Genomic DNA, 72,089 nt, shown 5'->3' on the forward strand with positions numbered 1-72,089 from the left:
TATCAAAAGGCTGACCATACACCTGTGTATTGACAGGCAGTGTTGACTGGCATCAACAGCTTCATGTGATTCAAATGACAACACTGCAAATGATGCTGGGACAGTGGGCAGGACACATGATGGAAACTCCGGAGGCCGCCCACGTGTGAAGAAGACACAACAAGAGTTGGACAGAGTCATTGGCCATTGAACAGGCTGAGGCCTGTGTGCCACACAGATTGTCAGAGCCTAAACATGTGTGCAACGCAGGACTGAGGCACAGTTGACATGGGAAGGCTGATGAGATGGCAGGCAATGTATGTAACCAAGGACTGATATTACAGTGATCATCCAGTCAAGGACACATAGGGGCATGCGTGCAATGCACATGGAGCATGAATGGGCACTCATGTCCCTGCGGGACATCTGACCCATGCACAGTACAAGTGAGATACCCTGCATCGAGTACTAAGGCTGTACGACATGGCATATGTCTGGCAGATTCTACGCTGGAAGTTAGCATCTACACAGGACACATGGACAAGAAACTACACATTGGCAAGATTGGAGCAGACCAGTGCAAAGGTGGAACTGGGGTGCAGAGTGGCGGAGGAGGGGCAAGGGAGCATGCCTACATGGAGTCCCGCATGCAGGCAGAGGAGACATGCATGACGTTAGCATTGCATTACTTACACATCAGAACCATGTACACGTCACATGTAGCAGCAATCATGCACAACACATCCCACAAGTGAACCACACACGTCCTCAACAAACACGCATCAACACTCACTGGACTGGGCATCGAAGTCCAGCTTCTCTCCCACTCCTTCGACCAATTCAGGTGGTATGAACTCCGCAACGAGAGCCTCATGCGGAGTGAGTTCTTCCTCCTCTGGTGCAGGCCCACCGCCAGTCACCAGAGTCAAGTTGTAATTTGAGGCACGCTTGGCCTTAGTGCTGCGCTTGATGTCATTCCAAAGCTTTTTGCACTCCTGCGCCGTGCGCACCTCATGGCCGAATGAACTGACATGTTCCGCAACATGCTTCCAGTGGGTGTCACGTTGGGCAGCCGTGGTCTGACTATTGGCACCCACTAGCATGTCATGGCTGTGGCCCCGCACGTAGTCCACGAGGAAGTCCAGTTCCTGCTTACAGAAAGGCTTCTTCCTCGACGTGCAGGAGGTCGTGGCTGTGTGTGGGGTCGCAGCCTGTGCTGCAGGTGCAACCTTCCTCCTCTTGGACTGTGGCGCAGACCCTGGCTGGCTAATGCCGCCCTGACCAGCATGGCCAGTGGGTTCGGTGGATTGAGCCAAGGGAGTGGCAGGTGGAGGGATGACCAGAGGCCTGACTTGTGTCAGTGGCAGCTGGGTGCCCACTAATGGACCCTGCGCAGCAACATCAGCTGTGGCAGGGTGCTTGGCCGCAACGGTCCTGGTTGGCAGGCTCACAACCGGGGTGCTGTTGGGTGCATCTGCCCCTGCACTTGCCAACACCCGGCTGTTCGGGGCAGCAGATGACAAGACTGCCCCAGGGACACGTGTCTTGGTCTGAGCAGCCCAGCGTGCCCCTATGGTTTCCCCCCTGGCCTGTTGGAGATCTACCAAGGGCTCTTCAAGTGCCAACGCAGCCTGCGCTGGCAGACCCTGAGCCTGGGTGGCGGTGTCCACAGCTGCACCTGCAGCTACCACCACCCTTGGGCCCGTGGCAGTCGATGGAACGGACTGCCGGGTCATATGGGTGCCAGTGCCAGATGCAGGAGCTGCATCCCCCAGAACCACAGGGGGTGGTGGCATGGCTGCACCGACACATGGCACAACATTGTGCTCAAGTGGCGCACCCCTGCCTCTTCCCCCTCTGTGGCTGCCCTGGACACCCTGGAGTCCCCCTACTCCCTGGTCACCACGGCCACGTCCCCGACCACGCCCGCCACGAGGAGTACGCCCAGCTGAGGCGCCCCTCACCTTTGGTGGCCTCCCAACCATGGCACAGATGTAGTAGTGCTGGCACAGATGGAGTGGTGCCAATGGGAGGTGTACACCACAATTGACCTGGGCAATTGGGGTGAAGGGGGTGGGAAGCAAGATGTTAACAGCCCCCCTGCACCTGCAAGGCTGTATGTGACCCCGGTGATGTGGTGACGGGTCACGCAACGCTCAGGCACCCCAAAACTCCAGTAAAACCGTGCACGCAACCCTGCAGCCTACGTGCGTGGATTGGACCTCCCGCAGTACGCGGTGGCACCCAGTAACACGAATAACGCGTACGCGTGGGACACGCAGGCTACTATGACATCAAAAATGGGTGCGATACACAGGGGCACCCGCAGTGGGAAAAAGAGCGTGTGTGACTCACCGTCTGACTAGCGCGATGCAGAAAAACACGCGTAGCCAATACCCCCGCCAAAAGAAGAGATACGTCCTTGAGAGCTGTGAAGTTGTGATGGCGCGCGAAACAACAGGAAGCAGCAACACACGTCGGTCTCCACGAAAGGCACGTACAGCGAACTGCTGGGCCCGCTCACCTTTAACCCGTGCTGAGGGAAACGCACGCGCGCGTCACGTCACTTACGCGCATAGGCTCTTTCCTCGTATTACACGCGGACGTGCAGTATCCATGCGCGCTTACGCGCATGGGCTTTCCTCGTATGCGCGCTTACGCGCATGGCCCTTTCCTCGTATTACACGCTGACGTGCATGTGTGTTGGGGATTGTGAGGACCTGGTGGAGGCTGCCCCTGGTGGCTGGGGGTGCAGGGTCACATGCAGTGGGGGGGAGTAGTGCAAGTTGACATGTGGGTTGGCTGGTGGGCATGGGCATGGTGGGTGGGGTGCCTGCATGACATGTGCTGGGTAGGCCCCTGTGGTGTGAGCCACATGCAGGGGCCGTGGAGGGTGTAGAGGGTACACCTGGGAGGACCCACACGTGCAATTCAAGTGTGCTGCTCCCCGCGCACCCCTGTAATACACGTACCCTGTTGATATGCGCACACCTGTAATACACGTACCCTGATGGAATTGCGTGTGTAACTTCCCGCGCACCCCCGAAATACACGTACCCCGCTCAATCGCGTGTGTCACTTCCCGCGCGCCCCAGAAATAAGCGTAGCCCGCTCCCCCAGGCCCGATCGCGTGAGAAAGTTCACGCGAACCCCTGAAATACACGTAGCCCGCTCCCCCAGGCCCGATCGCGTGGGAAAGTTCACGCGAACCCCTGAAATACACGTAGCCCGCTCCCCCAGGCCCGATCGCGTGAGAAAGTTCACGCGAACCCCTGAAATACACGTAGCCCGCTCCCCCAGGCCCGATCGCGTGGGAAAGTTCACGCGAACCCCTGAAATACACGTAGCCCGCTCCCCCAGGCCCGATCGCGTGGGAAAGTTCACGCGAACCCCTGAAATACACGTAGCCCGCTCCCCCAGGCCCGATCGCCTGAGAAAGTTCACGCGAACCCCTGAAATACACGTAGCACGCTCCCCCAGGCCCGATCGCGTGAGAAAGTTCACGCGAACCCCTGAAATACACGTAGCCCGCTCCCCCAGGCCCGATCGCGTGAAAAAGTTCACGCGAACCCCTGAAATACACGTAGCCCGCTCCCCCAGGCCCGATCGCGTGGGAAAGTTCACGCGAACCCCTGAAATACACGTAGCCCGCTCCCCCAGGCCAGGTCGCGTGAGAAACTTCACGCGAACCCCTGAAATACACGTAGCCCGCTCCCCCAGGCCCGATCGCGTGAATAAGTTCACGCGAACCCCTGAAATACACGTAGCCCGCTCCCCCAGGCCCGGTCGCGTGAGTAACTTCACGCGATCCCCTGGAATACACGTAGCCCGCTCCCCCAGGCCCGATCGCGTGAGAAAGTTCACGCGAACCCCTGAAATACACGTAGCACGCTCCCCCAGGCCCGATCGCGTGAAAAAGTTCACGCGAACCCCTGAAATACACGTAGCCCGCTCCCCCAGGCCAGGTCGCGTGTGTGACTTCCCGCGAACCCCCGAAATACACGTGCCCCGCTCGCACAATTGCTGTATGTTGCCACTTTTGTAATGTGCAGGGACGCTACCGCCTGCCTTCGTGTGGCGGACGTGTATCGGCTTGTGCGTGTCTTTCGCTGTGCGTGGCTTTGCCCTATTCGGTTCCATGAATACGTGTGGTTCGGGTGCGTGTGGGCGTTCCCTCTGCTTCCCTGCAGTACATCCCCAGTTACGCCCTTGTTTTCGCAAGTTGTTCCCCATTCCGCGCGTTACGCCCCGTGTTCCGCCCACTTTCTAGTGTATGCGCAGAGGTTGTGCGCTTTCACTGTGCGCGTCGCGCACGTCTTTCGGGATGTTGCAGTGACGTGTGCGCCATGCACGGGTTTGGCGCACATCCCGAGGAAGACACGCGCAGGGACTTCCATGAATCGCACGCGTGCGCGTGCGCCTCTTTTTTTCCGCTTGCGCCTGCTTGCGCATGCTTGCGCCTGCTTGCGCGTAGATTTTCGGCGCACGTTTGTTCCATGAATCGGCCCCTAAGTGTGTCAATGAAATGCAGAAGCTTCATGCGAGCGTCTTACAGTTACATCGACCACCCAGTACATTCTGCAAACCACAGGGTGGCGCCAGAGCTCCCCGCTCTCATAATGATAACTGTGAAAACAATTTACAAAGGCACTGCGCAGCCCGTAATGTAAGACATTTTTTTTGTTATGCCATGCCATTGTTTCAATATCCAGAGATCAATGGCAACATATGTGGCATGCGCATCATTTGACTCACATGTTTTAAAAGATGCTGTGTGAAAGTGACCGTTGATCTGGAGCTTCTACGAGGCCTACCCTCCGTGCTGTCCAGTAAGCAAGTGATGACGCAGCCAAATGTTCTGCAGGTGTTGGCAATTGACATAACGTCATGAATGCAAGTTCATGAGCGCTGTAGTTTCATTCCGTTCGCATTTCGGGGAACAATTTGGAAAAGTGACCGTTGATCTGGAGCTTCTACGAGGCCTACCCTCCGTGCTGTCCAGTAAGCAAGTGATGACGCAGCCGAATGTTCTGCAGGTGTTGGCAATTGACATAACGTCATGAATGCAAGTTCATGAGCGCTGTAGTTTCATTCCGTTCGCATTTCGGGGAACAATTTGGAAAAGTGACCGTTGATCTGGAGCTTCTACGAGGCCTACCCTCCGTGCTGTCCAGTAAGCAAGTGATGACGCAGCCGAATGTTCTGCAGGTGTTGGCAATTGACATAACGTCATAAATGCAAGTTCATAAGCGCTGTAGTTTCATTCCGTTCCCATTTCGGGGAACAATTTGGAAAAGTGCACCTGACGGAATGATGTCACTACGTGGACGTAATGAGGAAGTAAACACATCGTATTGCTGTATCCTAGTACAGAACTATACCGTACTCAGAGGACTGCCCAGAGACATATCACGTGAGCGCATTCGTTTGAAAAATAATATGTTACAGAGTGAAATGGAACCAACGTTGTTTCGTTTCAGCAATGTCTATGGGCGTAAAATGTAAGAACACTGCACAAGCACCGGTGTTTTAACCAACGTTCAATAGAAGTAATGAACAAGCATTGATTTTGGGCGCTGAAAGGAACCTTTTGTAAGACATTCTTTGAACAAGCATTGGTTTTGGGCGCTGAAAAGAACCTTTTGTAAGACATTTTTATTTATCATTTATCAACGGAACTGAAACTACAACGTGGGCAAGCGGCAGATAAATGAAATAGGCTACAGGAAAACATATTTTTTTTTCCTTTGGTACCAATATTTGGATTTAATTATTTTTGGCAATAATGCAAACATGATAATTTACAACATTTTTTTTCCTTTTTCCTTTTTCTCAGAGGTTTAGCCACTATTAATGATACGTGCCATTGCTGTAGCCACTATTAATGATACATGTAATCGCTACTATGTTTGGGTTTAGCTACATTTTGTGCGTGGCCCTGATCAAGCCACCACTGATAGTAGACTTATACCTGAAGTGAATCTTACAAAACCTTGAAATTGACAATGGTGGGTGTGATGTAATGTAATGCAGCAATTTTGCAAATGTATCTGGAAAAGCCACCACCGCATTTAGAGTTTAGAAGGGTGGACATAATGCAAAACATGAGCATTATAAATGGAAAAATCAATTTAGATTTCTTAAGCACAAAGTCAATAATGAATATTCATTTTTTATTTTCTCAATTTTCCACCATCACTAAGAAATGTTTATATGACTGAACAACCTATGCTATGGTTATGGTGTTAAGGGTCTGATTTACCCTTTGGAGAGTTGTTGAACAAAACATTAGATACATTAGATACCCTGCAATTGACGTTGGGCCATTGTCTTGCTCAGTTTGTGTGATGTTGTGGCCCACTGTTATGTGTCCCATCCCGGCCATGACGCACGTGTTACAGTTAATGGTCACGGTGCAGGATATTCCAGTTAATGTATACTAATCAATAAGTGTTGGAGATAATTGAAGCTAGTGTGAAAAATTCAAATTAACACTAGAGCCATAATTAAAAAAAAAGATATGGCAGTATACGCGTACGCTCTAATGTGAGATACTTATGTGGGCAACTGACTGAATAAGGGTTGCACCATAAAAGAGTTTGGGCAACTGACTGAATAAGGGTTGCACTGGCCAACTGACTGAACAAGGGTTGTGCCAGAAAAGAAAAAAAAATGTTTGATATTGCCGGCAAATATACATAACCTGTATACAGTGCGCACTTTAGCATTAGTCATTGTTAAGTATTTACCACTGTTCTTTTAGTATTAGTTTTAAGTTTAAGACCTCCGGTGCTGCCAGGAGCACCTCATCTGTTACATGTAGTTTATTTGTGTGAGATTCTGGTTGTGTTTAAATTTACAGTGGGTGAGTGATGTGTGTTTGGCTGACTTTTCTGCATCATGCATGAAAAGATGATGTTTGTGTGTATGAACCTGATATGAAAGGAAGATGTCACGCGTGGGTACTTCCGGTATGAAAGGGAGATGTTATGTTTTGGTTGAATCTGGTAAGAAATCGAGATGTTACATATAGTCTTGTACTTTGTCACTGGCCTGGAGTGATTGCCAACAGAATGTAATGTATGATGCAGCTCAGGAGAATGTTGAGTGCATCAGTGTATGAATGTTCCGAATAAGTCAGTTGGGGGCCTGAGCTGGAGTGAGTGGATGGCCGGTGGGTCTTCTCCCTCACGTGTACTGTACTACCCATCCCTGTCCATGTCCTGTCACCCATACTACTGTATATACCTAAGAGAAACTGGAACTGTATATACTGTATCAATAAAGCATACCTGGATCAACACCAGTCTCCACAGCTGGTCTGTGTGTCCCGTGTGACTAATAAGAGACTTTATTACATTGGCGACGAGTTAAAGAACCCAGGAATATGGACATATGCAACTTAAAAGGACAGAGTGCAACAGAGGAGCTGCAGCTACAAAATTGTACAGTAAGGAGAGCTGTGGGGGGGAAGCAGCCTAAGAGTGACCCACCATTCCCCCAAAGACTCACAAATAAACATCCTGCCCAGCTCGAGGGTTTAAGATTTATAATGTGCCACTGGACTCTGGGAGGGAGGTCCCCAGCTACCATCATTTCCCCAGAGTTCCCCATGGAAATGTGCACATAAAGGAGGAAAATGCCCCTTAGATCTTAATGGGGACAAAAAGGGCCCTCCTAGTTGAAGATTGACATTTTGCTGCTCAGCTGTATGTTAAACTATGTTAAAACACTATGGGGCCAATTCATAGAATCCGGCGCACAAGTGGCGCACGCGGCTGGCGCACAGTGTGCGCGTGCGGTAGTCTGCGCCAGCCGCGTGCGCTGAAACACATTTCCGCGCACAGCGTATTCATGGATTCCAGCCACCAAAACCAGCCGTGGCGCACAGTGGCGCAGCGACCTTGCAGCAGCGCCAGTTACGCCCCCAAGAACGCCTTCCGCGCAGGGAAAAGCCATCAAAATCCCCAATCCAGCGCAAAGGGCTGCGCTAACCCTGTACCAGCACGGCAAGCGGGCTACGTGTATTACAGGGGTTCACGTGAAGTTTCACACGCGATCGGTCCTGGGGGAGCGGGCTACGTGTATTTCAGGGGTTCGCGTGAACTTTCTCACGCGAATGGGCCTGGGGGAGCGGGCTACGTGTATTCCAGGGGTCCGCGTGAACTTCTTCACGCGATCGGGCCTGGGGGAGCGGACTACGTGTATTCCAGGGGTGCGTGAGAAGTTCCACACGCGAATAGCCTGGGCGCGTGTATTTCAGGGGTGCGGGGGAAGTTCCACACGCGAATAGCCTGGGCGCGTGTATTTCAGGGGTGCGCGGGAAGTTCCACACGCGAATAGCCTGGGCGCGTGTATTTCAGGGGTGCGCGGGAAGTTCCACACGTGAATAGCCTGGGCGCGTGTATTTCAGGGGTGCGCGGGAAGTTTTACACGCGATTTCAGCAGGGTACGTGTATTTCAGGGGTGCGCGGGAAGTTCCACACGCGAATAGCCTGGGCGCAAGTATTTCAGGGGTGCGCGGGAAGTTCCACACGCGAATAGCCTGGGCGCGTGTATTTCAGGGGTGCGCGGGAAGTTTTACACGCGAATAGCCTGGGCGCGTGTATTTCAGGGGTGCGCGGGAAGTTCCACACGCGAATAGCCTGGGCGCGTGTATTTCAGGGGTGCGCGGGAAGTTCCACACGTGAATAGCCTGGGCGCGTGTATTTCAGGGGTGCGCGGGAAGTTTTACACGCGATTTCAGCAGGGTACGTGTATTTCAGGGGTGCGCGGGAAGTTCCACACGCGAATAGCCTGGGCGCGTGTATTTCAGGGGTGCGCGGGAAGTTCCACACGCGATTTCAGCAGGGTACGTGTATTTCAGGGGTGCGCGGGAAGTTCCACACGCGAATAGCCTGGGCGCGTGTATTTCAGGGGTGCGCGGGAAGTTCCACACGCGAATAGCCTGGGCGCGTGTATTTCAGGGGTGCACGGGAAGTTTTACACGCGAATAGCCTGGGCGCGTGTATTTCAGGGGTGCGCGGGAAGTTCCACACGCGAATAGCCTGGGCGCGTGTATTTCAGGGGTGCACAGGAAGTTCCACACGCGAATAGCCTGGGCGCATGTATTTCAGGGGTGCGCGGGAAGTTCCACACGCGAATAGCCTGGGCGCGTGTATTTCAGGGGTGCGCGGGAAGTTGTACACGCGATTTCAGCAGGGTACGTGTATTTCAGGGGTGCCGGGGAGTCCTACATGTGATTTGACAGTGTGGGACCTCCCAGGTGTTCCCTGTACACCCTCCACGGCCCCTGCAGGCAGCCCACACCACAGGGGACTACCCTGCATCCCTGGTCATGTCCCCCAGCAAAGGCACATGTCTCCTTGAACTAATGAACACCAACTCATGTCCCCCACCACCCCCACCCCCCAGCAGTGCAGGGGCACCCACCACCAGGCCCCCACCCATGTCTCCCACCACCCCCACCCCCCCAGTCACCAGGGGCAGCCTCCACCAGGCCCCCACCTATGTCTCCCACCACCCCCACCCCCCCAGTCACCATGGCCAGCCTCCACCAGGTCCTCACAATCCCCAACACACATGCACGTCAGCGTGTAATACGAGGAAAGGGCCATGCGCGTAGTGGAAACTGCACGTCCGCGTGTAATACGAGGAAAGGGCCTATGCGCGTAAGTGACGTGACGCACGCAGGTGTTACCCTCATTGCACGTGATGACAGAACACACATGGATTTCCACCAATCGCGTGTGAAAGTTCCCGGCACCCCGGAACACACGTACCCAGGCCACTTGCGTGTACGCACACTCCCCTCCAATCACACGCGATGACACTCGGACCGTATCCGAACACGGGAAACACGCGCACGGCAAAAGACGTGCACAGGCGTCAACGCGTCTGCCACACGAAGGCAGGCGGAAGCGTCACCGCGCACAGCATAAAAGTGCGCGCAAACAACAAATGCGTATATACAGCTACGATGAATGCCCCATTTGTCGCTGCACTGATCGTGGGACACCGCAGGAGGAGGAGAATAGCCAGGGCACGCATTTTCGCAACACGGACAAGCCTTTTTGGGATGCCTGACGACCAGGTCTATGGCAGGTATAGGTTTCCACCCCATATCATCCTAGACCTGGTCAGGGAGTGGGAAGATGACCTCACATCCCCCACCCTTTGCTCCCAAGCATTGAGCCCCTTGGAGAAGGTGCTCAATGTCCTGCATTTTCTGGCCACTGGGTCATTTCAGCGGACCACTGCCATAGTGGGGGGGGGTCTCACAGGCCACGCAGTCACGCTGCCTACACCAGGTACTGGCAATCATGACAGCGCGCCCCTCAGTCCGCAGGCACATATACATGCCCAGAACACCCGCAGAAAGGCAGGCCGTTGTCCTGGATTTTTTCAGGGTGGCACACTTCCCCAAAGTGCTCGGTGCCATAGATTGCACCCATGTGGCCCTACGTCCACCTAGGGCCATTGAGCACATCTACCGAAACCGCAAGCACTGGCATTCCATCAATGTACAGGTGGTATGTGATGCAAAGGGAATCATCACCTCTGTCTATGCAAACTACCCTGGCTCCACCCATGACAGTTTCATATACAGAATGTCCGCCCTGAGCCGGGCCCTGGAAGCTGGGCAGCATGGCGACACATGGCTCCTAGGTCAGTACAAATGCCCTTGCACATGCATGCAAGTCACACACAGACAAATATCCAAACCCTAATTATCTCAACTATTATCATCTCCCCAGGGGACAGTGCCTACCCTCTGAGCAACCACACGATGACGCCAATCCGGAACCCCACCACACCACCCCAGGTAAGATACAACGCCGCCCATATTGCAACCAGGGGCATAGTGGAGCGCACATTCGGAGTGCTCAAGTCACGTTTCCGCTCCCTTGACCGCTCTGGTGGGCAACTACTCTATGCACCACCAGTAGTGTGCAGGATCATTGTGGCAGCATGTGTCCTGCACAATGTAGCAACACGGCAGGGCGTCCCGGTGGACATGGTGGTGCCCCCTGTTAAGACGGATTTCTGAACTCTGTCCTGGTGGCGCAGAAGTTCAGAAGGCCAACCTAATTACTTGGAACAGGGTAACCTCTGGACAAGCCAGACCAATTAAGGTAGCGATCGCGGCGGTCAAGACTAGGTCTCAAGAGGGGTGAGGGTGACCGAAAGCCCGCAATGAGCACACAAAGCAAGAGCGCTTACAAACTACTCCAAACAGTTGTTATATCAAAAATAGATACACATTTATTTTAAGGCCTTTAAAACAATGACCGTAGCGAGAAAATCACAATATCACAATATTAAACCAACACATACCATATCAACACAATATATATACAAATGCACAGTCGCAAGCGTTTAAAGCACGAAATATGTAGTCCACCTGAAAGGAAAGGAAAACAGGCAGTGCGATAACGCTTTAGACTCAGTTCGCCTTCAGAGGCACCTAACTAGATGGAAGTCCGAGCCCTGCGAAGAGTGGAGCCTTGTGCTCAAAGTACCTGCCACGCCGGTGCCAACGGGCAAAAGGGGAAGCTCTTCGGAGGAAGTCAGGCAGTTCGGGTTAGTGCACAGCAGAAGGAGAACAGGTTCCGCAACTCAAGCGCAGCCTCCACAGCGGGCAGAAGCAGAGCGCGAGTACGGCCAAAAGGGTGCTGTTTTTACACAGCAGGGAAAAGCAATGGGATACTGCAGGAGGGCGACCAGATCCTAGCTAAACTACTCACCGGTCCCCGAAGCAAGCAGACCCAGGCTTCTCCACGTTAGTTTCAGCAGCTGGCAGGTTCAGAAGAGCAGGGAACGCCTCGTAGTCGTGTAGAGCAAAAAGACGTCCCAATCGACGAAACCAGCACAGTTTGTTGCCGCAGCAGGACAACGGAGCGGCCGTGTGTATTCGAGCCAAATGTACACTCCTCCCTTCAGACTTGGGAACGCCAAGTGTACGAAGCGTGGGAGAGTGACAAGGACTCGAAATACAACACAACCTGGCGGCGGTTACAGAGCAGGACTCCCTTGTAAGCTGGTCAGTCAACTGGATGGCCCAGAGACACTTCCGAAGGCTTACTTGTCAGGAGATGATGAAGTCGCCGGGAATAGCTGTTCCTGCTATTCCAAAGGTCGAAGCACCAGTACAGGCCTTCTGGTTCGATCAAAGGAGGAAAGGGTTTCACAGGACGACAGCAGTGCAAAGGAGGATTCCTTCAGCGGGTCACCAGCGATTCCTCGGTCCAGCCTCTTGGTTGCAGGATACTTGGCTCCTGTATTCCTTCGTTCGTGAGAACTCAGGAGATCGACCTGGTAGTGGTGTTTCCAGCCCCCTCTTATCCACGGTTCCCTTCGCGCCAAAACGGAGGGGAGCCAATGGGAGATCCGCTCATCAACACACATACCATACGTGGACCAATCACGGACCACGGTGGTCCCAGGCATTCACACCACCCTAGACTCTCTGGCACCCAGGATGTGTATTGGGACCAGACATCCCAGCCCACACCCTGGAGGCACACAAACGACATGTAGAAGCCCGCGAAAGCAACCACGTTTCGCGGGAAAGTACATGCCCAAATAAGGAAGGCCCCGGGTCGCTCGACCTGGGGAAGGTGAAGGGAGCAAGACGGTCAGTGGACAAGACAAAGGAGCCTCGTGGTCTGGCCATTTGGGAGCCAGGCCACCATTTTGGGTTCAGTGCGAAAAACGTGCTCAGAACGCCAAAAGGAGCTCAAAATAAACAAAACGATCGCTGCCACCATTCGAGTCCCTGAATGACTTGCACCGATCAAATACCATCCTAAAAGAGTATCTAGGGTCTGTAGAAGGCTAGAGACCCAAGAGAGCTGTAACTTAGCTTACAGTGCCCTCTTGTGTCATGTTGCACTAAAGCCGCAACACGATAAAAGAAACTACGGGAAACAGCGTTCCCCGGTACTGACTGTCTTAAGGGCATGTCAGTTTCCCCGTAAGAAAGGAGCGAAAGCCCAGAGAAGTGCGGCAGAAGGCTGTACTTCTCTGGCAAGGTCAAGAACAAGGTTAAAAACAATAGCAAAAAGTTTAGGGGTTGCCACATGGAAGGAAAATTACCTACAATTACGAAATCTTTCCTAACACTCGCCCCTCCCAGACTATGGACAGGGGGAACTAATCCACCCCTGGATGAGTCTCTTGTTCAGGTCGGTAAAACATTCTGGACAACCCATCAGCATTGCTATGTTGGACACCTGGCCTATGCTCAATAGTGAAGTCGAAGCCTTGTAGACTTATGGACCACCTAAGCAACTTTGGATTCTCCCCCTTCATGTTCATTAGCCACTTTAACGGCTTATGGTCAGTCTGCACAATGAAGTGGGTCCCATAGAGGTAGGGCCTCAGCTTCCTTAGGGCCCACACAACAGAGAAACATTCTTTCTCTACCGTGGACCATCTGAGCTCTCTGTCCTTAAGCTGGCGACTAATAAAACCGATAGGGTGTTCCTTACCCTTCTCATCTACTTGTGATAGTACAGCTCCTATCCCAGTGTCAGAGGCGTCCGTCTGCACGATAAAAGGTCTTTGATAATCAGGGGCCCTAAGGACAGGGGCCTGGCACAAGGAGTCTTTTAAGCCATTGAAGGCCTTCTCACACTCGTCGGTCCAAGTTACCTTCTTGGGTTTCTTCGGAGTTGTGAGGGCAGTCAGAGGAGCAGCTATGGTACCATAGTCTGCCACAAAATTGCGGTAATACCCCGTGAGTCCTAAGAAGGCTCTCACTTGGGTTTGCGTAGTGGGGGTAGGCCAGTCTTGTACTGCTTGTACTTGACTGAGTAGAGGCTGTCTCCTCCCTCCACCTACTTCATGTCCAAGGTAAACCACTGAGCCTTGTCCATTTTGGTGAGGGGCCACTCGGACACCCTCAAAAGAGCTAACTGAAGGACTGCTTGGGAACAGGTCGGGGAGAGGTTCAGACTCCTCTTCCTCAACGTCTGAAGCCAATAGCAGTGCTGCGATTTCGACGCTTGGGACGAAAGCCTTCAGCCTATTCACGTGAAACACTTTTAGAGCCTGTCCAGGCCTTCCAAGGTCCACTGAATAGTTAACCTCACCCAGGGGCTCCACCACTGGGTAAGGGCCTGACCATTTGTCCTGTAAAGCTCGAGGCCTTATGGGATTCATGATCAGGACTTGCTGACCAAGTGTAAAGTTGATGAGGGAAGCTTTCTGGTCATACCAATGTTTCACCAGCGCTTGCCCTGCCTTCAATTTATCACTAGCCAAGCCCACCAGAAGTACCATCCGTTTTCTGAGCCCTAGCACATAATCAACTACATTGGTAGTAACAGGGGGAGTGGGCATCTCCCATCCCTCCTTGACAATGGCTAAGGGTCCCCGTACGGGATGACCGAACAGAAGTTCGAAGGGGCTGAAGCCAACACCCTCCTGTGGTACCTCTCGGTAGGCAAACAGTAAGCATGAAACAAGAAGATCCCATTTTCTTCTCTGAGGCTCCTCCAGAGCCCCAATCATGCTCTTTAACATCCTGTTAAAACGCCCCCCCAGACCATTGGTCTGGGGGTGGTATGCAGAAGAGAACCTGTAGGTGACCCTACATTCTATCCACATAGCCTGCCTATACTTCGACATAAAGTTGCTGCCATCATCCGGCACAACTTCTTTAGGGAAGCCAACCCTAGTAAACATGCCGAGTAAAGCTTCTGCAACTGGCTTGGCAGTTACAGTTGTAAATGGGACGGCCTCAGGATACCGGGTTGCATGGTCGACCAGCACCAGGATAAACCTATTGCCTGAGGATGTTTGCGGGTCAAGGGGACCAACCATGTCGATCCCTACCCTTTCAAATGGTACCCCCACAACTGGGAGCGGTACCAACGGAGCTTGGATTGTCGCGCCAACCTTACCAGACAACTGGCAGGCGGCACAACTCCTGCAGTGACTTTCTACTTGCTCCCCCATCTTGGGCCAGTAGAAGTGCATGGATAACCTTTGCTTGGTCTTCCTCATACCGAGGTGACCAGCAAGGGGAACTTCATGCGCCAACTGCAGGAGGAAGGGCCTAACAGCAAGGGGAACCACCAACCTCCTATGGTCTCCTTCTGTAGACTCTGTGGGCTCACTATACAGGAGTCCACCTTCCTGGTAAATCCTATGCATCCCAGGAGGTTCACCCTCAAGCTGGGAGCAGGCCTGTCTCCTTAGGCCTTCCAGAGATGGGCACTCACGTTGGCCTTTATTGAATTCGTCCCTATCAGGACCTCCTCCAACTAACAAGTCTTTTAGTTCAGGATGATCGTTGGGGTCGAATACTTCAGGCATCGCCACCTCCTCGTCAGGCCCGGGCGATTGACCAACTTCCTCCACCGCAGTGGTAGGCGAGCTCGGGGGAATATTCTCTTTCCCTCGTTTTGACTTGTAGACTCCTTTCGCCTTGGGTTTCCCCTTTGGCTGGGGCGGCGTATTGGACTTGGCCAATGCTGCCCGTGCTTGAGACCGTGTGTAGGGTCTTTCGGCAGTGTCTCCTACGAGCCCTAAAGCTCTGAGATCATTACCTAACAAGACCTTTCCCGGGACGTTTCTCTGAATGCTCACTGGAATCCTGACTGCTGTACCATTTAAAGTAAGATTTACAGGGATCACGGGAAACATACGGAGGGGGCCGTCAGCCAACTTAGTGGGCATCAGAGTAGCTCTGGCAACTTCCTCTGAGTCTACCAAGGTAGAATCCACTACAGTGCGACTGCACCCACTATCCCTAAGAGCTGGAGTATCCACTCCATTGATCAGCACACTGTCTTTAAAGTAGTGCTTGGTATTATCCGGAATCCTAGCATAAGCCTCTGCGACTTTAGGCTCCCAGGAACCCAGGGACACTAAAACTACCTCAGCCTCTATTCCGCTGGGAAATGAGTCTGAGGAGAAGGATGCTCCTGTAATCTCTTCTTCCTCGTAGGAGGAGAAGGCCAGATTAGCGGAGTGGACCCCCAAAGGTCTAACCTTACACCGGGGATCCCCCTTCACATGGTCAGTTGCTCCACAAGAAAAACAAGCCCCAGTGGGTCTGTTTACGTAGGGAGGCTTATTGTAACCAGAGTTCTGTTTCGGAGGCGAACCTCCACTACCCTGTGACTTCTCTTGTGTCGTACCCTTGTTTTTCTTTTTGTGGCCCTTATGGGAAGAAGATTTAGCAGATTCCCCACCCTCCATATCTTTGGACTTTTTCCCTTCCTCCTGCTTACCAGGATGAGTTTTGTCCTTATGGGACACTCGATGTGACACCCATAAGTCTGCTGCAATGGCCAGCTTCTTAGGATCTATCTCCTTCGAATCGGCCAAATGCTGCTTAAGCTCCGGGGAAGAAGAAGCAAAAATATGTTCCAGCATGACAAGATTTATCATGCCTTCGAAGGTAGAAACCTTATAACCTTCGACCCAGCCAGTTAAGTTTTTCAAAGATTCAGCGACATAAGATACCCAAGTACCACCTTCCTTTTTCTTATACTCTCGAAAACGCTTTAAATATTGGGCCGGAGTCTTCCCAAACTTTAAAATGAGAGTTTGCTTTAACATTGCGAAATCAGCCCGCTCAGCCTTCGACATTTCCATAATGGCACTACAGCCAGAATGGGGCAGTCTACTGAGCAACCACGCAATCTTATCAGCACTGTCAACTTTTTGAACCTCGCATGCATACTCAAACGCATTCAGCCAGTCCATAATGTCATTCCTTTCTTCATACACACTGAGCAGATCTTTTGGAAACCGTGGATGAGAGGAAGCCCCAGACCCATGTCCAGGACCCTTGGACCCATTTGCAACCTGAAGCTTGGCCAGTTCCAACTGGTGATCCCTGTCTTTCTGTTTTTCTGCCTGTTCGATTTTTAGTTTGGCTATGCTGAATTCAAGCTCCTGCTGCCTAAACCGCAGCTCTTGCTTCTTGAATTCAAGCATAGCCTCCCCATCAACACTGGCAGAGGAAACATTAGACATCACATCCTCCCTGTCCTCGTGGTCGCGATGGATCAGTGCAGCGGCAGAACCGTCGGTTCTACCAGTGAGAGCAGCCCCACCACCTTCTGCACTGTCCTCAGAAGTTATAGCCTCAAGCTGCGCTTCTTGCCACGCCACGATTCTTTGGATCATTTCCAATTTAGTGCCTTGAGAGGAAACACCTCTCTCCGCACACATCTTCTTCAATGTTTCTGATTTGGAAGCATTTAAAGTTAACAAGGTATTTGTTTCCATACTGTTTGATAGGACTATGGCCTTTTTAAAGTTATACTACAACAATTCACTACGTGTACTGTTTGGAATAACCTGAAATGCCTTAGTTCGTGCGCAACACTGGATACCTTCAGTCGTATCCCACCGCTGTACACCAATTTGTTAAGACGGATTTCTGAACTCTGTCCTGGTGGCGCAGAAGTTCAGAAGGCCAACCTAATTACTTGGAACAGGGTAACCTCTGGACAAGCCAGACCAATCAAGGTAGCGATCGCGGCGGTCAAGACTAGGTCTCAAGAGGGGTGAGGGTGACCGAAAGCCCGCAATGAGCACACAAAGCAAGAGCGCTTACAAACTACTCCAAACAGTTGTTATATCAAAAATAGATACACATTTATTTTAAGGCCTTTAAAACAATGACCGTAGCGAGAAAATCACAATATCACAATATTAAACCAACACATACCATATCAACACAATATATATACAAATGCACAGTCGCAAGCGTTTAAAGCACGAAATATGTAGTCCACCTGAAAGGAAAGGAAAACAGGCAGTGCGATAACGCTTTAGACTCAGTTCGCCTTCAGAGGCACCTAACTAGATGGAAGTCCGAGCCCTGCGAAGAGTGGAGCCTTGTGCTCAAAGTACCTGCCACGCCGGTGCCAACGGGCAAAAGGGGAAGCTCTTCGGAGGAAGTCAGGCAGTTCGGGTTAGTGCACAGCAGAAGGAGAACAGGTTCCGCAACTCAAGCGCAGCCTCCACAGCGGGCAGAAGCAGAGCGCGAGTACGGCCAAAAGGGTGCTGTTTTTACACAGCAGGGAAAAGCAATGGGATACTGCAGGAGGGCGACCAGATCCTAGCTAAACTACTCACCGGTCCCCGAAGCAAGCAGACCCAGGCTTCTCCACGTTAGTTTCAGCAGCTGGCAGGTTCAGAAGAGCAGGGAACGCCTCGTAGTCGTGTAGAGCAAAAAGACGTCCCAATCGACGAAACCAGCACAGTTTGTTGCCGCAGCAGGACAACGGAGCGGCCGTGTGTATTCGAGCCAAATGTACACTCCTCCCTTCAGACTTGGGAACGCCAAGTGTACGAAGCGTGGGAGAGTGACAAGGACTCGAAATACAACACAACCTGGCGGCGGTTACAGAGCAGGACTCCCTTGTAAGCTGGTCAGTCAACTGGATGGCCCAGAGACACTTCCGAAGGCTTACTTGTCAGGAGATGATGAAGTCGCCGGGAATAGCTGTTCCTGCTATTCCAAAGGTCGAAGCACCAGTACAGGCCTTCTGGTTCGATCAAAGGAGGAAAGGGTTTCACAGGACGACAGCAGTGCAAAGGAGGATTCCTTCAGCGGGTCACCAGCGATTCCTCGGTCCAGCCTCTTGGTTGCAGGATACTTGGCTCCTGTATTCCTTCGTTCGTGAGAACTCAGGAGATCGACCTGGTAGTGGTGTTTCCAGCCCCCTCTTATCCACGGTTCCCTTCGCGCCAAAACGGAGGGGAGCCAATGGGAGATCCGCTCATCAACACACATACCATACGTGGACCAATCACGGACCACGGTGGTCCCAGGCATTCACACCACCCTAGACTCTCTGGCACCCAGGATGTGTATTGGGACCAGACATCCCAGCCCACACCCTGGAGGCACACAAACGACATGTAGAAGCCCGCGAAAGCAACCACGTTTCGCGGGAAAGTACATGCCCAAATAAGGAAGGCCCCGGGTCGCTCGACCTGGGGAAGGTGAAGGGAGCAAGACGGTCAGTGGACAAGACAAAGGAGCCTCGTGGTCTGGCCATTTGGGAGCCAGGCCACCATTTTGGGTTCAGTGCGAAAAACGTGCTCAGAACGCCAAAAGGAGCTCAAAATAAACAAAACGATCGCTGCCACCATTCGAGTCCCTGAATGACTTGCACCGATCAAATACCATCCTAAAAGAGTATCTAGGGTCTGTAGAAGGCTAGAGACCCAAGAGAGCTGTAACTTAGCTTACAGTGCCCTCTTGTGTCATGTTGCACTAAAGCCGCAACACGATAAAAGAAACTACGGGAAACAGCGTTCCCCGGTACTGACTGTCTTAAGGGCATGTCAGTTTCCCCGTAAGAAAGGAGCGAAAGCCCAGAGAAGTGCGGCAGAAGGCTGTACTTCTCTGGCAAAGTCAAGAACAAGGTTAAAAACAATAGCAAAAAGTTTAGGGGTTGCCACATGGAAGGAAAATTACCTACAATTACGAAATCTTTCCTAACACCCCCACATCCCCAACCACAGGCGCTGCCCATGGGAGGGGACAGGGCACGTGGCGAGGAAGCCCGGACCCAGCTTGTGGCCACATTTTTCACCTAAACTCCCACCCCTGCGGAGTGCACACAGGCCTGGCACATACCAGGTGACAATCGATGATGACAAAGAGACAGTCAACTGTCACAACTTTACCACCCTGAGATTGTTGCCATGGAAGTGCCACATCGTCTGCATCCCTAGCTACTTAAACACAAGCTATCCTGTGTGACCAAAAGGCACACATATGACATATGACATGATATGGGCCATACACAAGTATTCCAAGGCGCAATGAGGCAGGGAGGGGGGAACAAGGGAACACAGAGAACGGTACTACTAGGCCAGGTGTCATTGGGATCGTGCAAGTGCAGGGGTAGGGGGAATGGGAAAAGTGCAAGGGGAAGGGTGGGGGGGAGTCCAGTACAGGGGAAGTAGCCCGAAAAAATAATACATAGGTCACCTGGTGGCAACTACAAAGGTGAGTGCAGTCAAGTGCTGGGAAGGGAGGGCTGTAGGGATAGAGAGACAGTACTGCAGTGCAGGGGTTGCCAGGGAGGCAGTGCAAGTGGAGAGTGGCTGGGCCAGGGACCAAGGTCGGTGAGAGTGGCCCAGTTGCAGCTCCTGTGCAGTTCCAGTGGAGAATTCTGCAAGGGAGAGGCAGAGAGTAAGCAGAAGCAAAGAGGAAGGACATGCGGTGCTTCCAGAACTGGAGATGATTCCCCTCAAGTTCAAGTCAGGCCGGAAGTCTGTTCCAGGGGGAGGGCCCTGCTGCGGAGAGAAATCTACCCCCAGCTAGTTGCCCTGAGAAGCGGATGACACGGACATGCAAGGTGTGCATCACACACACCTGCAAACCAGGCCATGGCCAACACTGTCATGTCACACAAACCCTCCCAAACATCAACATGTCATGGCACGCAATACCCATACACCAATGCAGTAACGACAAGGTACACATTGCCATGTCCTAAATGCACAGTGGCATCGGACACTGCTGGCTGACCCGGAATCAGATGAAATGACAGACCAACAACCTCCCACCCAAAATAAGTCATTTCAAAATGCATTACAACAGTCGTAGACGTAATATCACAATGAATGCCTGTCTACATGCACATCATGCATTGCAAAATCAACACTGCAGCTCATGTGTGCAGTGTCCTACTCCTGCATCACACTGCTCAGCGCACAGCACAGTGAACAGCCATTGTGTGTGATGCACACCTTGAGCATCAAATCTAAGTGACAGACCACATCAAACATCAAATCAGGCATGTACTGGTCCATGATCGGTCACAGAACATGTGCTGCCGGGACACAGTGGGCACCAGAAGGCAAACAGTGTACATGTGTATATGCAAGGGTGGGAGTACATGTAGTGCATCAGAGTGCAAGTGTGTGGTTCTGCAAGGACATGCACTCCACATATGCATGTGCACTCAAGTGACCATCAGTGTTCCCTACACATCACATGTGAACATCCACCATGTGTACACCCCAGCATGTCAAACCTCAACTATCCCCTCGCACCTGAAAGGAAAACACAACACATGAACAGGCATTGATCAGCAGAACACAACATGTACATGGGATACCACCATTACTATGTCAGAGTTCCCATCACACTGCAGGGCAAGGCAACAATCAACAACAACCCCCCCCTCCCTCACAAATGACCATGACCCACTGAACAACTGCACCTGGGTCATGGAGCCCCCAAACCTCAATTCCACCTGGCCACAGGATCACCTTTACCCTTCGTCACCATCTCCCACCTTGTGTGTAAAAAGATGCCTGAACCCCCTGAATACACACTCATTTCCGAAACACAAAATCCAAGGCATAAAAACGAACCCAAACACCCTCCAGTAGATGACTTGACGTAGCAGTACCTCACAAAGGCCAAGTACTACCACAATGATGCAACAACCAAGGTAGCACAGCAGAACAATGTCACGACAGGATGTGAGACATGTGTGGTACATGACATCGGATGATGCACCATGAATGGATGTGTACTGTCACAGGTCCCCTGTACAGGCGCGGGAGTGCCACGAAACAACCACCCCCACCATGTCCCGGGTGCCTGCAAGGTCAAACTCACACAGGCCCCTGAGACCCTGGTGGGGAAGGAGGTTCAGGGATATGAAGTCGGGACAGGTGTTGACACACTGGATGACTGGAATGAGTGGCAGGAGAGGGGAGGTGGAATGACACATGAAACTAGGGAATGCACGAAAATGTACAACCTGCATGAACACATACACAATCCAAACAGACTTGGACATCATTGTCATGGTCTTCTGTAGTCCAGGCTCAGGAGTGGTACGAACCCACCACCCCCTCTAGGGTTTTGGCGCCTGCAAGTTCGGGGCTTACACAGGCATCCGCAACCCCAGTGGGGAAAGAGGGTCAGGGAACGTTGCTTGGATAGGCACAGGAAGCAGGAACACCGGGTAGAGGGTACAGGTTTCAAAATTGCATAGGATCACGGGTGATTAGGGAGAAAATAACATACCAAATTGAACCACACATACATCCATGCATCAGTACACTCCCCAGCAAGCCTATGCAGAGCAGTTTGTAAGAAAATCAACAAGACACTTAGCTCTGGTTTTGAGTGCTGGCCTCCTGCCTGCGCACTCTCAGGTCCGGTTACAGGAGCACTGCAATGCTGCAAAGAGAGACACAGTCAACAACCTGTACGTGCCAATTGCACAAAAACACAACACCAAACATGCCCCATAGCAACAGACTACTCTACAAACAGACAATCTGTGGTTGATGCTTCGTACCCATATATAACATCACCCCTGTGACGGGTCATACACAGTCAATGCAGTAAGGCAGCCGCTGCTGGGTGCGTGGCAAATGGAACACCAATGTGTCACAATTCACACAACATGCAATGTTCCCTGGGTAAGCAGACAGACCCATAATGCAAGCCATGACTACAGAGCAAGTTGTGTACCACCATGAGCGAAACAAAGTTGGCAGTGCATTTATCATGAAGTACGTGGAAAAGACATGCACTGCACCCGAGTATGTCCCTTGCTGCATGTCCCTGTGAGCTGCCCCTTTCCATGTCTCGGAAGGCTACATGGTTGATACAAGTGGCTCAATGGACCTTGGTGTACCGGAGGGTATGTGCCACTGCCCCTGCATGTGTCCCAGACAACCCTACTATCAGCAGCCATCAGTCCACAAACACATCTGAGCTGCATTGTGTGCTTCAACACCAATATTCGTCTAAGCTCACCCTCAGTGCTGTGACTAAGCCTGCATGTGCAACTCGCCTGGTGCAAGCTTTGCTGTGTCGTGGCCCCCCTGTGATGCTCACCTTGCCTGGAGTTCCTTGGAACATGTCAGCAGTACTAGGATGTGGGTCTGCAATCACTGTGCCTCTGCTCCTGCACACATGTGCATGTGGGCACCAACAAACGGGTCCAGAATTCCGTCATCCAATGGGACATGTCTGCTGGCAAAGGTGCTCTGGAGGCTCATCCCCCTGCAGAAAGGGCATGTAACACATGATTAATGCTCCAAAGTAATCTATGTGTGTCTCATCAGGCATCTCATTACTTGACCATGTCAGAGAGTCACATCACAAATCACACCATCAGTCCGTCTTTCACCTACAAAGTGTGGAACACTATCTACAGCATGAATAGCAACAAGCACATGTACAGGAAAGAAATTAAACATACTACACAATGCATAGCAATCAATGTCCACATTAATCATGATACACCCCATCTAGCAAAAGCTGAACAGTGGACAATGACACCTAAATCATCCCCACTAGGGGTGTCAACACAAGTCACACAGCACCAGACATGCCACAGATATGACAGTCCAATGCCCTTGTGTAAAATGCTGTAACACCGAACCATCCTTGCGAGCCCATGGATAAGGGAGGCAGGAGTGGCATATGTGAGTCAAGGAACCCAAGCAGCAAACACATACACAAGACAACCATGAAGGGCCCAGCTGGAACAGACAGTGGATGCCTTCAAAAGCCACAAAGCACCGCACCGTCACATGAAAGCACAATAGACTAGCAATTTTAAACTAACTCAACTATTAACTAATTAAACTAACTATGGAAAACCTACATTACCTATTTAAACTAACTATCAAACAGAAACTTAACTAACTAAACTAGAAGAAAAATCAAAAATGGCCACATACGACCCGGGGGGGAGGGGAGGCACCCAGGAGGGGGGAGGTACAGGGTGCTGCTCAACATCCACATGCGATGATGCTGAGCCAAAAAAAAATACCTCCATGGGCTCAACGCCTGCACAGCACGACCTATGTGGGAGATAGATGGTCGTCCGAGTCTGGCTCATCCTGGAAAGGAGGACGTGGCACAGTAGCCTGGCCACGCCTAGCCGCAGCTTGCCCCTCGTCGGCAGCAAGTCTGCCGGACGGGTGAGCCTGGTTCTGTGTGGCGATGTGACGTAGGTCTGCATGCAGAACCTCCCGTGATACACGTGCTTCCTCTTGCAAGGTAGCATGTGTAACACGGAGTTCCTCCTGCAAGGCCTGGCTTGACAACCGCTGCACCTCCCGGCAAGCCTGTAGCTCAGCCGAGATGGTACACTCAAGCTGTGCAAACCGCTCCTCTGCCCGCTGCCTCTGGGACATCATAAGGACACCCAGAGTGGATCTGAGGGAAGCATACTCCTCCCTCAAGGCATCCATGTGCGCCTCTGCGTGAGCAGCAATTGCTTGACGCAGAGACGACATTTCAGCCTGGCGTGCCCTGTCTGAGGCCGCCATGCCCAGCCTGAGCGAGCGGCCCGTGGACCGTGCCGCCTGCTGCTGGAGAAGCACCTGCCTAGCAGGGGGGAGCACAGATCGGGCCACACGCTCCATGCTCTCAGCGATGTTCTCCATTGCTGCCCCCTGCCGTTCGGAATTGGCAGTCATGTCTTGCTCCCACTCAGTATACAGCGGTTGCGCGCGGCGACCGCGTTGCCGGGCTTGACCCCTGCGGGACCCAAGGACCGGGGGTCCTCGCTGTGTTGGCACCGCCTGCGGCTGCACGACTACATGCCCCCGTCGACGTGATGTCCCAGGCACATCAGTGACTGGTGTGGAGGGTGACCCTGCGTCCCGATCCACCACGGGCGGAGGAACCAAGACTGTCTGATCCCTCAGTGCAGGTGTCGCAGACAGAGGAGTGTCCACATCAGAATCACTCACCCCTGACACATGGACTTGATGGTCATCCAACTCAACATGGACGTCAGAGTCGTCATCAAGGCTGGACTCATAGGCAGCCAGAGACAAGATGGACTGCAGCACTTGGGGGTTTTCATGGCCTACCACCCCACGACCCACACTAGTGCCGGGTTGATGTGGCGTTACCAACCCTGTGTCTGGCATGACAACACCATCCTCTGCCTCCATTGCGTCATCACCTGAAAAATAGAGGGGAAAAGGTCAATACACATGTCAGAAGCACACGACACACACACACCGACAGCAAAGGCATCAGGCAGACATGTGACACACAACATATGACCTGGCATGCATGCTGGGTCTACTTTGAATAGCTTCTGTGATCAGACCTGTTGAAAGGTGGCAGTTTCCATGGAAGTGGGTCTATGCAGTGCAGAAAATGTGTACGCCACTCACTACCTACATGTACAAGCACTACATGGTGTGTGCCAGGAAATGTGAAGGCAGTGCAATGTCAAAATCAGACATCAAGTGCATTGTGCATTCAATGTGTACCATGTCCAGAAGCCAAGCACCCCTCCACCCCAGTACCAAAGCAGGGATGCCTATCATGGTATCAAAAGGCTGACCATACACCTGTGTATTGACAGGCAGTGTTGACTGGCATCAACAGCTTCATGTGATTCAAATGACAACACTGCAAATGATGCTGGGACAGTGGGCAGGACACATGATGGAAACTCCGGAGGCCGCCCACGTGTGAAGAAGACACAACAAGAGTTGGACAGAGTCATTGGCCATTGAACAGGCTGAGGACTGTGAGCCACACAGATTGTCAGAGCCTAAACATGTGTGCAACGCAGGACTGAGGCACAGTTGACATGGGAAGGCTGATGAGATGGCAGGCAATGTATGTAACCAAGGACTGATATTACAGTGATCATCCAGTCAAGGACACATAGGGGCATGCGTGCAATGCACATGGAGCATGAATGGGCACTCATGTCCCTGCGGGACATCTGACCCATGCACAGTACAAGTGAGATACCCTGCATCGAGTACTAAGGCTGTACGACATGGCATATGTCTGGCAGATTCTACGCTGGAAGTTAGCATCTACACAGGACACATGGACAAGAAACTACACATTGGCAAGATTGGAGCAGACCAGTGCAAAGGTGGAACTGGGGTGCAGAGTGGCGGAGGAGGGGCAAGGGAGCATGCCTACATGGAGTCCCGCATGCAGGCAGAGGAGACATGCATGACGTTAGCATTGCATTACTTACACATCAGAACCATGTACACGTCACATGTAGCAGCAATCATGCACAACACATCCCACAAGTGAACCACACACGTCCTCAACAAACACGCATCAACACTCACTGGACTGGGCATCGAAGTCCAGCTTCTCTCCCACTCCTTCGACCAATTCAGGTGGTATGAACTCCGCAACGAGAGCCTCATGCGGAGTGAGTTCTTCCTCCTCTGGTGCAGGCCCACCGCCAGTCACCAGAGTCAAGTTGTAATTTGAGGCACGCTTGGCCTTAGTGCTGCGCTTGATGTCATTCCAAAGCTTTTTGCACTCCTGCGCCGTGCGCACCTCATGGCCGAATGAACTGACATGTTCCGCAACATGCTTCCAGTGGGTGTCACGTTGGGCAGCCGTGGTCTGACTATTGGCACCCACTAGCATGTCACGGCTGTGGCCCCGCACGTAGTCCACGAGGAAGTCCAGTTCCTGCTTACAGAAAGGCTTCTTCCTCGACGTGCAGGAGGTCGTGGCTGTGTGTGGGGTCGCAGCCTGTGCTGCAGGTGCAACCTTCCTCCTCTTGGACTGTGGCACAGACCCTGGCTGGCTAATGCCGCCCTGACCAGCATGGCCAGTGGGTTCGGTGGATTGAGCCAAGGGAGTGGCAGGTGGAGGGATGACCAGAGGCCTGACTTGTGTCAGTGGCAGCTGGGTGCCCACTAATGGACCCTGCGCAGCAACATCAGCTGTGGCAGGGTGCTTGGCCGCAACGGTCCTGGTTGGCAGGCTCACAACCGGGGTGCTGTTGGGTGCATCTGCCCCTGCACTTGCCAACACCCGGCTGTTCGGGGCAGCAGATGACATGACTGCCCCAGGGACACGTGTCTTGGTCTGAGCAGCCCAGCGTGCCCCTATGGTTTCCCCCCTGGCCTGTTGGAGATCTACCAAGGGCTCTTCAAGTGCCAACGCAGCCTGCGCTGGCAGACCCTGAGCCTGGGTGGCGGTGTCCACAGCTGCACCTGCAGCTACCACCACCCTTGGGCCCGTGGCAGTCGATGGAACGGACTGCCAGGTCATATGCGTGCCAGTGCCAGATGCAGGAGCTGCATCCCCCGGAACCACAGGGGGTGGTGGCATGGCTGCACCGACACATGGCACAACATTGTGCTCAAGTGGCGCACCCCTGCCTCTTCCCCCTCTGTGGCTGCCCTGGACACCCTGGAGTCCCCCTACTCCCTGGTCACCACGGCCACGTCCCCGACCACGCCCGCCACGAGGAGTACGCCCAGCTGAGGCGCCCCTCACCTTTGGTGGCCTCCCAACCATGGCACAGATGTAGTAGTGCTGGCACAGATGGAGTGGTGCCAATGGGAGGTGTACACCACAATTGACCTGGGCAATTGGGGTGAAGGGGGTGGGAAGCAAGATGTTAACAGCCCCCCTGCACCTGCAAGGCTGTATGTGACCCCGGTAATGTGGTGACGGGTCACGCAACGCTCAGGCACCCCAAAACTGCAGTAAAACCGAGCACACAACCCTGCAGCCTACGTGCGTGGATTGGACCTCCCGCAGTACGCGGTGGCACCCAGTAACACGAATAACGCGTACGCGTGGGACACGCAGGCTACTATGACATCAAAAATGGGTGCGATACACAGGGGCACCCGCAGTGGGAAAAAGAGCGTGTGTGACTCACCGTCTGACTAGCGCGATGCAGAAAAACACGTGTAGCCAATACCCCCGCCAAAAGAAGAGATACGTCCTTGAGAGCTGTGAAGTTGTGATGGCGCGCGAAACAACAGGAAGCAGCAACACACGTCGGTCTCCACGAAAGGCACGTACAGCGAACTGCTGGGCCCACTCACCTTTAACCCGTGCTGAGGGAAACGCACGCGCGCGTCACGTCACTTACGCGCATAGGCTCTTTCCTCGTATTACACGCGGACGTGCAGTTTCCATGCGCGCTTACGCGCATGGGCTTTCCTCGTATGCGCGCTTACGCGCATGGCCCTTTCCTCGTATTACACGCTGACGTGCTTGTGTGTTGGGGATTGTGAGGACCTGGTGGAGGCTGCCCCTGGTGGCTGGGGGTGCAGGGTCACATGCAGTGGGGGGGAGTAGTGCAAGTTGACATGTGGGTTGGCTGGTGGGCATGGGCATGGTGGGTGGGGTGCCTGCATGACATGTGCTGGGTAGGCCCCTGTGGTGTGAGCCACATGCAGGGGCCGTGGAGGGTGTAGAGGGTACACCTGGGAGGACCCACACGTGCAATTCAAGTGTGCTGCTCCCTGCGCACCCCTGTAATACACGTACCCTATTGATATGCGCACACCTGTAATACACGTACCCTGATGGAATTGCGCGTGTAACTTCCCGCGCACCCCCGAAATACACGTACCCCGCTCAATCGCGTGTGTCACTTCCCGCGCGCCCCAGAAATAAGCGTAGCCCGCTCCCCCAGGCCCGATCGCGTGAGAAAGTTCACGCGAACCCCTGAAATACACGTAGCCCGCTCCCCCAGGCCCGATCGCGTGGGAAAGTTCACGCGAACCCCTGAAATACACGTAGCCCGCTCCCCCAGGCCCGATCGCGTGAGAAAGTTCACGCGAACCCCTGAAATACACGTAGCCCGCTCCCCCAGGCCCGATCGCGTGGGAAAGTTCACGCGAACCCCTGAAATACACGTAGCCCGCTCCCCCAGGCCCGATCGCGTGGGAAAGTTCACGCGAACCCCTGAAATACACGTAGCCCGCTCCCCCAGGCCCGATCGCGTGAGAAAGTTCACGCGAACCCCTGAAATACACGTAGCACGCTCCCCCAGGCCCGATCGCGTGAGAAAGTTCACGCGAACCCCTGAAATACACGTAGCACACTCCCCCAGGCCCGATCGCGTGAAAAAGTTCACGCGAACCCCTGAAATACACGTAGCCCGCTCCCCCAGGCCCGATCGCGTGGGAAAGTTCACGCGAACCCCTGAAATACACGTAGCCCGCTCCTCCAGGCCCGATCGCGTGGGAAAGTTCACGCGAACCCCTGAAATACACGTAGCCCGCTCCCCCAGGCCCGATCGCGTGAAAAAGTTCACGCGAACCCCTGAAATACACGTAGCCCGCTCCCCCAGGCCCGATCGCGTAAAAAAGTTCACGCGAACCCCTGAAATACACGTAGCCCGCTCCCCCAGGCCAGGTCGCGTGAGAAACTTCATGCGAACCCCTGAAATACACGTAGCCCGCTCCCCCAGGCCCGATCGCGTGAATAAGTTCACGCGAACCCCTGAAATACACGTAGCCCGCTCCCCCAGGCCCGGTCGCGTGAGTAACTTCACGCGATCCCCTGGAATACACGTAGCCCGCTCCCCCAGGCCCGATCGCGTGAGAAAGTTCACGCGAACCCCTGAAATACACGTAGCACACTCCCCCGGCCCGATCGCGTGAAAAAGTTCACGCGAACCCCTGAAATACACGTAGCCCGCTCCCCCAGGCCAGGTCGCGTGTGTGACTTCCCGCGAACCCCCGAAATACACGTGCCCCGCTCGCACAATTGCTGTATGTTGCCACTTTTGTAATGCGCAGGGACGCTACCGCCTGCCTTCGTGTGGCGGACGTGTATCGGCTTGTGCGTGTCTTTCGCTGTGCGTGGCTTTGCCCTATTCGGTTCCATGAATACGTGTGGTTCGGGTGCGTGTGGGCGTTCCCTCTGCTTCCCTGCAGTACATCCCCAGTTACGCCCTTGTTTTCGCAAGTTGTTCCCCATTCCGCGCGTTACGCCCCGTGTTCCGCCCACTTTCTAGTGTATGCGCAGAGGTTGTGCGCTTTCACTGTGCGCGTCGCGCACGTCTTTCGGGATGTTGCAGTGGTTTGGCGCACATCCCGAGGAAGACACGCGCAGGGACTTCCGTGCCTCTTTTTTTTTTCCGCTTGCGCCTGCTTGCGCCTGCTTGCGCGTAGATTTTCGGCGCACGTTTGTTCCATGAATCGGCCCCTAAGTGTGTCAATGAAATGCAGAAGCTTCATGCGAGCGTCTTACAGTTACATCGACCACCCAGTACATTCTGCAAACCACAGGGTGGCGCCAGAGCTCCCCGCTCTCATAATGATAACTGTGAAAACAATTTACAAAGGCACTGCGCAGCCCGTAATGTAAGACATTTTTTTTGTTATGCCATGCCATTGTTTCAATATCCAGAGATCAATGGCAACATATGTGGCATGCGCATCATTTGACTCACATGTTTTAAAAGATGCTGGCCCTCATTACGACCCTGGCGGAAAGTGACTGACCGGACCGCCACAGCGTAAATAGCGTTTCCGCCATTGCACGAAGGAGCAAAGTGCGGCCCATTCCGACCCATCGGGCACGAGCACCACGGCATGGCGGAAGTGCAAAGTCCGCGATGGCGGAAATGACCCCAAAACGGCCCACACCGCCGCCGTACGGCGCCCTAGGTGCAATACCGCCACCCATCACAGCGGACACCGCAGTGTGCGCCTACCGGAAAGTACGGTGACCGGAAATATACGGAAACGGAAGTAAAAACATGGGCCCGGAACGGGAAACATCCCGCCGTACACCTATAAAACCACTAAAACCACACAACCACCAAAAACACTACCCTGAGACACACCCCAACCCGTCATCCACCCTAGCGAAACCAAGAAAAATGGGAAAAGTAGCGAAGAAAGCGTGCGACCGCAAGCGGCAGGTCCACTTCTCCCGTGAGGAACTCACCGTGCTAACAGAGACCCTCCAGGAGAATGCAGCCGTCGTCTTCTCCACGCAAATGACCAGGACGGCACTTGCGAACAAGAAGGCCATATGGGCTCTGGTGGCACAGCGGGTAAGTGCGGTGGGGACCGCACCACGCAACCCACAGCAATGCAGAAAGCGATGGGACGACCTGCGGATACGCGTCCGCAGCATACTCTCTGCCAACCGCAACATTGCCACAGCCACCGGGGGAGGTCCTGAATCACCCATCAAGTTGACCCCCTGGGAAGAAATCTGTGCCTCCACCATCGGAATGGAGAGCATAGAGGGAGTCGGAGGGATGGAGAAAGGAGTGCAGACATCCGAAGATTCAGGTAGGTGGGCCAGATAAAACAATGCTAAATCCACAATGTCCAATCATGCGAAGTACCATGTGTCCACATAGTGCAACAGAAACACATGGCCAGGAGAACGTCCACATACATCGGCCTGATAGCGCACGTTAAAACCCACAATAAATACATAATTAATCAAAAACCCCTAAAACACGCACTACACGTGCAGCAGGCACACCCTAACTGCAGGCTGCCAAACAACTGCACCCTCACTCCACACACAAATGAAAGCACCTCCAAGGCCCCGACCCAAATCACCCTCAGGTACCACCCCAATGCATGTGATACAATGCCATTCCAATTCCCACAGACCCATTAATAACCCTCGCCCTCCTTTACTCCACCACAGGGTCCGATCCAAACGACGAGCATCAGGACACCCCTACCAGCACACCTGCAAAGAGGGCCAAGACCAACGGCCAAAGACCCTCCACCTCAGCTGCACGCATCAAGACACGGCAGCAGCACAAATCAGGTGGCAGCACAGAGGAGGGAACATCAACAGGCACCCCAGCAACCAGCATGCCCACACCACCACCACCACAGGTCCCCCCAACGGATGCCACAGAAGGCACTGCCTCTGGTGGCAGCAGCACCATTGGTGACACCCCATTGATGGCAGCATGCTCCGACACAGAAGACGGGGATGTCGAAGTCAGATCCATCCATGACCTGTCCCAATCCCCCTGTCTGTCCCATCCCGTACAACATGAGGATACCACGCAGGGGCACCCACAAGACGACGACTGGCCATCCCCCACAAGCCCTGTGGCAAGGCAACATGAGGTCAACAGCCCCTCTGTGACACCCCCGCAAATGGCCATGGCCCAGCAGAGGCAACAGTCCCTCGACCAGTTAATCGTGCAACAGCAGCAACTGGCCACGCTCCTCAAGGACCATGCCGATGAATGTGGGGGCACTAAGGCAGACATAGAAACATCAACTGAGACACTTAGGGCAGAAATGGAGAGAGGTACAGAGACACTAAGGGCACAAATGGAGAGTAGCACCGAGAGCCTGAGAGTCCAAATGGAGAGAAGCACCGAGAGCCTGAGGGGGGAACTGCATGCGACGTCCAAAGACGTATGTGCCGAACTTGCCGCAGTGCGCCGTGTGCTCACTGAGCTCTCGCAAACCCTTAGGGACATGCATGGACGTGAGCAGGCAGAGACATCATCCGTTGCAAGTTCCGTCCAGGGCAGCCCCCAACGTAGATCTGGGAGGAACCTGCGCTCCACAGGCAGGGGTGCCCCTGATACCCGCAGAGGGGGCTTGCAATAGCGACAGCCCACTGACAATGAGCATCTTTGGACACTGGTGTTCGGGGGGGAGGTAGGAGGGTGGAGGGGGTGTGTTGGGCTCACTTGGGTGGCGGGTCGATAGGGTGTTCAACATGATATCACATATGCCATAAACAGTGCACGATCAACCAATGAGATGTGTGGACATTGATCTTTGTGTACTAGGCCATCATAGGCGTACAGTCCATATTGTGCATGTCCCAGACACACACAGTGCCACGAGTCCCGTGTCCATGTATCAGCCACCAGGCGTGAGTGCTAGAAGCATGCATCAATGAGATGCTGACGAATGTCACGGCCCTCCGGTGCCTCGCAGACTCCTTGAGGTGCTGCCACATCCCCACCCTCATCATGACCATCATCAGGTGCTTGCAGTTCTGCGTCAGGGGGCATGGGCACATTTCTACGTACGCACATGTTGTGGAGCATGACACATGCCATGACCATCTTTGCAACCTTCTCATGGCGGTACAGGAGTGCCCCGCCAGACCTGCTGAGGCAGCGGAAACGAGTCTTCAGTAGGCCGAATGCCTGTTCTATGACTACACGGGTACGTGAGTGGGCATGGTTGTAGTCCTCCTCATGCTGGTCCCGTGGGTTCCGGACTGGTGTGAGGAGCCATCTCTTCAGTGGATACCCAGCATCACCTGTATGTGGACGAGAAACGTATGATGTGGAATGCCATTGCTACGTACGCACACCCCCCCCCCCCTTCCTGCCAGGTCATTGCCGCATCACATACCCCACATCATCATGCATGAAATGAGACTCACCGAGTAGCCAGGATCTGTTCCCTGCGTGTCGCTCCATGTAGCGTGGTATAGTAGAGTTCCTCAAGACCATAGAATCATGGGTTGATCCAGGGAATCGGGCACAACAATGTGTAATGATCCTGTTGGAGTCACACACCATTTGTACATTCAGGGAATGAAATTGTTTACGGTTGCGGTACTGGGCCTCCATGGCATGTGGGACGACCAATTCCACATGGGTGCAGTCGATGGCACCAATGCAACCCGGTATGCCGGCAAGTGCATGGAATCCCACTTTTGTGTTTGTAATTTCCTGCTCCGAGCGTGGTAGAGAGATGTAGTCGTCTGCGTGCTGCAGGAGGGCATCGAGCACTTGCAATAGTGTCCGTGAGAACAGTGGCTGAGAAATGCCATGCAACTGTCCGACTGTGTGCTGGTAGGTGCCTGTGGCCAGGAAGTGGAGTACAGACACCACCTTCAGTAGGGGTGGGATGGCGGTTGGGCTATCTATCATGCTGACAAGGTCAGCCTGTGTCATGTCCACAATGGCGGCTATGGTGTCCCGGTCCAGACGGTAGAGGGTGTGGATCTGCTCATCAGTGAGGTTGAACGGATGTGCTCGGAGGCGTGGGATTGCGGGCTGCCTGCGTGGTGGTAGTGGCTGTGCTGGCGGCCCTTGCTGGCCCTGCCTTGCCCTCCTCCTCCTCCTGCGTCTCCTCCGTGCGGCCGGTTGTAGTTGGTGTTCGTCTTCTTCTTGGAGTTGGAGTACTTGCAGTGCTATCAGGTCCCCCAGGGCCAACATCGCGAGTCCTGCCGGTAGCATTTCGGAGTGGGTGTGGTTGTGGGAGGAGACTGGGTGTGCAATTTATGTGTTTTCAGGCTGTATGGCCTCCACCTGTGGTGATTCATTCCACCTGTGCAAACTGCTCTCCCCTTTGGCCGAGCACGCCCCGCACACAACGCTGCAATTCGAGGAATGGCATCTTGCTATTGCAATCATGTATTTGTACCCGATGGCCGTGTAACATTGGTTGATATGTTCATTCTGCTGTGGTCCCATTGTTTCACATACTATCTGTGCAGTCGCGAACAGACTTGTGAAGGGTCAGTGGAACGTAGTACTCGAGTAACGGTGGGCCCTCATGCATCACTGTACCGAGTTGCAACGACGGGCGGGGCGTCCCATTTGTGGGTGAAGGCAGTTGCCATTTTCACACACAGCCGCACTAGATGGATTAATTAGTGATTTCAAACGGCCACAGATGCCTCTTCGACGTGATGTTGCAAATGAGGAATTCGAAGGGCGGCGCTTTCGGTTTTCAGCTAGCGGCGAGGAAATGCCCACAGGTCTGACTGCAAATATAACGTTCTATTGTTCAATGTCCTTGAGACAGGGGCCATGGCTAGGATGCAATGATTTATATGAATGGTTTGGGATGCGCAATAGCGACGTGGGCGATGAGGCCGGACGTTCCCAAATACATGTTACTTCACTACACTGGAATTACGGGCTGGGGCACTGTGGATTTTGCAGGCTGCATAACGCACAGACTCAATGGATATTTCTAATGTTATGTGAGTAAATATTCAGGCGTTTTAATCCCGGGATGAGGGAATGATGAATGGATGCATGGGCAGGTGATTTGATACAGAGTTTGCCATGTACAGGGCTTCTTGGAATCTATCCGCCTCCCCTGCGCTATGTGATGCAGGGCTGCCATAGTGGGACCATCGTCTATCTGGCCTTGTTGAGCCCTCCCTGTCTCGACGCGCCCTCAGACACTTGTGTCCATGCACGTTACCAATCCCATCTGATGGATTCTGTTTTGACAGACGCATGCACAGGTACACTCGTTTGTGATGGTGTTTACACCTCGATATAGATGGTTATGAGTCGCAAGTGGTTTTGGGGTGGTGATGATCCTTTGGAGTGGGCTAGCATGCATATGGCTGTGGATTTAGTGTGATCATTGAAGTGAGTTGTTCGGATGTAGTTCTGATTGCCATTCTGTTCTTTTTCTTTTCTTTTGGTTGACAGGTATCTCCTCCCCTTTTGCCACTGCCATCTGTATGCCACTCCTGCAGATGGCTTTTACTCCCGACACCTGCTGCTTCGTGTTAATCAGTGGAGCAGCATTACGATCTTATGGGACGATCGCCAATGGGCCACATGCCCTTACGCAGTACTGGTGGCTCGGAGCAACATTTCGGCCTTTCAGCTGGACTAGTGCCTCCCCATTGGGACGGCCCTGCGGTTCTGTGCGCTTCCATGTTGCCTTTTCGTACGTGAATGTGGCTCTGTGTACCATGATGGAACAGGGCGTCACACAAGTAGTGGCTGGTCATTTCTTGCGGATGCAGCCCACAATGGTGAAATGTGTTTTGGAGTTCATGGCCTAATGGCTGTATGGGCTTGGTGATTTTGTTGTGCATTAAATTTCTATTCTGATTTGGCCCGTGTAGCGTTCTTCTTTGCAAGTGATGTGGCATATTCCTATTTGGGGAGCGATGTATTGGGAGGAGATCTGCATTGGGTTCCAGCTTCGGAGTTTAGTTGCGTGGTACTGTACTGGGCGCGTTTGCCTACGAAGCCCAGTGAGGTCAGGGATGGGGGCTGCCAATATGACTGTTTGAATGTTGTCATGCTCAGGGGCGGGGGATTGGGTTTTGTGTAACAGATGCCGGTCAGCCAGGTGGACTGGTGGAATGATGTGATTTTCGGAATATTGCTGGTCACAGGTGCCTGTGTTTGCGTGCGTTTCGGGGGGGGGGGACTGTGGTCATGTCCATTGGATTGGCTTCTGTATTCGTGCCATCTGTGCCCTGCAGCTCCCATTGGCCCCTCTTGTGTTTCTTTTGTTCGTTGGCATGCATGGGTGACTTGTACATTTCACTGGTTGCATTGTGACTTCATTGCACCTACGGGGAGTTGTACTTTGTGGGCAGGGAGCGGTGTACAGGCACTCAGTGGGGCCGTTTACGGTTGATTCGCGATGCCGTACTTCTCACCATGGCGGAATGGTACATTCCGCCATGCTTGATGGCGTTAGGTACATGTCCGCTAGGGTCGGAATTAGCGTACCCTTGCGCCATGGTGGTATTTACGGTTTGGCATGGCGCGCGCGCGCGTGCTTGGTGCAGTTAGCGTTGGCGTTCACTACGGTGTCGCTAATGGCTTCGTACTTTGCGGTGACGGGTCATAGTCGCACCGAGCGCTATTCGATGGCGGTATTGCATTTCCGCCATCGTTTTCCGAATTCCGCCAGGGTCGTAATGAGGGCCGCTGTGTGAAAGTGACCGTTGATCTGGAGCTTCTACGAGGCCTACCCTCCGTGCTGTCCAGTAAGCAAGTGATGACGCAGCCGAATGTTCTGCAGGTGTTGGCAATTGACATAACGTCATGAATGCAAGTTCATGAGCGCTGTAGTTTCATTCCGTTCGCATTTCGGGGAACAATTTGGAAAAGTGACCGTTGATCTGGAGCTTCTACGAGGCCTACCCTCCGTGCTGTCCAGTAAGCAAGTGATGACGCAGCCGAATGTTCTGCAGGTGTTGGCAATTGACATAACGTCATAAATGCAAGTTCATAAGCGCTGTAGTTTCATTCCGTTCCCATTTCGGGGAACAATTTGGAAAAGTGCACCTGACGGAATGATGTCACTACGTGGACGTAATGAGGAAGTAAACACATCGTATTGCTGTATCCTAGTACAGAACTATACCGTACTCAGAGGACTGCCCAGAGACATATCACGTGAGCGCATTCGTTTGAAAAATAATATGTTACAGAGTGAAATGGAACCAACGTTGTTTCGTTTCAGCAATGTCTATGGGCGTAAAATGTAAGAACACTGCACAAGCACCGGTGTTTTAACCAACGTTCAATAGAAGTAATGAACAAGCATTGATTTTGGGCGCTGAAAGGAACCTTTTGTAAGACATTCTTTGAACAAGCATTGGTTTTGGGCGCTGAAAAGAACCTTTTGTAAGACATTTTTATTTATCATTTATCAACGGAACTGAAACTACAACGTGGGCAAGCGGCAGATAAATGAAATAGGCTACAGGAAAACATATTTTTTTTTCCTTTGGTACCAATATTTGGATTTAATTATTTTTGGCAATAATGCAAACATGATAATTTACAACATTTTTTTTCCTTTTTCCTTTTTCTCAGAGGTTTAGCCACTATTAATGATACGTGCCATTGCTGTAGCCACTATTAATGATACATGTAATCGCTACTATGTTTGGGTTTAGCTACATTTTGTGCGTGGCCCTGATCAAGCCACCACTGATAGTAGACTTATACCTGAAGTGAATCTTACAAAACCTTGAAATTGACAATGGTGGGTGTGATGTAATGTAATGCAGCAATTTTGCAAATGTATCTGGAAAAGCCACCACCGCATTTAGAGTTTAGAAGGGTGGACATAATGCAAAACATGAGCATTATAAATGGAAAAATCAATTTAGATTTCTTAAGCACAAAGTCAATAATGAATATTCATTTTTTATTTTCTCAATTTTCCACCATCACTAAGAAATGTTTATATGACTGAACAACCTATGCTATGGTTATGGTGTTAAGGGTCTGATTTACCCTTTGGAGAGTTGTTGAACAAAACATTAGATACATTAGATACCCTGCAATTGACGTTGGGCCATTGTCTTGCTCAGTTTGTGTGATGTTGTGGCCCACTGTTATGTGTCCCATCCCGGCCATGACGCACGTGTTACAGTTAATGGTCACGGTGCAGGATATTCCAGTTAATGTATACTAATCAATAAGTGTTGGAGATAATTGAAGCTAGTGTGAAAAATTCAAATTAACACTAGAGCCATAATTAAAAAAAAAGATATGGCAGTATACGCGTACGCTCTAATGTGAGATACTTATGTGGGCAACTGACTGAATAAGGGTTGCACCATAAAAGAGTTTGGGCAACTGACTGAATAAGGGTTGCACTGGCCAACTGACTGAACAAGGGTTGTGCCAGAAAAGAAAAAAAAATGTTTGATATTGCCGGCAAATATACATAACCTGTATACAGTGCGCACTTTAGCATTAGTCATTGTTAAGTATTTACCACTGTTCTTTTAGTATTAGTTTTAAGTTTAAGACCTCCGGTGCTGCCAGGAGCACCTCATCTGTTACATGTAGTTTATTTGTGTGAGATTCTGGTTGTGTTTAAATTTACAGTGGGTGAGTGATGTGTGTTTGGCTGACTTTTCTGCATCATGCATGAAAAGATGATGTTTGTGTGTATGAACCTGATATGAAAGGAAGATGTCACGCGTGGGTACTTCCGGTATGAAAGGGAGATGTTATGTTTTGGTTGAATCTGGTAAGAAATCGAGATGTTACATATAGTCTTGTACTTTGTCACTGGCCTGGAGTGATTGCCAACAGAATGTAATGTATGATGCAGCTCAGGAGAATGTTGAGTGCATCAGTGTATGAATGTTCCGAATAAGTCAGTTGGGGGCCTGAGCTGGAGTGAGTGGATGGCCGGTGGGTCTTCTCCCTCACGTGTACTGTACTACCCATCCCTGTCCATGTCCTGTCACCCATACTACTGTATATACCTAAGAGAAACTGGAACTGTATATACTGTATCAATAAAGCATACCTGGATCAACACCAGTCTCCACAGCTGGTCTGTGTGTCCCGTGTGACTAATAAGAGACTTTATTACATTGGCGACGAGTTAAAGAACCCAGGAATATGGACATATGCAACTTAAAAGGACAGAGTGCAACAGAGGAGCTGCAGCTACAAAATTGTACAGTAAGGAGAGCTGTGGGGGGGAAGCAGCCTAAGAGTGACCCACCATTCCCCCAAAGACTCACAAATAAACATCCTGCCCAGCTCGAGGGTTTAAGATTTATAATGTGCCACTGGACTCTGGGAGGGAGGTCCCCAGCTACCATCATTTCCCCAGAGTTCCCCATGGAAATGTGCACATAAAGGAGGAAAATGCCCCTTAGATCTTAATGGGGACAAAAAGGGCCCTCCTAGTTGAAGATTGACATTTTGCTGCTCAGCTGTATGTTAAACTATGTTAAAACACTATGGGGCCAATTCATAGAATCCGGCGCACAAGTGGCGCACGCGGCTGGCGCACAGTGTGCGCGTGCGGTAGTCTGCGCCAGCCGCGTGCGCCGAAACACATTTCCGCGCACAGCGTATTCATGGATTCCAGCCACCAAAACCAGCCGTGGCGCACAGTGGCGCAGCGACCTTGCAGCAGCGCCAGTTACGCCCCCAAGAACGCCTTCCGCGCAGGGAAAAGCCATCAAAATCCCCAATCCAGCGCAAAGGGCTGCGCTAACCCTGTACCAGCACGGCAAGCGGGCTACGTGTATTACAGGGGTTCACGTGAAGTTTCACACGCGATCGGTCCTGGGGGAGCGGGCTACGTGTATTTCAGGGGTTCGCGTGAACTTTCTCACGCGAATGGGCCTGGGGGAGCGGGCTACGTGTATTCCAGGGGTCCGCGTGAACTTCTTCACGCGATCGGGCCTGGGGGAGCGGACTACGTGTATTCCAGGGGTGCGTGAGAAGTTCCACACGCGAATAGCCTGGGCGCGTGTATTTCAGGGGTGCGGGGGAAGTTCCACACGCGAATAGCCTGGGCGCGTGTATTTCAGGGGTGCGCGGGAAGTTCCACACGCGAATAGCCTGGGCGCGTGTATTTCAGGGGTGCGCGGGAAGTTCCACACGTGAATAGCCTGGGCGCGTGTATTTCAGGGGTGCGCGGGAAGTTTTACACGCGATTTCAGCAGGGTACGTGTATTTCAGGGGTGCGCGGGAAGTTCCACACGCGAATAGCCTGGGCGCAAGTATTTCAGGGGTGCGCGGGAAGTTCCACACGCGAATAGCCTGGGCGCGTGTATTTCAGGGGTGCGCGGGAAGTTTTACATGCGAATAGCCTGGGCGCGTGTATTTCAGGGGTGCGCGGGAAGTTCCACACGCGAATAGCCTGGGCGCGTGTATTTCAGGGGTGCGCGGGAAGTTCCACACGTGAATAGCCTGGGCGCGTGTATTTCAGGGGTGCGCGGGAAGTTTTACACGCGATTTCAGCAGGGTACGTGTATTTCAGGGGTGCGCGGGAAGTTCCACACGCGAATAGCCTGGGCGCGTGTATTTCAGGGGTGCGCGGGAAGTTCCACACGCGATTTCAGCAGGGTACGTGTATTTCAGGGGTGCGCGGGAAGTTCCACACGCGAATAGCCTGGGCGCGTGTATTTCAGGGGTGCGCGGGAAGTTCCACACGCGAATAGCCTGGGCGCGTGTATTTCAGGGGTGCACGGGAAGTTTTACACGCGAATAGCCTGGGCGCGTGTATTTCAGGGGTGCGCGGGAAGTTCCACACGCGAATAGCCTGGGCGCGTGTATTTCAGGGGTGCACAGGAAGTTCCACACGCGAATAGCCTGGGCGCGTGTATTTCAGGGGTGCGCGGGAAGTTCCACACGCGAATAGCCTGGGCGCGTGTATTTCAGGGGTGCGCGGGAAGTTGTACACGCGATTTCAGCAGGGTACGTGTATTTCAGGGGTGCCGGGGAGTCCTACATGTGATTTGACAGTGTGGGACCTCCCAGGTGTTCCCTGTACACCCTCCACGGCCCCTGCAGGCAGCCCACACCACAGGGGACTACCCTGCATCCCTGGTCATGTCCCCCAGCAAAGGCACATGTCTCCTTGAACTAATGAACACCAACTCATGTCCCCCACCACCCCCACCCCCCAGCAGTGCAGGGGCACCCACCACCAGGCCCCCACCCATGTCTCCCACCACCCCCACCCCCCCAGTCACCAGGGGCAGCCTCCACCAGGCCCCCACCTATGTCTCCCACCACCCCCACCCCCCCAGTCACCATGGCCAGCCTCCACCAGGTCCTCACAATCCCCAACACACATGCACGTCAGCGTGTAATACGAGGAAAGGGCCATGCGCGTAGTGGAAACTGCACGTCCGCGTGTAATACGAGGAAAGGGCCTATGCGCGTAAGTGACGTGACGCACGCAGGTGTTACCCTCATTGCACGTGATGACAGAACACACATGGATTTCCACCAATCGCGTGTGAAAGTTCCCGGCACCCCGGAACACACGTACCCAGGCCACTTGCGTGTACGCACACTCCCCTCCAATCACACGCGATGACACTCGGACCGTATCCGAACACGGGAAACACGCGCACGGCAAAAGACGTGCACAGGCGTCAACGCGTCTGCCACACGAAGGCAGGCGGAAGCGTCACCGCGCACAGCATAAAAGTGCGCGCAAACAACAAATGCGTATATACAGCTACGATGAATGCCCCATTTGTCGCTGCACTGATCGTGGGACACCGCAGGAGGAGGAGAATAGCCAGGGCACGCATTTTCGCAACACGGACAAGCCTTTTTGGGATGCCTGACGACCAGGTCTATGGCAGGTATAGGTTTCCACCCCATATCATCCTAGACCTGGTCAGGGAGTGGGAAGATGACCTCACATCCCCCACCCTTTGCTCCCAAGCATTGAGCCCCTTGGAGAAGGTGCTCAATGTCCTGCATTTTCTGGCCACTGGGTCATTTCAGCGGACCACTGCCATAGTGGGGGGGGGTCTCACAGGCCACGCAGTCACGCTGCCTACACCAGGTACTGGCAATCATGACAGCGCGCCCCTCAGTCCGCAGGCACATATACATGCCCAGAACACCCGCAGAAAGGCAGGCCGTTGTCCTGGATTTTTTCAGGGTGGCACACTTCCCCAAAGTGCTCGGTGCCATAGATTGCACCCATGTGGCCCTACGTCCACCTAGGGCCATTGAGCACATCTACCGAAACCGCAAGCACTGGCATTCCATCAATGTACAGGTGGTATGTGATGCAAAGGGAATCATCACCTCTGTCTATGCAAACTACCCTGGCTCCACCCATGACAGTTTCATATACAGAATGTCCGCCCTGAGCCGGGCCCTGGAAGCTGGGCAGCATGGCGACACATGGCTCCTAGGTCAGTACAAATGCCCTTGCACATGCATGCAAGTCACACACAGACAAATATCCAAACCCTAATTATCTCAACTATTATCATCTCCCCAGGGGACAGTGCCTACCCTCTGAGCAACCACACGATGACGCCAATCCGGAACCCCACCACACCACCCCAGGTAAGATACAACGCCGCCCATATTGCAACCAGGGGCATAGTGGAGCGCACATTCGGAGTGCTCAAGTCACGTTTCCGCTCCCTTGACCGCTCTGGTGGGCAACTACTCTATGCACCACCAGTAGTGTGCAGGATCATTGTGGCAGCATGTGTCCTGCACAATGTAGCAACACGGCAGGGCGTCCCGGTGGACATGGTGGTGCCCCCTGTTAAGACGGATTTCTGAACTCTGTCCTGGTGGGGCAGAAGTTCAGAAGGCCAACCTAATTACTTGGAACAGGGTAACCTCTGGACAAGCCAGACCAATTAAGGTAGCGATCGCGGCGGTCAAGACTAGGTCTCAAGAGGGGTGAGGGTGACCGAAAGCCCGCAATGAGCACACAAAGCAAGAGCGCTTACAAACTACTCCAAACAGTTGTTATATCAAAAATAGATACACATTTATTTTAAGGCCTTTAAAACAATGACCGTAGCGAGAAAATCACAATATCACAATATTAAACCAACACATACCATATCAACACAATATATATACAAATGCACAGTCGCAAGCGTTTAAAGCACGAAATATGTAGTCCACCTGAAAGGAAAGGAAAACAGGCAGTGCGATAACGCTTTAGACTCAGTTCGCCTTCAGAGGCACCTAACTAGATGGAAGTCCGAGCCCTGCGAAGAGTGGAGCCTTGTGCTCAAAGTACCTGCCACGCCGGTGCCAACGGGCAAAAGGGGAAGCTCTTCGGAGGAAGTCAGGCAGTTCGGGTTAGTGCACAGCAGAAGGAGAACAGGTTCCGCAACTCAAGCGCAGCCTCCACAGCGGGCAGAAGCAGAGCGCGAGTACGGCCAAAAGGGTGCTGTTTTTACACAGCAGGGAAAAGCAATGGGATACTGCAGGAGGGCGACCAGATCCTAGCTAAACTACTCACCGGTCCCCGAAGCAAGCAGACCCAGGCTTCTCCACGTTAGTTTCAGCAGCTGGCAGGTTCAGAAGAGCAGGGAACGCCTCGTAGTCGTGTAGAGCAAAAAGACGTCCCAATCGACGAAACCAGCACAGTTTGTTGCCGCAGCAGGACAACGGAGCGGCCGTGTGTATTCGAGCCAAATGTACACTCCTCCCTTCAGACTTGGGAACGCCAAGTGTACGAAGCGTGGGAGAGTGACAAGGACTCGAAATACAACACAACCTGGCGGCGGTTACAGAGCAGGACTCCCTTGTAAGCTGGTCAGTCAACTGGATGGCCCAGAGACACTTCCGAAGGCTTACTTGTCAGGAGATGATGAAGTCGCCGGGAATAGCTGTTCCTGCTATTCCAAAGGTCGAAGCACCAGTACAGGCCTTCTGGTTCGATCAAAGGAGGAAAGGGTTTCACAGGACGACAGCAGTGCAAAGGAGGATTCCTTCAGCGGGTCACCAGCGATTCCTCGGTCCAGCCTCTTGGTTGCAGGATACTTGGCTCCTGTATTCCTTCGTTCGTGAGAACTCAGGAGATCGACCTGGTAGTGGTGTTTCCAGCCCCCTCTTATCCACGGTTCCCTTCGCGCCAAAACGGAGGGGAGCCAATGGGAGATCCGCTCATCAACACACATACCATACGTGGACCAATCACGGACCACGGTGGTCCCAGGCATTCACACCACCCTAGACTCTCTGGCACCCAGGATGTGTATTGGGACCAGACATCCCAGCCCACACCCTGGAGGCACACAAACGACATGTAGAAGCCCGCGAAAGCAACCACGTTTCGCGGGAAAGTACATGCCCAAATAAGGAAGGCCCCGGGTCGCTCGACCTGGGGAAGGTGAAGGGAGCAAGACGGTCAGTGGACAAGACAAAGGAGCCTCGTGGTCTGGCCATTTGGGAGCCAGGCCACCATTTTGGGTTCAGTGCGAAAAACGTGCTCAGAACGCCAAAAGGAGCTCAAAATAAACAAAACGATCGCTGCCACCATTCGAGTCCCTGAATGACTTGCACCGATCAAATACCATCCTAAAAGAGTATCTAGGGTCTGTAGAAGGCTAGAGACCCAAGAGAGCTGTAACTTAGCTTACAGTGCCCTCTTGTGTCATGTTGCACTAAAGCCGCAACACGATAAAAGAAACTACGGGAAACAGCGTTCCCCGGTACTGACTGTCTTAAGGGCATGTCAGTTTCCCCGTAAGAAAGGAGCGAAAGCCCAGAGAAGTGCGGCAGAAGGCTGTACTTCTCTGGCAAGGTCAAGAACAAGGTTAAAAACAATAGCAAAAAGTTTAGGGGTTGCCACATGGAAGGAAAATTACCTACAATTACGAAATCTTTCCTAACACTCGCCCCTCCCAGACTATGGACAGGGGGAACTAATCCACCCCTGGATGAGTCTCTTGTTCAGGTCGGTAAAACATTCTGGACAACCCATCAGCATTGCTATGTTGGACACCTGGCCTATGCTCAATAGTGAAGTCGAAGCCTTGTAGACTTATGGACCACCTAAGCAACTTTGGATTCTCCCCCTTCATGTTCATTAGCCACTTTAACGGCTTATGGTCAGTCTGCACAATGAAGTGGGTCCCATAGAGGTAGGGCCTCAGCTTCCTTAGGGCCCACACAACAGAGAAACATTCTTTCTCTACCGTGGACCATCTGAGCTCTCTGTCCTTAAGCTGGCGACTAATAAAACCGATAGGGTGTTCCTTACCCTTCTCATCTACTTGTGATAGTACAGCTCCTATCCCAGTGTCAGAGGCGTCCGTCTGCACGATAAAAGGTCTTTGATAATCAGGGGCCCTAAGGACAGGGGCCTGGCACAAGGAGTCTTTTAAGCCATTGAAGGCCTTCTCACACTCGTCGGTCCAAGTTACCTTCTTGGGTTTCTTCGGAGTTGTGAGGGCAGTCAGAGGAGCAGCTATGGTACCATAGTCTGCCACAAAATTGCGGTAATACCCCGTGAGTCCTAAGAAGGCTCTCACTTGGGTTTGCGTAGTGGGGGTAGGCCAGTCTTGTACTGCTTGTACTTGACTGAGTAGAGGCTGTCTCCTCCCTCCACCTACTTCATGTCCAAGGTAAACCACTGAGCCTTGTCCATTTTGGTGAGGGGCCACTCGGACACCCTCAAAAGAGCTAACTGAAGGACTGCTTGGGAACAGGTCGGGGAGAGGTTCAGACTCCTCTTCCTCAACGTCTGAAGCCAATAGCAGTGCTGCGATTTCGACGCTTGGGACGAAAGCCTTCAGCCTATTCACGTGAAACACTTTTAGAGCCTGTCCAGGCCTTCCAAGGTCCACTGAATAGTTAACCTCACCCAGGGGCTCCACCACTGGGTAAGGGCCTGACCATTTGTCCTGTAAAGCTCGAGGCCTTATGGGATTCATGATCAGGACTTGCTGACCAAGTGTAAAGTTGATGAGGGAAGCTTTCTGGTCATACCAATGTTTCACCAGCGCTTGCCCTGCCTTCAATTTATCACTAGCCAAGCCCACCAGAAGTACCATCCGTTTTCTGAGCCCTAGCACATAATCAACTACATTGGTAGTAACAGGGGGAGTGGGCATCTCCCATCCCTCCTTGACGATGGCTAAGGGTCCCCGTACGGGATGACCGAACAGAAGTTCGAAGGGGCTGAAGCCAACACCCTCCTGTGGTACCTCTCGGTAGGCAAACAGTAAGCATGAAACAAGAAGATCCCATTTTCTTCTCTGAGGCTCCTCCAGAGCCCCAATCATGCTCTTTAACATCCTGTTAAAACGCCCCCCCAGACCATTGGTCTGGGGGTGGTATGCAGAAGAGAACCTGTAGGTGACCCTACATTCTATCCACATAGCCTGCCTATACTTCGACATAAAGTTGCTGCCATCATCCGGCACAACTTCTTTAGGGAAGCCAACCCTAGTAAACATGCCGAGTAAAGCTTCTGCAACTGGCTTGGCAGTTACAGTTGTAAATGGGACGGCCTCAGGATACCGGGTTGCATGGTCGACCAGCACCAGGATAAACCTATTGCCTGAGGATGTTTGCGGGTCAAGGGGACCAACCATGTCGATCCCTACCCTTTCAAATGGTACCCCCACAACTGGGAGCGGTACCAACGGAGCTTGGATTGTCGCGCCAACCTTACCAGACAACTGGCAGGCGGCACAACTCCTGCAGTGACTTTCTACTTGCTCCCCCATCTTGGGCCAGTAGAAGTGCATGGATAACCTTTGCTTGGTCTTCCTCATACCGAGGTGACCAGCAAGGGGAACTTCATGCGCCAACTGCAGGAGGAAGGGCCTAACAGCAAGGGGAACCACCAACCTCCTATGGTCTCCTTCTGTAGACTCTGTGGGCTCACTATACAGGAGTCCACCTTCCTGGTAAATCCTATGCATCCCAGGAGGTTCACCCTCAAGCTGGGAGCAGGCCTGTCTCCTTAGGCCTTCCAGAGATGGGCACTCACGTTGGCCTTTATTGAATTCGTCCCTATCAGGACCTCCTCCAACTAACAAGTCTTTTAGTTCAGGATGATCGTTGGGGTCGAATACTTCAGGCATCGCCACCTCCTCGTCAGGCCCGGGCGATTGACCAACTTCCTCCACCGCAGTGGTAGGCGAGCTCGGGGGAATATTCTCTTTCCCTCGTTTTGACTTGTAGACTCCTTTCGCCTTGGGTTTCCCCTTTGGCTGGGGCGGCGTATTGGACTTGGCCAATGCTGCCCGTGCTTGAGACCGTGTGTAGGGTCTTTCGGCAGTGTCTCCTACGAGCCCTAAAGCTCTGAGATCATTACCTAACAAGACCTTTCCCGGGACGTTTCTCTGAATGCTCACTGGAATCCTGACTGCTGTACCATTTAAAGTAAGATTTACAGGGATCACGGGAAACATACGGAGGGGGCCGTCAGCCAACTTAGTGGGCATCAGAGTAGCTCTGGCAACTTCCTCTGAGTCTACCAAGGTAGAATCCACTACAGTGCGACTGCACCCACTATCCCTAAGAGCTGGAGTATCCACTCCATTGATCAGCACACTGTCTTTAAAGTAGTGCTTGGTATTATCCGGAATCCTAGCATAAGCCTCTGCGACTTTAGGCTCCCAGGAACCCAGGGACACTAAAACTACCTCAGCCTCTATTCCGCTGGGAAATGAGTCTGAGGAGAAGGATGCTCCTGTAATCTCTTCTTCCTCGTAGGAGGAGAAGGCCAGATTAGCGGAGTGGACCCCCAAAGGTCTAACCTTACACCGGGGATCCCCCTTCACATGGTCAGTTGCTCCACAAGAAAAACAAGCCCCAGTGGGTCTGTTTACGTAGGGAGGCTTATTGTAACCAGAGTTCTGTTTCGGAGGCGAACCTCCACTACCCTGTGACTTCTCTTGTGTCGTACCCTTGTTTTTCTTTTTGTGGCCCTTATGGGAAGAAGATTTAGCAGATTCCCCACCCTCCATATCTTTGGACTTTTTCCCTTCCTCCTGCTTACCAGGATGAGTTTTGTCCTTATGGGACACTCGATGTGACACCCATAAATCTGCTGCAATGGCCAGCTTCTTAGGATCTATCTCCTTCGAATCGGCCAAATGCTGCTTAAGCTCCGGGGAAGAAGAAGCAAAAATATGTTCCAGCATGACAAGATTTATCATGCCTTCGAAGGTAGAAACCTTATAACCTTCGACCCAGCCAGTTAAGTTTTTCAAAGATTCAGCGACATAAGATACCCAAGTACCACCTTCCTTTTTCTTATACTCTCGAAAACGCTTTAAATATTGGGCCGGAGTCTTCCCAAACTTTAAAATGAGAGTTTGCTTTAACATTGCGAAATCAGCCCGCTCAGCCTTCGACATTTCCATAATGGCACTACAGCCAGAATGGGGCAGTCTACTGAGCAACCACGCAATCTTATCAGCACTGTCAACTTTTTGAACCTCGCATGCATACTCAAACGCATTCAGCCAGTCCATAATGTCATTCCTTTCTTCATACACACTGAGCAGATCTTTTGGAAACCGTGGATGAGAGGAAGCCCCAGACCCATGTCCAGGACCCTTGGACCCATTTGCAACCTGAAGCTTGGCCAGTTCCAACTGGTGATCCCTGTCTTTCTGTTTTTCTGCCTGTTCGATTTTTAGTTTGGCTATGCTGAATTCAAGCTCCTGCTGCCTAAACCGCAGCTCTTGCTTCTTGAATTCAAGCATAGCCTCCCCATCAACACTGGCAGAGGAAACATTAGACATCACATCCTCCCTGTCCTCGTGGTCGCGATGGATCAGTGCAGCGGCAGAACCGTCGGTTCTACCAGTGAGAGCAGCCCCACCACCTTCTGCACTGTCCTCAGAAGTTATAGCCTCAAGCTGCGCTTCTTGCCACGCCACGATTCTTTGGATCATTTCCAATTTAGTGCCTTGAGAGGAAACACCTCTCTCCGCACACATCTTCTTCAATGTTTCTGATTTGGAAGCATTTAAAGTTAACAAGGTATTTGTTTCCATACTGTTTGATAGGACTATGGCCTTTTTAAAGTTATACTACAACAATTCACTACGTGTACTGTTTGGAATAACCTGAAATGCCTTAGTTCGTGCGCAACACTGGATACCTTCAGTCGTATCCCACCGCTGTACACCAATTTGTTAAGACGGATTTCTGAACTCTGTCCTGGTGGCGCAGAAGTTCAGAAGGCCAACCTAATTACTTGGAACAGGGTAACCTCTGGACAAGCCAGACCAATCAAGGTAGCGATCGCGGCGGTCAAGACTAGGTCTCAAGAGGGGTGAGGGTGACCGAAAGCCCGCAATGAGCACACAAAGCAAGAGCGCTTACAAACTACTCCAAACAGTTGTTATATCAAAAATAGATACACATTTATTTTAAGGCCTTTAAAACAATGACCGTAGCGAGAAAATCACAATATCACAATATTAAACCAACACATACCATATCAACACAATATATATACAAATGCACAGTCGCAAGCGTTTAAAGCACGAAATATGTAGTCCACCTGAAAGGAAAGGAAAACAGGCAGTGCGATAACGCTTTAGACTCAGTTCGCCTTCAGAGGCACCTAACTAGATGGAAGTCCGAGCCCTGCGAAGAGTGGAGCCTTGTGCTCAAAGTACCTGCCACGCCGGTGCCAACGGGCAAAAGGGGAAGCTCTTCGGAGGAAGTCAGGCAGTTCGGGTTAGTGCACAGCAGAAGGAGAACAGGTTCCGCAACTCAAGCGCAGCCTCCACAGCGGGCAGAAGCAGAGCGCGAGTACGGCCAAAAGGGTGCTGTTTTTACACAGCAGGGAAAAGCAATGGGATACTGCAGGAGGGCGACCAGATCCTAGCTAAACTACTCACCGGTCCCCGAAGCAAGCAGACCCAGGCTTCTCCACGTTAGTTTCAGCAGCTGGCAGGTTCAGAAGAGCAGGGAACGCCTCGTAGTCGTGTAGAGCAAAAAGACGTCCCAATCGACGAAACCAGCACAGTTTGTTGCCGCAGCAGGACAACGGAGCGGCCGTGTGTATTCGAGCCAAATGTACACTCCTCCCTTCAGACTTGGGAACGCCAAGTGTACGAAGCGTGGGAGAGTGACAAGGACTCGAAATACAACACAACCTGGCGGCGGTTACAGAGCAGGACTCCCTTGTAAGCTGGTCAGTCAACTGGATGGCCCAGAGACACTTCCGAAGGCTTACTTGTCAGGAGATGATGAAGTCGCCGGGAATAGCTGTTCCTGCTATTCCAAAGGTCGAAGCACCAGTACAGGCCTTCTGGTTCGATCAAAGGAGGAAAGGGTTTCACAGGACGACAGCAGTGCAAAGGAGGATTCCTTCAGCGGGTCACCAGCGATTCCTCGGTCCAGCCTCTTGGTTGCAGGATACTTGGCTCCTGTATTCCTTCGTTCGTGAGAACTCAGGAGATCGACCTGGTAGTGGTGTTTCCAGCCCCCTCTTATCCACGGTTCCCTTCGCGCCAAAACGGAGGGGAGCCAATGGGAGATCCGCTCATCAACACACATACCATACGTGGACCAATCACGGACCACGGTGGTCCCAGGCATTCACACCACCCTAGACTCTCTGGCACCCAGGATGTGTATTGGGACCAGACATCCCAGCCCACACCCTGGAGGCACACAAACGACATGTAGAAGCCCGCGAAAGCAACCACGTTTCGCGGGAAAGTACATGCCCAAATAAGGAAGGCCCCGGGTCGCTCGACCTGGGGAAGGTGAAGGGAGCAAGACGGTCAGTGGACAAGACAAAGGAGCCTCGTGGTCTGGCCATTTGGGAGCCAGGCCACCATTTTGGGTTCAGTGCGAAAAACGTGCTCAGAACGCCAAAAGGAGCTCAAAATAAACAAAACGATCGCTGCCACCATTCGAGTCCCTGAATGACTTGCACCGATCAAATACCATCCTAAAAGAGTATCTAGGGTCTGTAGAAGGCTAGAGACCCAAGAGAGCTGTAACTTAGCTTACAGTGCCCTCTTGTGTCATGTTGCACTAAAGCCGCAACACGATAAAAGAAACTACGGGAAACAGCGTTCCCCGGTACTGACTGTCTTAAGGGCATGTCAGTTTCCCCGTAAGAAAGGAGCGAAAGCCCAGAGAAGTGCGGCAGAAGGCTGTACTTCTCTGGCAAAGTCAAGAACAAGGTTAAAAACAATAGCAAAAAGTTTAGGGGTTGCCACATGGAAGGAAAATTACCTACAATTACGAAATCTTTCCTAACACCCCCACATCCCCAACCACAGGCGCTGCCCATGGGAGGGGACAGGGCACGTGGCGAGGAAGCCCGGACCCAGCTTGTGGCCACATTTTTCACCTAAACTCCCACCCCTGCGGAGTGCACACAGGCCTGGCACATACCAGGTGACAATCGATGATGACAAAGAGACAGTCAACTGTCACAACTTTACCACCCTGAGATTGTTGCCATGGAAGTGCCACATCGTCTGCATCCCTAGCTACTTAAACACAAGCTATCCTGTGTGACCAAAAGGCACACATATGACATATGACATGATATGGGCCATACACAAGTATTCCAAGGCGCAATGAGGCAGGGAGGGGGGAACAAGGGAACACAGAGAACGGTACTACTAGGCCAGGTGTCATTGGGATCGTGCAAGTGCAGGGGTAGGGGGAATGGGAAAAGTGCAAGGGGAAGGGTGGGGGGGAGTCCAGTACAGGGGAAGTAGCCCGAAAAAATAATACATAGGTCACCTGGTGGCAACTACAAAGGTGAGTGCAGTCAAGTGCTGGGAAGGGAGGGCTGTAGGGATAGAGAGACAGTACTGCAGTGCAGGGGTTGCCAGGGAGGCAGTGCAAGTGGAGAGTGGCTGGGCCAGGGACCAAGGTCGGTGAGAGTGGCCCAGTTGCAGCTCCTGTGCAGTTCCAGTGGAGAATTCTGCAAGGGAGAGGCAGAGAGTAAGCAGAAGCAAAGAGGAAGGACATGCGGTGCTTCCAGAACTGGAGATGATTCCCCTCAAGTTCAAGTCAGGCCGGAAGTCTGTTCCAGGGGGAGGGCCCTGCTGCGGAGAGAAATCTACCCCCAGCTAGTTGCTCTGAGAAGCGGATGACACGGACATGCAAGGTGTGCATCACACACACCTGCAAACCAGGCCATGGCCAACACTGTCATGTCACACAAACCCTCCCAAACATCAACATGTCATGGCACGCAATACCCATACACCAATGCAGTAACGACAAGGTACACATTGCCATGTCCTAAATGCACAGTGGCATCGGACACTGCTGGCTGACCCGGAATCAGATGAAATGACAGACCAACAACCTCCCACCCAAAATAAGTCATTTCAAAATGCATTACAACAGTCGTAGACGTAATATCACAATGAATGCCTGTCTACATGCACATCATGCATTGCAAAATCAACACTGCAGCTCATGTGTGCAGTGTCCTACTCCTGCATCACACTGCTCAGCGCACAGCACAGTGAACAGCCATTGTGTGTGATGCACACCTTGAGCATCAAATCTAAGTGACAGACCACATCAAACATCAAATCAGGCATGTACTGGTCCATGATCGGTCACAGAACATGTGCTGCCGGGACACAGTGGGCACCAGAAGGCAAACAGTGTACATGTGTATATGCAAGGGTGGGAGTACATGTAGTGCATCAGAGTGCAAGTGTGTGGTTCTGCAAGGACATGCACTCCACATATGCATGTGCACTCAAGTGACCATCAGTGTTCCCTACACATCACATGTGAACATCCACCATGTGTACACCCCAGCATGTCAAACCTCAACTATCCCCTCGCACCTGAAAGGAAAACACAACACATGAACAGGCATTGATCAGCAGAACACAACATGTACATGGGATACCACCATTACTATGTCAGAGTTCCCATCACACTGCAGGGCAAGGCAACAATCAACAACAACCCCCCCCTCCCTCACAAATGACCATGACCCACTGAACAACTGCACCTGGGTCATGGAGCCCCCAAACCTCAATTCCACCTGGCCACAGGATCACCTTTACCCTTCGTCACCATCTCCCACCTTGTGTGTAAAAAGATGCCTGAACCCCCTGAATACACACTCATTTCCGAAACACAAAATCCAAGGCATAAAAACGAACCCAAACACCCTCCAGTAGATGACTTGACGTAGCAGTACCTCACAAAGGCCAAGTACTACCACAATGATGCAACAACCAAGGTAGCACAGCAGAACAATGTCACGACAGGATGTGAGACATGTGTGGTACATGACATCGGATGATGCACCATGAATGGATGTGTACTGTCACAGGTCCCCTGTACAGGCGCGGGAGTGCCACGAAACAACCACCCCCACCATGTCCCGGGTGCCTGCAAGGTCAAACTCACACAGGCCCCTGAGACCCTGGTGGGGAAGGAGGTTCAGGGATATGAAGTCGGGACAGGTGTTGACACACTGGATGACTGGAATGAGTGGCAGGAGAGGGGAGGTGGAATGACACATGAAACTAGGGAATGCACGAAAATGTACAACCTGCATGAACACATACACAATCCAAACAGACTTGGACATCATTGTCATGGTCTTCTGTAGTCCAGGCTCAGGAGTGGTACGAACCCACCACCCCCTCTAGGGTTTTGGCGCCTGCAAGTTCGGGGCTTACACAGGCATCCGCAACCCCAGTGGGGAAAGAGGGTCAGGGAACGTTGCTTGGATAGGCACAGGAAGCAGGAACACCGGGTAGAGGGTACAGGTTTCAAAATTGCATAGGATCACGGGTGATTAGGGAGAAAATAACATACCAAATTGAACCACACATACATCCATGCATCAGTACACTCCCCAGCAAGCCTATGCAGAGCAGTTTGTAAGAAAATCAACAAGACACTTAGCTCTGGTTTTGAGTGCTGGCCTCCTGCCTGCGCACTCTCAGGTCCGGTTACAGGAGCACTGCAATGCTGCAAAGAGAGACACAGTCAACAACCTGTACGTGCCAATTGCACAAAAACACAACACCAAACATGCCCCATAGCAACAGACTACTCTACAAACAGACAATCTGTGGTTGATGCTTCGTACCCATATATAACATCACCCCTGTGACGGGTCATACACAGTCAATGCAGTAAGGCAGCCGCTGCTGGGTGCGTGGCAAATGGAACACCAATGTGTCACAATTCACACAACATGCAATGTTCCCTGGGTAAGCAGACAGACCCATAATGCAAGCCATGACTACAGAGCAAGTTGTGTACCACCATGAGCGAAACAAAGTTGGCAGTGCATTTATCATGAAGTACGTGGAAAAGACATGCACTGCACCCGAGTATGTCCCTTGCTGCATGTCCCTGTGAGCTGCCCCTTTCCATGTCTCGGAAGGCTACATGGTTGATACAAGTGGCTCAATGGACCTTGGTGTACCGGAGGGTATGTGCCACTGCCCCTGCATGTGTCCCAGACAACCCTACTATCAGCAGCCATCAGTCCACAAACACATCTGAGCTGCATTGTGTGCTTCAACACCAATATTCGTCTAAGCTCACCCTCAGTGCTGTGACTAAGCCTGCATGTGCAACTCGCCTGGTGCAAGCTTTGCTGTGTCGTGGCCCCCCTGTGATGCTCACCTTGCCTGGAGTTCCTTGGAACATGTCAGCAGTACTAGGATGTGGGTCTGCAATCACTGTGCCTCTGCTCCTGCACACATGTGCATGTGGGCACCAACAAACGGGTCCAGAATTCCGTCGTCCAATGGGACATGTCTGCTGGCAAAGGTGCTCTGGAGGCTCATCCCCCTGCAGAAAGGGCATGTAACACATGATTAATGCTCCAAAGTAATCTATGTGTGTCTCATCAGGCATCTCATTACTTGACCATGTCAGAGAGTCACATCACAAATCACACCATCAGTCCGTCTTTCACCTACAAAGTGTGGAACACTATCTACAGCATGAATAGCAACAAGCACATGTACAGGAAAGAAATTAAACATACTACACAATGCATAGCAATCAATGTCCACATTAATCATGATACACCCCATCTAGCAAAAGCTGAACAGTGGACAATGACACCTAAATCATCCCCACTAGGGGTGTCAACACAAGTCACACAGCACCAGACATGCCACAGATATGACAGTCCAATGCCCTTGTGTAAAATGCTGTAACACCGAACCATCCTTGCGAGCCCATGGATAAGGGAGGCAGGAGTGGCATATGTGAGTCAAGGAACCCAAGCAGCAAACACATACACAAGACAACCATGAAGGGCCCAGCTGGAACAGACAGTGGATGCCTTCAAAAGCCACAAAGCACCGCACCGTCACATGAAAGCACAATAGACTAGCAATTTTAAACTAACTCAACTATTAACTAATTAAACTAACTATGGAAAACCTACATTACCTATTTAAACTAACTATCAAACAGAAACTTAACTAACTAAACTAGAAGAAAAATCAAAAATGGCCACATACGACCCGGGGGGGAGGGGAGGCACCCAGGAGGGGGGAGGTACAGGGTGCTGCTCAACATCCACATGCGATGATGCTGAGCCAAAAAAAAATACCTCCATGGGCTCAACGCCTGCACAGCACGACCTATGTGGGAGATAGATGGTCGTCCGAGTCTGGCTCATCCTGGAAAGGAGGACGTGGCACAGTAGCCTGGCCACGCCTAGCCGCAGCTTGCCCCTCGTCGGCAGCAAGTCTGCCGGACGGGTGAGCCTGGTTCTGTGTGGCGATGTGACGTAGGTCTGCATGCAGAACCTCCCGTGATACACGTGCTTCCTCTTGCAAGGTAGCATGTGTAACACGGAGTTCCTCCTGCAAGGCCTGGCTTGACAACCGCTGCACCTCCCGGCAAGCCTGTAGCTCAGCCGAGATGGTACACTCAAGCTGTGCAAACCGCTCCTCTGCCCGCTGCCTCTGGGACATCATAAGGACACCCAGAGTGGATCTGAGGGAAGCATACTCCTCCCTCAAGGCATCCATGTGCGCCTCTGCGTGAGCAGCAATTGCTTGACGCAGAGACGACATTTCAGCCTGGCGTGCCCTGTCTGAGGCCGCCATGCCCAGCCTGAGCGAGCGGCCCGTGGACCGTGCCGCCTGCTGCTGGAGAAGCACCTGCCTAGCAGGGGGGAGCACAGATCGGGCCACACGCTCCATGCTCTCAGCGATGTTCTCCATTGCTGCCCCCTGCCGTTCGGAATTGGCAGTCATGTCTTGCTCCCACTCAGTATACAGCGGTTGCGCGCGGCGACCGCGTTGCCGGGCTTGACCCCTGCGGGACCCAAGGACCGGGGGTCCTCGCTGTGTTGGCACCGCCTGCGGCTGCACGACTACATGCCCCCGTCGACGTGATGTCCCAGGCACATCAGTGACTGGTGTGGAGGGTGACCCTGCGTCCCGATCCACCACGGGCGGAGGAACCAAGACTGTCTGATCCCTCAGTGCAGGTGTCGCAGACAGAGGAGTGTCCACATCAGAATCACTCACCCCTGACACATGGACTTGATGGTCATCCAACTCAACATGGACGTCAGAGTCGTCATCAAGGCTGGACTCATAGGCAGCCAGAGACAAGATGGACTGCAGCACTTGGGGGTTTTCATGGCCTACCACCCCACGACCCACACTAGTGCCGGGTTGATGTGGCGTTACCAACCCTGTGTCTGGCATGACAACACCATCCTCTGCCTCCATTGCGTCATCACCTGAAAAATAGAGGGGAAAAGGTCAATACACATGTCAGAAGCACACGACACACACACACCGACAGCAAAGGCATCAGGCAGACATGTGACACACAACATATGACCTGGCATGCATGCTGGGTCTACTTTGAATAGCTTCTGTGATCAGACCTGTTGAAAGGTGGCAGTTTCCATGGAAGTGGGTCTATGCAGTGCAGAAAATGTGTACGCCACTCACTACCTACATGTACAAGCACTACATGGTGTGTGCCAGGAAATGTGAAGGCAGTGCAATGTCAAAATCAGACATCAAGTGCATTGTGCATTCAATGTGTACCATGTCCAGAAGCCAAGCACCCCTCCACCCCAGTACCAAAGCAGGGATGCCTATCATGGTATCAAAAGGCTGACCATACACCTGTGTATTGACAGGCAGTGTTGACTGGCATCAACAGCTTCATGTGATTCAAATGACAACACTGCAAATGATGCTGGGACAGTGGGCAGGACACATGATGGAAACTCCGGAGGCCGCCCACGTGTGAAGAAGACACAACAAGAGTTGGACAGAGTCATTGGCCATTGAACAGGCTGAGGCCTGTGAGCCACACAGATTGTCAGAGCCTAAACATGTGTGCAACGCAGGACTGAGGCACAGTTGACATGGGAAGGCTGATGAGATGGCAGGCAATGTATGTAACCAAGGACTGATATTACAGTGATCATCCAGTCAAGGACACATAGGGGCATGCGTGCAATGCACATGGAGCATGAATGGGCACTCATGTCCCTGCGGGACATCTGACCCATGCACAGTACAAGTGAGATACCCTGCATCGAGTACTAAGGCTGTACGACATGGCATATGTCTGGCAGATTCTACGCTGGAAGTTAGCATCTACACAGGACACATGGACAAGAAACTACACATTGGCAAGATTGGAGCAGACCAGTGCAAAGGTGGAACTGGGGTGCAGAGTGGCGGAGGAGGGGCAAGGGAGCATGCCTACATGGAGTCCCGCATGCAGGCAGAGGAGACATGCATGACGTTAGCATTGCATTACTTACACATCAGAACCATGTACACGTCACATGTAGCAGCAATCATGCACAACACATCCCACAAGTGAACCACACACGTCCTCAACAAACACGCATCAACACTCACTGGACTGGGCATCGAAGTCCAGCTTCTCTCCCACTCCTTCGACCAATTCAGGTGGTATGAACTCCGCAACGAGAGCCTCATGCGGAGTGAGTTCTTCCTCCTCTGGTGCAGGCCCACCGCCAGTCACCAGAGTCAAGTTGTAATTTGAGGCACGCTTGGCCTTAGTGCTGCGCTTGATGTCATTCCAAAGCTTTTTGCACTCCTGCGCCGTGCGCACCTCATGGCCGAATGAACTGACATGTTCCGCAACATGCTTCCAGTGGGTGTCACGTTGGGCAGCCGTGGTCTGACTATTGGCACCCACTAGCATGTCACGGCTGTGGCCCCGCACGTAGTCCACGAGGAAGTCCAGTTCCTGCTTACAGAAAGGCTTCTTCCTCGACGTGCAGGAGGTCGTGGCTGTGTGTGGGGTCGCAGCCTGTGCTGCAGGTGCAACCTTCCTCCTCTTGGACTGTGGCACAGACCCTGGCTGGCTAATGCCGCCCTGACCAGCATGGCCAGTGGGTTCGGTGGATTGAGCCAAGGGAGTGGCAGGTGGAGGGATGACCAGAGGCCTGACTTGTGTCAGTGGCAGCTGGGTGCCCACTAATGGACCCTGCGCAGCAACATCAGCTGTGGCAGGGTGCTTGGCCGCAACGGTCCTGGTTGGCAGGCTCACAACCGGGGTGCTGTTGGGTGCATCTGCCCCTGCACTTGCCAACACCCGGCTGTTCGGGGCAGCAGATGACATGACTGCCCCAGGGACACGTGTCTTGGTCTGAGCAGCCCAGCGTGCCCCTATGGTTTCCCCCCTGGCCTGTTGGAGATCTACCAAGGGCTCTTCAAGTGCCAACGCAGCCTGCGCTGGCAGACCCTGAGCCTGGGTGGCGGTGTCCACAGCTGCACCTGCAGCTACCACCACCCTTGGGCCCGTGGCAGTCGATGGAACGGACTGCCAGGTCATATGCGTGCCAGTGCCAGATGCAGGAGCTGCATCCCCCGGAACCACAGGGGGTGGTGGCATGGCTGCACCGACACATGGCACAACATTGTGCTCAAGTGGCGCACCCCTGCCTCTTCCCCCTCTGTGGCTGCCCTGGACACCCTGGAGTCCCCCTACTCCCTGGTCACCACGGCCACGTCCCCGACCACGCCCGCCACGAGGAGTACGCCCAGCTGAGGCGCCCCTCACCTTTGGTGGCCTCCCAACCATGGCACAGATGTAGTAGTGCTGGCACAGATGGAGTGGTGCCAATGGGAGGTGTACACCACAATTGACCTGGGCAATTGGGGTGAAGGGGGTGGGAAGCAAGATGTTAACAGCCCCCCTGCACCTGCAAGGCTGTATGTGACCCCGGTGATGTGGTGACGGGTCACGCAACGCTCAGGCACCCCAAAACTGCAGTAAAACCGTGCACGCAACCCTGCAGCCTACGTGCGTGGATTGGACCTCCCGCAGTACGCGGTGGCACCCAGTAACACGAATAACGCGTACGCGTGGGACACGCAGGCTACTATGACATCAAAAATGGGTGCGATACACAGGGGCACCCGCAGTGGGAAAAAGAGCGTGTGTGACTCACCGTCTGACTAGCGCGATGCAGAAAAACACGTGTAGCCAATACCCCCGCCAAAAGAAGAGATACGTCCTTGAGAGCTGTGAAGTTGTGATGGCGCGCGAAACAACAGGAAGCAGCAACACACGTCGGTCTCCACGAAAGGCACGTACAGCGAACTGCTGGGCCCACTCACCTTTAACCCGTGCTGAGGGAAACGCACGCGCGCGTCACGTCACTTACGCGCATAGGCTCTTTCCTCGTATTACACGCGGACGTGCAGTTTCCATGCGCGCTTACGCGCATGGGCTTTCCTCGTATGCGCGCTTACGCGCATGGCCCTTTCCTCGTATTACACGCTGACGTGCTTGTGTGTTGGGGATTGTGAGGACCTGGTGGAGGCTGCCCCTGGTGGCTGGGGGTGCAGGGTCACATGCAGTGGGGGGGAGTAGTGCAAGTTGACATGTGGGTTGGCTGGTGGGCATGGGCATGGTGGGTGGGGTGCCTGCATGACATGTGCTGGGTAGGCCCCTGTGGTGTGAGCCACATGCAGGGGCCGTGGAGGGTGTAGAGGGTACACCTGGGAGGACCCACACGTGCAATTCAAGTGTGCTGCTCCCTGCGCACCCCTGTAATACACGTACCCTATTGATATGCGCACACCTGTAATACACGTACCCTGATGGAATTGCGCGTGTAACTTCCCGCGCACCCCCGAAATACACGTACCCCGCTCAATCGCGTGTGTCACTTCCCGCGCGCCCCAGAAATAAGCGTAGCCCGCTCCCCCAGGCCCGATCGCGTGAGAAAGTTCACGCGAACCCCTGAAATACACGTAGCCCGCTCCCCCAGGCCCGATCGCGTGGGAAAGTTCATGCGAACCCCTGAAATACACATAGCCCGCTCCCCCAGGCCCGATCGCGTGAGAAAGTTCACGCGAACCCCTGAAATACACGTAGCCCGCTCCCCCAGGCCCGATCGCGTGGGAAAGTTCACGCGAACCCCTGAAATACACGTAGCCCGCTCCCCCAGGCCCGATCGCGTGGGAAAGTTCACGCGAACCCCTGAAATACACGTAGCCCGCTCCCCCAGGCCCGATCGCGTGAGAAAGTTCACGCGAACCCCTGAAATACACGTAGCACACTCCCCCAGGCCCGATCGCGTGAAAAAGTTCACGCGAACCCCTGAAATACACGTAGCCCGCTCCCCCAGGCCCGATCGCGTGGGAAAGTTCACGCGAACCCCTGAAATACACGTAGCCCGCTCCCCCAGGCCCGATCGCGTGGGAAAGTTCACGCGAACCCCTGAAATACACGTAGCCCGCTCCCCCAGGCCCGATCGCGTGAAAAAGTTCACGCGAACCCCTGAAATACACGTAGCCCGCTCCCCCAGGCCCGATCGCGTAAAAAAGTTCACGCGAACCCCTGAAATACACGTAGCCCGCTCCCCCAGGCCAGGTCGCGTGAGAAACTTCATGCGAACCCCTGAAATACACGTAGCCCGCTCCCCCAGGCCCGATCGCGTGAATAAGTTCACGCGAACCCCTGAAATACACGTAGCCCGCTCCCCCAGGCCCGGTCGCGTGAGTAACTTCACGCGATCCCCTGGAATACACGTAGCCCGCTCCCCCAGGCCTGATCGCGTGAGAAAGTTCACGCGAACCCCTGAAATACACGTAGCACACTCCCCCGGCCCGATCGCGTGAAAAAGTTCACGCGAACCCCTGAAATACACGTAGCCCGCTCCCCCAGGCCAGGTCGCGTGTGTGACTTCCCGCGAACCCCCGAAATACACGTGCCCCGCTCGCACAATTGCTGTATGTTGCCACTTTTGTAATGCGCAGGGACGCTACCGCCTGCCTTCGTGTGGCGGACGTGTATCGGCTTGTGCGTGTCTTTCGCTGTGCGTGGCTTTGCCCTATTCGGTTCCATGAATACGTGTGGTTCGGGTGCGTGTGGGCGTTCCCTCTGCTTCCCTGCAGTACATCCCCAGTTACGCCCTTGTTTTCGCAAGTTGTTCCCCATTCCGCGCGTTACGCCCCGTGTTCCGCCCACTTTCTAGTGTATGCGCAGAGGTTGTGCGCTTTCACTGTGCGCGTCGCGCACGTCTTTCGGGATGTTGCAGTGGTTTGGCGCACATCCCGAGGAAGACACGCGCAGGGACTTCCGTGCCTCTTTTTTTTTTCCGCTTGCGCCTGCTTGCGCCTGCTTGCACGTAGATTTTCGGCGCACGTTTGTTCCATGAATCGGCCCCTAAGTGTGTCAATGAAATGCAGAAGCTTCATGCGAGCGTCTTACAGTTACATCGACCACCCAGTACATTCTGCAAACCACAGGGTGGCGCCAGAGCTCCCCGCTCTCATAATGATAACTGTGAAAACAATTTACAAAGGCACTGCGCAGCCCGTAATGTAAGACATTTTTTTTGTTATGCCATGCCATTGTTTCAATATCCAGAGATCAATGGCAACATATGTGGCATGCGCATCATTTGACTCACATGTTTTAAAAGATGCTGGCCCTCATTACGACCCTGGCGGAAAGTGACTGACCGGACCGCCACAGCGTAAATAGCGTTTCCGCCATTGCACGAAGGAGCAAAGTGCGGCCCATTCCGACCCATCGGGCACGAGCACCACGGCATGGCGGAAGTGCAAAGTCCGCGATGGCGGAAATGACCCCAAAACGGCCCACACCGCCGCCGTACGGCGCCCTAGGTGCAATACCGCCACCCATCACAGCGGACACCGCAGTGTGCGCCTACCGGAAAGTACGGTGACCGGAAATATACGGAAACGGAAGTAAAAACATGGGCCCGGAACGGGAAACATCCCGCCGTACACCTATAAAACCACTAAAACCACACAACCACCAAAAACACTACCCTGAGACACACCCCAACCCGTCATCCACCCTAGCGAAACCAAGAAAAATGGGAAAAGTAGCGAAGAAAGCGTGCGACCGCAAGCGGCAGGTCCACTTCTCCCGTGAGGAACTCACCGTGCTAACAGAGACCCTCCAGGAGAATGCAGCCGTCGTCTTCTCCACGCAAATGACCAGGACGGCACTTGCGAACAAGAAGGCCATATGGGCTCTGGTGGCACAGCGGGTAAGTGCGGTGGGGACCGCACCACGCAACCCACAGCAATGCAGAAAGCGATGGGACGACCTGCGGATACGCGTCCGCAGCATACTCTCTGCCAACCGCAACATTGCCACAGCCACCGGGGGAGGTCCTGAATCACCCATCAAGTTGACCCCCTGGGAAGAAATCTGTGCCTCCACCATCGGAATGGAGAGCATAGAGGGAGTCGGAGGGATGGAGAAAGGAGTGCAGACATCCGAAGATTCAGGTAGGTGGGCCAGATAAAACAATGCTAAATCCACAATGTCCAATCATGCGAAGTACCATGTGTCCACATAGTGCAACAGAAACACATGGCCAGGAGAACGTCCACATACATCGGCCTGATAGCGCACGTTAAAACCCACAATAAATACATAATTAATCAAAAACCCCTAAAACACGCACTACACGTGCAGCAGGCACACCCTAACTGCAGGCTGCCAAACAACTGCACCCTCACTCCACACACAAATGAAAGCACCTCCAAGGCCCCGACCCAAATCACCCTCAGGTACCACCCCAATGCATGTGATACAATGCCATTCCAATTCCCACAGACCCATTAATAACCCTCGCCCTCCTTTACTCCACCACAGGGTCCGATCCAAACGACGAGCATCAGGACACCCCTACCAGCACACCTGCAAAGAGGGCCAAGACCAACGGCCAAAGACCCTCCACCTCAGCTGCACGCATCAAGACACGGCAGCAGCACAAATCAGGTGGCAGCACAGAGGAGGGAACATCAACAGGCACCCCAGCAACCAGCATGCCCACACCACCACCACCACAGGTCCCCCCAACGGATGCCACAGAAGGCACTGCCTCTGGTGGCAGCAGCACCATTGGTGACACCCCATTGATGGCAGCATGCTCCGACACAGAAGACGGGGATGTCGAAGTCAGATCCATCCATGACCTGTCCCAATCCCCCTGTCTGTCCCATCCCGTACAACATGAGGATACCACGCAGGGGCACCCACAAGACGACGACTGGCCATCCCCCACAAGCCCTGTGGCAAGGCAACATGAGGTCAACAGCCCCTCTGTGACACCCCCGCAAATGGCCATGGCCCAGCAGAGGCAACAGTCCCTCGACCAGTTAATCGTGCAACAGCAGCAACTGGCCACGCTCCTCAAGGACCATGCCGATGAATGTGGGGGCACTAAGGCAGACATAGAAACATCAACTGAGACACTTAGGGCAGAAATGGAGAGAGGTACAGAGACACTAAGGGCACAAATGGAGAGTAGCACCGAGAGCCTGAGAGTCCAAATGGAGAGAAGCACCGAGAGCCTGAGGGGGGAACTGCATGCGACGTCCAAAGACGTATGTGCCGAACTTGCCGCAGTGCGCCGTGTGCTCACTGAGCTCTCGCAAACCCTTAGGGACATGCATGGACGTGAGCAGGCAGAGACATCATCCGTTGCAAGTTCCGTCCAGGGCAGCCCCCAACGTAGATCTGGGAGGAACCTGCGCTCCACAGGCAGGGGTGCCCCTGATACCCGCAGAGGGGGCTTGCAATAGCGACAGCCCACTGACAATGAGCATCTTTGGACACTGGTGTTCGGGGGGGAGGTAGGAGGGTGGAGGGGGTGTGTTGGGCTCACTTGGGTGGCGGGTCGATAGGGTGTTCAACATGATATCACATATGCCATAAACAGTGCACGATCAACCAATGAGATGTGTGGACATTGATCTTTGTGTACTAGGCCATCATAGGCGTACAGGCCATATTGTGCATGTCCCAGACACACACAGTGCCACGAGTCCCGTGTCCATGTATCAGCCACCAGGCGTGAGTGCTAGAAGCATGCATCAATGAGATGCTGACGAATGTCACGGCCCTCCGGTGCCTCGCAGACTCCTTGAGGTGCTGCCACATCCCCACCCTCATCATGACCATCATCAGGTGCTTGCAGTTCTGCGTCAGGGGGCATGGGCACATTTCTACGTACGCACATGTTGTGGAGCATGACACATGCCATGACCATCTTTGCAACCTTCTCATGGCGGTACAGGAGTGCCCCGCCAGACCTGCTGAGGCAGCGGAAACGAGTCTTCAGTAGGCCGAATGCCTGTTCTATGACTACACGGGTACGTGAGTGGGCATGGTTGTAGTCCTCCTCATGCTGGTCCCGTGGGTTCCGGACTGGTGTGAGGAGCCATCTCTTCAGTGGATACCCAGCATCACCTGTATGTGGACGAGAAACGTATGATGTGGAATGCCATTGCTACGTACGCACACCCCCCCCCCCTTCCTGCCAGGTCATTGCCGCATCACATACCCCACATCATCATGCATGAAATGAGACTCACCGAGTAGCCAGGATCTGTTCCCTGCGTGTCGCTCCATGTAGCGTGGTATAGTAGAGTTCCTCAAGACCATAGAATCATGGGTTGATCCAGGGAATCGGGCACAACAATGTGTAATGATCCTGTTGGAGTCACACACCATTTGTACATTCAGGGAATGAAATTGTTTACGGTTGCGGTACTGGGCCTCCATGGCATGTGGGACGACCAATTCCACATGGGTGCAGTCGATGGCACCAATGCAACCCGGTATGCCGGCAAGTGCATGGAATCCCACTTTTGTGTTTGTAATTTCCTGCTCCGAGCGTGGTAGAGAGATGTAGTCGTCTGCGTGCTGCAGGAGGGCATCGAGCACTTGCAATAGTGTCCGTGAGAACAGTGGCTGAGAAATGCCATGCAACTGTCCGACTGTGTGCTGGTAGGTGCCTGTGGCCAGGAAGTGGAGTACAGACACCACCTTCAGTAGGGGTGGGATGGCGGTTGGGCTATCTATCATGCTGACAAGGTCAGCCTGTGTCATGTCCACAATGGCGGCTATGGTGTCCCGGTCCAGACGGTAGAGGGTGTGGATCTGCTCATCAGTGAGGTTGAACGGATGTGCTCGGAGGCGTGGGATTGCGGGCTGCCTGCGTGGTGGTAGTGGCTGTGCTGGCGGCCCTTGCTGGCCCTGCCTTGCCCTCCTCCTCCTCCTGCGTCTCCTCCGTGCGGCCGGTTGTAGTTGGTGTTCGTCTTCTTCTTGGAGTTGGAGTACTTGCAGTGCTATCAGGTCCCCCAGGGCCAACATCGCGAGTCCTGCCGGTAGCATTTCGGAGTGGGTGTGGTTGTGGGAGGAGACTGGGTGTGCAATTTATGTGTTTTCAGGCTGTATGGCCTCCACCTGTGGTGATTCATTCCACCTGTGCAAACTGCTCTCCCCTTTGGCCGAGCACGCCCCGCACACAACGCTGCAATTCGAGGAATGGCATCTTGCTATTGCAATCATGTATTTGTACCCGATGGCCGTGTAACATTGGTTGATATGTTCATTCTGCTGTGGTCCCATTGTTTCACATACTATCTGTGCAGTCGCGAACAGACTTGTGAAGGGTCAGTGGAACGTAGTACTCGAGTAACGGTGGGCCCTCATGCATCACTGTACCGAGTTGCAACGACGGGCGGGGCGTCCCATTTGTGGGTGAAGGCAGTTGCCATTTTCACACACAGCCGCACTAGATGGATTAATTAGTGATTTCAAACGGCCACAGATGCCTCTTCGACGTGATGTTGCAAATGAGGAATTCGAAGGGCGGCGCTTTCGGTTTTCAGCTAGCGGCGAGGAAATGCCCACAGGTCTGACTGCAAATATAACGTTCTATTGTTCAATGTCCTTGAGACAGGGGCCATGGCTAGGATGCAATGATTTATATGAATGGTTTGGGATGCGCAATAGCGACGTGGGCGATGAGGCCGGACGTTCCCAAATACATGTTACTTCACTACACTGGAATTACGGGCTGGGGCACTGTGGATTTTGCAGGCTGCATAACGCACAGACTCAATGGATATTTCTAATGTTATGTGAGTAAATATTCAGGCGTTTTAATCCCGGGATGAGGGAATGATGAATGGATGCATGGGCAGGTGATTTGATACAGAGTTTGCCATGTACAGGGCTTCTTGGAATCTATCCGCCTCCCCTGCGCTATGTGATGCAGGGCTGCCATAGTGGGACCATCGTCTATCTGGCCTTGTTGAGCCCTCCCTGTCTCGACGCGCCCTCAGACACTTGTGTCCATGCACGTTACCAATCCCATCTGATGGATTCTGTTTTGACAGACGCATGCACAGGTACACTCGTTTGTGATGGTGTTTACACCTCGATATAGATGGTTATGAGTCGCAAGTGGTTTTGGGGTGGTGATGATCCTTTGGAGTGGGCTAGCATGCATATGGCTGTGGATTTAGTGTGATCATTGAAGTGAGTTGTTCGGATGTAGTTCTGATTGCCATTCTGTTCTTTTTCTTTTCTTTTGGTTGACAGGTATCTCCTCCCCTTTTGCCACTGCCATCTGTATGCCACTCCTGCAGATGGCTTTTACTCCCGACACCTGCTGCTTCGTGTTAATCAGTGGAGCAGCATTACGATCTTATGGGACGATCGCCAATGGGCCACATGCCCTTACGCAGTACTGGTGGCTCGGAGCAACATTTCGGCCTTTCAGCTGGACTAGTGCCTCCCCATTGGGACGGCCCTGCGGTTCTGTGCGCTTCCATGTTGCCTTTTCGTACGTGAATGTGGCTCTGTGTACCATGATGGAACAGGGCGTCACACAAGTAGTGGCTGGTCATTTCTTGCGGATGCAGCCCACAATGGTGAAATGTGTTTTGGAGTTCATGGCCTAATGGCTGTATGGGCTTGGTGATTTTGTTGTGCATTAAATTTCTATTCTGATTTGGCCCGTGTAGCGTTCTTCTTTGCAAGTGATGTGGCATATTCCTATTTGGGGAGCGATGTATTGGGAGGAGATCTGCATTGGGTTCCAGCTTCGGAGTTTAGTTGCGTGGTACTGTACTGGGCGCGTTTGCCTACGAAGCCCAGTGAGGTCAGGGATGGGGGCTGCCAATATGACTGTTTGAATGTTGTCATGCTCAGGGGCAGGGGATTGGGTTTTGTGTAACAGATGCCGGTCAGCCAGGTGGACTGGTGGAATGATGTGATTTTCGGAATATTGCTGGTCACAGGTGCCTGTGTTTGCGTGCGTTTCGGGGGGGGGGGGACTGTGGTCATGTCCATTGGATTGGCTTCTGTATTCGTGCCATCTGTGCCCTGCAGCTCCCATTGGCCCCTCTTGTGTTTCTTTTGTTCGTTGGCATGCATGGGTGACTTGTACATTTCACTGGTTGCATTGTGACTTCATTGCACCTACGGGGAGTTGTACTTTGTGGGCAGGGAGCGGTGTACAGGCACTCAGTGGGGCCGTTTACGGTTGATTCGCGATGCCGTACTTCTCACCATGGCGGAATGGTACATTCCGCCATGCTTGATGGCGTTAGGTACATGTCCGCTAGGGTCGGAATTAGCGTACCCTTGCGCCATGGTGGTATTTACGGTTTGGCATGGCGCGCGCGCGCGTGCTTGGTGCAGTTAGCGTTGGCGTTCACTACGGTGTCGCTAATGGCTTCGTACTTTGCGGTGACGGGTCATAGTCGCACCGAGCGCTATTCGATGGCGGTATTGCATTTCCGCCATCGTTTTCCGAATTCCGCCAGGGTCGTAATGAGGGCCGCTGTGTGAAAGTGACCGTTGATCTGGAGCTTCTACGAGGCCTACCCTCCGTGCTGTCCAGTAAGCAAGTGATGACGCAGCCGAATGTTCTGCAGGTGTTGGCAATTGACATAACGTCATGAATGCAAGTTCATGAGCGCTGTAGTTTCATTCCGTTCGCATTTCGGGGAACAATTTGGAAAAGTGACCGTTGATCTGGAGCTTCTACGAGGCCTACCCTCCGTGCTGTCCAGTAAGCAAGTGATGACGCAGCCGAATGTTCTGCAGGTGTTGGCAATTGACATAACGTCATAAATGCAAGTTCATAAGCGCTGTAGTTTCATTCCGTTCCCATTTCGGGGAACAATTTGGAAAAGTGCACCTGACGGAATGATGTCACTACGTGGACGTAATGAGGAAGTAAACACATCGTATTGCTGTATCCTAGTACAGAACTATACCGTACTCAGAGGACTGCCCAGAGACATATCACGTGAGCGCATTCGTTTGAAAAATAATATGTTACAGAGTGAAATGGAACCAACGTTGTTTCGTTTCAACAATGTCTATGGGCGTAAAATGTAAGAACACTGCACAAGCACCGGTGTTTTAACCAACGTTCAATAGAAGTAATGAACAAGCATTGATTTTGGGCGCTGAAAGGAACCTTTTGTAAGACATTCTTTGAACAAGCATTGGTTTTGGGCGCTGAAAAGAACCTTTTGTAAGACATTTTTATTTATCATTTATCAACGGAACTGAAACTACAACGTGGGCAAGCGGCAGATAAATGAAATAGGCTACAGGAAAACATATTTTTTTTTCCTTTGGTACCAATATTTGGATTTAATTATTTTTGGCAATAATGCAAACATGATAATTTACAACATTTTTTTTCCTTTTTCCTTTTTCTCAGAGGTTTAGCCACTATTAATGATACGTGCCATTGCTGTAGCCACTATTAATGATACATGTAATCGCTACTATGTTTGGGTTTAGCTACATTTTGTGCGTGGCCCTGATCAAGCCACCACTGATAGTAGACTTATACCTGAAGTGAATCTTACAAAACCTTGAAATTGACAATGGTGGGTGTGATGTAATGTAATGCAGCAATTTTGCAAATGTATCTGGAAAAGCCACCACCGCATTTAGAGTTTAGAAGGGTGGACATAATGCAAAACATGAGCATTATAAATGGAAAAATCAATTTAGATTTCTTAAGCACAAAGTCAATAATGAATATTCATTTTTTATTTTCTCAATTTTCCACCATCACTAAGAAATGTTTATATGACTGAACAACCTATGCTATGGTTATGGTGTTAAGGGTCTGATTTACCCTTTGGAGAGTTGTTGAACAAAACATTAGATACATTAGATACCCTGCAATTGACGTTGGGCCATTGTCTTGCTCAGTTTGTGTGATGTTGTGGCCCACTGTTATGTGTCCCATCCCGGCCATGACGCACGTGTTACAGTTAATGGTCACGGTGCAGGATATTCCAGTTAATGTATACTAATCAATAAGTGTTGGAGATAATTGAAGCTAGTGTGAAAAATTCAAATTAACACTAGAGCCATAATTAAAAAAAAAGATATGGCAGTATACGCGTACGCTCTAATGTGAGATACTTATGTGGGCAACTGACTGAATAAGGGTTGCACCATAAAAGAGTTTGGGCAACTGACTGAATAAGGGTTGCACTGGCCAACTGACTGAACAAGGGTTGTGCCAGAAAAGAAAAAAAAATGTTTGATATTGCCGGCAAATATACATAACCTGTATACAGTGCGCACTTTAGCATTAGTCATTGTTAAGTATTTACCACTGTTCTTTTAGTATTAGTTTTAAGTTTAAGACCTCCGGTGCTGCCAGGAGCACCTCATCTGTTACATGTAGTTTATTTGTGTGAGATTCTGGTTGTGTTTAAATTTACAGTGGGTGAGTGATGTGTGTTTGGCTGATTTTTCTGCATCATGCATGAAAAGATGATGTTTGTGTGTATGAACCTGATATGAAAGGAAGATGTCACGCGTGGGTACTTCCGGTATGAAAGGGAGATGTTATGTTTTGGTTGAATCTGGTAAGAAATCGAGATGTTACATATAGTCTTGTACTTTGTCACTGGCCTGGAGTGATTGCCAACAGAATGTAATGTATGATGCAGCTCAGGAGAATGTTGAGTGCATCAGTGTATGAATGTTCCGAATAAGTCAGTTGGGGGCCTGAGCTGGAGTGAGTGGATGGCCGGTGGGTCTTCTCCCTCACGTGTACTGTACTACCCATCCCTGTCCATGTCCTGTCACCCATACTACTGTATATACCTAAGAGAAACTGGAACTGTATATACTGTATCAATAAAGCATACCTGGATCAACACCAGTCTCCACAGCTGGTCTGTGTGTCCCGTGTGACTAATAAGAGACTTTATTACAGTCGGGCAGCTGAGGGTAGGCAGGTGATCCGAAATAGAGTCTTATTGGTGTTGATTGAATAGTTTATTGGATACTTGTCAAGACTGAAGCGTGAGGGATATAATAAATCACCTGTCTTTTTTTTGTTATTGCCTAACAGTATACAGAAAAGAACAGAGCCTCTTAGCAGAGACATGATTTGGAGGTCTTAAGTACCGTGGAATTAGTCTCCTGCGGGGAGTAATCTTTGAAAGGCACACACACGGAGATAAGCAGACTGCTTAGCACTCACAGGTGTGTACTGGCGAAGCTCCGTGTTAGAATCCGATTGTGGAAATAAATGAGTGACCAAACCAAGGAATGCCAGTACTAATAAGAACGTTGCCCTGCAGCTTTGCCACATGACGCATCATCTGCCACAGACATGGAGACAACTGCGAACATGTGGAGCAGCGCTAATCATCCAGTCACTCTCCAAGAAATAGTTACAGAACTTAAAAACAGAGATTCTTTGCTCTAGGTGCGGAATGATGCTGTAGGCTACACCATCTTGTGCAGGTTATGTAAACCCAGGGCCAGTCTTTGGGTCAGGCAGTGCAGGCGGCTGCCTGACGTGTCAGGCCTCTAGGGGACGCTGCACCAGCTGTCCAACCAGAGTCCATCAACTAAGTATCTCATAAAAAAAGAAAGTTTGTGAAAAAATAAATGAATACTGTTTGTCACTCACATGTTGTGTATGTTTTTATTAGTTGACACTGCGCCAGACCCAGTCTGACTGTGCGCATACAGGAACAGCAGTCTAGGTATTCCATTTTTGTGCTCCCAGGCACTGTTCACCACGTCCATGTTTATGATGCCAGGAGGCTTTAGGGCATCAAATAGCAACAGTTGTTGCTTTCACTTACCCGGTTGGTGCCAGCCAGGCCCCAGGCCTGACCACACATGTAATCCTTCAGCGCATGCACTGCACTGACAGAGGGGGTTGCTTGATGGACAGCCTGCCCTGCTATGACCATGTGTCAGTAGGTGCTGAAATTGCAGAAAGAATCGGGTGGGATCAAGACCCAGCAGGACGTCAGCGGGTGCCCAGCCAAGGTGAGCCCAGAGCCCAGAAGCCACCCTTGTGCCCCTCTGGCTGCCACTGCCAGATTGGCCCAGGGGTGTTAACCGTTATAATTGTGGTAAGTAACTGTACCATTAATGTATATCCTTACTGCAAATCTGCAGAAACTCCATATGACCCAGTGAGCGCAAGCTTTGAATATGTTCCACGTATTTAATCGGATCTGTCTTGCCTGTTTTCGAACTGGGCCTCCAAAATATTCTGCGCTTCGCCTATTTTTCTAAGAAAACCAAAAGCTTGTAGAATCACAAAGGAAGGCAGAATTACTGAAGACAGGAAGGTGACCCATCAGTGGTACGCCAACTGTCCAGCCACCAGACCATGTATCCGTCATCAACTCATGTGTCCGTGCGTTCATGCATTCACCCATCCATTCATTCTTCGGTTTACTTCTTGATCCAAGGCACTGTCCACATGTCAGTGTACTGTGCATGCACAATCATCCTTATATGCACCTGTCCACCGACGCTGACTATACACACACACATACGTTCATTAACCATATCTCCTGATCCCCACCCACCGAATAGCGCCTCCCTCAGTGCTCTAAATGTAGGTGGTTGTTTTGCTATATAAAGCGCTCATTTGACTCACCTGCAGCAGGTGCCACACCACCGCAACCTATCTCCACTGCTCGTGGTGCTCCCAGTTGTCCTTCAGGCCTCGGGCCTCTTCTCCCAGATCTCTCTTTGGCACTTTGACAGAGGAGATCTCCCGCCGGAGAGTCTTCTTCCTTTGACTGGTGGGGATAACCAGTTTCACCGTCTTTTCGCCTTCCCGACGTACCTCGTGGCCGCCTTGCC

This window comes from Ambystoma mexicanum, chromosome 12 (assembly GCF_040938575.1).
Source record: "Ambystoma mexicanum isolate Mex_15411 chromosome 12, UKY_AmexF1_1, whole genome shotgun sequence".
Taxonomy (NCBI): domain Eukaryota; kingdom Metazoa; phylum Chordata; class Amphibia; order Caudata; family Ambystomatidae; genus Ambystoma; species Ambystoma mexicanum.